The sequence below is a fragment of the Periplaneta americana genome, chromosome 2 (assembly GCF_040183065.1).
Source record: "Periplaneta americana isolate PAMFEO1 chromosome 2, P.americana_PAMFEO1_priV1, whole genome shotgun sequence".
NCBI classification, from domain to species: Eukaryota; Metazoa; Arthropoda; class Insecta; order Blattodea; family Blattidae; genus Periplaneta; species Periplaneta americana.
The window spans coordinates 57,006,391-57,078,479 of NC_091118.1; the positions used below are offsets into that span (position 1 = coordinate 57,006,391).

General features: G+C 36.1%; 1 protein-coding gene across 1 annotated transcript; it reads left to right on the top strand.

The window, feature by feature from the left end:
- Nucleotides 1-4,596: 4,596 nt before the first annotated feature.
- LOC138695269 (facilitated trehalose transporter Tret1-like) lies at nt 4,597-55,975 on the top strand. The gene is made up of 10 exons (XM_069819706.1): nt 4,597-4,706; nt 11,355-11,466; nt 11,569-11,704; nt 24,154-24,420; nt 30,767-30,885; nt 33,877-34,077; nt 40,312-40,394; nt 44,211-44,409; nt 50,522-50,796; nt 55,000-55,975. Exons 1-10 carry the CDS (start codon nt 4,666-4,668, stop codon nt 55,244-55,246), a joined length of 1,680 nt encoding a protein of 559 aa, XP_069675807.1. The 5' UTR covers nt 4,597-4,665; the 3' UTR covers nt 55,247-55,975.
- The last annotated feature ends 16,114 nt before the right edge of the window (nt 55,976-72,089 follow it).

A 72,089-nucleotide genomic window follows, 5' to 3' on the forward strand; every position in this document is an offset into this window, starting at 1 on the left:
ACATCCCATGTAATGGATCAGTCCAACCATCCCTCCAATATAAACTCCTCTATACCTGTTAATTAAGGATAAGAGTGGCCTTGTGGTAGACTACATGGAAACTAAAATTAAAGTAAATCCATGGCGCTACAACCCATGAAGGGCCAAGACAGACCAGCTGACTGTTGACCTCACGTCCACATGCCGACGCAGAGGTTAACTATCATACACTACATCAGGTAAAATAGTTAATTAAATTGTACTACTTAGAAAAATTATGTAAAATTTATTTAATTTAATTACTAACCTAAATATTTAGTACAAAACCTCTTTTCCTACTAAGCCAATTATGTAAGATCAATTTTTAGGGCATTTTAAGGGCTTTTTTTTTTAGATTTTAGGTCATAAATGCATTGTTTTTAGGACATTTTTTCATGATTTATTGGTCATCAAAATCTTATCCCTACTGACGACAATAAATCTAACTAGAGTCAATGGAATTGGTGAAAGCGAGATTGTACTATTCGGCGAGATGAGATCGAGGATTCGCTATAGATTACCTGACATTTGTCTTACGGCTGAAAAAGCCCTCGGAAAAACCCAATCAGGTAATCAGATCAAGCGGGAATCGAACTCACGCAACGCAATTCCGGATTATTTATCTTATTACTTTTGCTAAGTTTCATAACCGTAATGTAAAGGCACTTCCTACAAACGCTGAGTTTGTGGGCATGGAATTAGAGCACCCTGCTTTCCATGACCTCGGCACTAGAATGAGGTGGTGTGGTCGGCACCACGCTCTGACCGCCTTTTTACCCCTGAAAAGACCCGGTACTCAATTTTATAGGAGGCTGAGTGAACATCGGGGCCGTTCTGGAAGTATGGCAACGAGAAAATCCCGTGACCTGCTGGGATTGAACCCAGGACCTTTCAGTCCGTAGCCAGTTGCTCTACCAACTGAGCTACCAGGACCCCTTTTATAATTGTATTGACATAATAATGAAATTTACTGACAAATTGTCCCTCATGAGCAATATTTTTACCTCATTGCTAGGGGTGTGATTTTATGGTGATTATTTTACCCTGATTTCGGCAATTAAATTCGGTAAATATTTCGCAAAAGGCAAGCAATTTCCAGCATGTTTCGCACCCTAAAGAAGCTTAAAATCTAATCAAATAACTTTTTAAATATTATTATTGAAACAATCCCTTTGAAACTAACAAAAAATGTTTGAACAGTTAATTAAATTCATAATTCAATTTAATTCGGCTGTCAGGGGGTGACGGCACTGCCTTCTTGATCTCACGAAGGCAGTTGTTGCGGGAAAGAGAAATAGCCGTCATCTACTTGCGGTGCTCCCTGGAAGTAGTCCCAGAAACTATGCGTACATCGTTGCCAAATGTCAAATGATGAACGATCGAATAGCTATGTAGAAATGTTCCTGTATGTTTTATAACAAAGAAAATTTTCACATTTTATTGGGGGTGGGGGGGAAGGGTCTTTTTTTTGTGAGAATTCTCCATAAAACCTGTTTTGGTTGAAAATACCATGATTATGAAGTAATTGCGTTAAAATCGCTGATATATTTCACTTAATCTTGTACTTTCGTTAAGATATTTGCATTTTTCATGCATAAAATTAAGGTTATAACTTCAGCCCGGATGTTTAGGCATTTATTTTGGTTAAAATATGCAGGCACATAGGCACTAAAAATAGTAAAAATAGGCAGTGAAATAGATATTTACTATTCATGGAAACAGACAAAAAATAGACAAATACTTAATAAACTATCCCATACAGCTTTTTTAAGTTGTCAACTGTCATAGTGAGCTGCCTGTCAGAGAGAACGTTTTTCGTGGGGGAAAAAGATCTTTCTACTTCTACTGAAGTGATTGGAACAAACTTAAAACAACTTGTTTCAGAAGGACTGTCTCTACTTTCTTTCAGGGATCGGGAAAAACAGACTGTGTATTGTCTCAAAAAGAGGGGTGTGAGAAGGGATTAGAGACTTCAAAGTACGCGTGACTTGTGCGTGCAAGCGACAACAGTAACGGGACCTGGAGACTTGCTTTTAATACTTCCCTCATCCCCTTTCTTTCGCTGGTATACCCCGAAGTGACCTGAGCACTGAGGGTTACACTGTTCAAACATCTTTGTTAACTAACATAAAAGATGGAATCGGTAGGGGAGAAAAGTTTACGACTTCTTGGAAACATATGTATTGCTGGTGAATAAGATCCTTAGCAAATATTTGTGAGGTGAATATAATGTATATTTTTAATTTGTACAACAGTTCTTTTTTGTTTTTTGATATAATTTATGTGCAGTTTATTTTAAATGCATTAAAAATATAGAAAATGTACAATAACGACGTAAAAAGGCTAACAAAAAGGCATTTAACCTTAAAATAGGCAACGGGAGCTGAAAAAAGGGAAAATAAAAATTGGGCCTATCGTCCCCAAATGTGTGGAAACGTGTTTATCTCTAATAGGTCTTTCATACATACACTCAGTTTAATGAAGGCATTTTGCCTAACATCCGGCTCTATATAACACATTTCGCGTATATCGTTAATACCAAAAAAAAAAAAAAAAAAAAAAAAAAAAACCACACACACACACACATACTCAATGCTTTTGCTGAGTTTTGTTAATTTTATTCGCGTCTTCACGTGGTAAAATATGAAGTTTTGGTCTAGTGTATGGGATCGACGCCCATCCAGCATCGTGGTAAGAAAATGGGAAGCACAATGATTAGCGTATTCTGGTCTAGCAAACCAACTTCAACGGCTGAGGAGATAATATTGTGCTGACTACACGTTACCTCTGATCGAATGATCAGTGGACGTGACGGTAGCAATCGACTGGTAGGTCTTGGTTCTATCAGGCCTGTTATGCCACGGATTATTAATCTTCTTTTCCCTTTCCTACTTCTGATATTCTTCATACTTTTTCGCGGTCTCATTTTCTTTCTCTTCTTTTTCTTCTGCTCCTTTGTATTTCCGATCTTCCTTCCTTCTGCTCCTGGTTTTTCTCCTTGTTCTAACACTTCTTTTTGTGTATCTCTTTATACTTATGATCTCACTTTACCTTTCTCTTTAAATCCTTCCTAATTTCTGTTTTTTCCATCTTCTCTCTTCTTCATCTTCCTTCGTACTCAACTTTCTTTCTCCTTTAACATCGAGCTTCGTCATACTCGACAAACTTGAACAGAACATAGCGCCTGTAATGCTCGACGCTAGTAAACATCATCAGCTGACAAGAGGTGAGGTAGCTAGAAAGAAAGTAAGACAACAGCGTTTAGTTCTTACGGGAAATCCTATGCCATAATGAAGGCAATTGCATTGTGGTTCAATGGGAGTGGAAGCAGGTTGATGGTGAGAAAGACTCTCTCCTTCTAACCGTCTGTACCAGGCCTGCACAAGGTTTGCGCTCTCCGAGCTGGCTCACAGCTCATGAGCGGAATGCAGATATTAGCTGCGCTCTGAATAAGGGTGGACTGGAAGAAGGGGTGATCTCGTACAAAATATACACAAAAGGAAATACAGTACTAGTACGAGTGCTTATGAAATGAATTCCTGTTCAGTGTTTGCAAAACTATCTTAGACTATTATTAATTAATAAAGAAATATTTACTTTACAGAAGTAATAGAAATTCTGTAACTACTTAAATGTACAATATCATTTTGTTATATTTTTATTTATCACTACATCAAAACGAGGTTTTATGCTGTTGGCAGCTGAAAGGAACAGTAGCCTACTGATTATAATGAAACATCAGTTACAGATGTTCGATGTCTGCCTTTATTAAAGTTGATTATAGAAAACAGTTGCTCACAAATATAAATGTTGAGCCAAACATAGCAATCATTTTCACAGCCAGCCTGTGTAGTCGTGGATATTACTGCTAATGTTTAGTTTTGTAAAACTCAACCAGGCTAGTAGTATTATTCAAACGATCTTTAGCCCTTAGGTCACATTGAAGATCAATAAGTTCGAGCTGTAAATCGTTAAATGTTAAATGTTATGTTCCGTCTTTTAGATTCCTCCATACTGTACTGTAGCAGTAGGTAAGCAACGTGAAATAGTTACTGGGAATAGGCCTACACACTGCACTCCACTAGATAACTCAGTGGTCGTTTCCCTCTCCTCTATCTATAGCAAGTCTATGTCATTCTAACGTATCTTCCTCTCCGTTTCGGCGAGCGGTAAACACCGCTCTCCCGCTCCGAAGGAGTGCGCGCGCTCGTTGAGCGCTGTTTGTGTAGGCCTGGTCTGTACCAATATAAACCGAAAAGTGTCTACTGCTTTTTTCTCCTCCCTCTATTCTTCTAAATATTCTTAATCCTTTTCCCTTCTTGTCTCTTCCTCCTGTCTCTTCTCCATTTATTTCTTCTACTTCTCTTCCATTTTCACTTCTCTGTCTCTTTCTGCAATCTTCTTCTTCTTCTTCTTCTTCTTCTTCTTCTTCTTCTTCTTCTTCCCGCTTTTCTTTTTCTCGACGCTGACCTTCCCTGGAGATCTGAATGCCGACTGCGATGTTATCAGCCTGTGCTTGACCATGCATCCCCGTCGAAGGAATTTTCTGCTATCTCGTTGCTGTAATCTTGCTAAATTGGAAGCACGCGTGTCTGTTAGCCCGTGCGTTAAACTGTCAGAGGCCTCAGTAACGATAGGAGCTTGACCATGCCGACACAAACCACGGAGTACCGCTTCCAGCCTCCCAGGTAGGAACTCTGACTTCCTAGGATAGCAAGGTACACAGGGACTCATTCATAGTAAACAGTCAAGGCCTTGGTAAACAGTGACGTGGTGTTCTTTGCAAAGGATGGGGGTTATGTAATTCAGTTTAGTTCAAAGAAGTTGTTTGCATGGTCGACATGGCTTTAATTTGCTCAAACAAGACAATTGGGGTCATCTTTATAATATATCAGTGGTGTAGCGTGGCTTCCGAAACAGGGAAAGCAATCAAGATTAATTTAGTAATAATAATTATTATTCTTAAAATTCATTAAAAATAGACCTAAGGCTATAATTTTACGTCTATAATTAAAAAAGAATTATGTTTGAATGAGTAGGAGTTATAGTCTGCTAACAGTCTTCACTTATCGCTTATAATGCTGTGTATTATTTTGAAATAGATTGTTTGTTTAAAAGTTAGATACTGGTACTTTTATTTTCAATTATTTTGTAATAAATAACCTATCCATTACAGCATCCCTCGAAACGTATAACTGAAGTTCCTGGTAATTTAAAAGTTATGAATATAGTTCCTTACTAGGTTACCTAAATACAGGGTGGGGCATAGGAACCAAGTGTTTTTAAAGTAATCATAAAACAGTTAGTTTTTGTTTTCAACACATTTTATTCGTACACCAAAGTTTGTGAGAACATACCATTTCAATTATGAGCGGAAAATTACATCTGGCATGTGATGTCCGTCTGTGTTGACGCATTGTTTAAGGTGCTGACGAAAATTCACCTCTATTCTTTCCAGGGGCTCTCTGTTGATTTCGCTGTTCTGCAGTTGGTTCCCAAACAAAATATCAACAACGTGAGTTGGTTCCCCATGTTCAAATATCAACAACATGAGTTGGTTCCCCATTTTCAAATATCCAAGGCTGTGATTTTGTAGCAGGCTGTGTGGGACATGGATGATCATAAGTTACAGCGGCAGTGGAAGTACAGGACAGCTGTATTGCACTTAATTATGGATTTTACTACTATGCTGAGTGAAAAGGGGAATCTGAAAATGGTCAGCTTGTAAAAACTATATTCGGACTGCCTTTATTGGCTCCTCAAGAAGTTGAAGATTGTTTTGTTAATGACTTAATGGCTGTCAAACCTATAGACGATCGATTGGACCAGTTCTTTGATTACCTCCTCCATACTTATATTACACCAACAAGTGAGGATCCACCTCCAATATGGGCCGAGTTTACTTCTTCCTTAGTGCGAACAACCAACTGTTGTGAATCTTTTCACAGTAAACTGAATGCGCACTTTTGTGCTCCACACCCAAATATATTTGCACTTGCAGATGCTCTGAAGGAGGTTCAGTGCGATACTTACATTAAGCTTAGGAGTAAAAGTAAATGTAGGCCTAAGATAATGCAACAAAAGGAAACTTTTGTGAAAGATTGGATGGAAAAGCTTTCTGATGGCAGTGTAAGTAGATATGCATTCCTGCGACACGTTTCAAATTTTTACCAATACAGAAATAAAATTGTGAAGTTATTCGACGCAGCGCGTCCTCCATGCACAAAACATTTTTAACCTACCTATTACTGTAGACAGTAGTCGACAATCCTAAGTCTGTATAAAATAGGAAGGGAAATGTTTTCTGACTTGATCTAGCGCGGGAACCAATTGCAGTACACAGGAGAAATCAACCTGGAACCAACTCGGGCACAGCTCTGGGACCAACTGGGAACTAATTCACAGATTTGGGAACCAATTCCAGTACAGCCATTGATTTGGGTGATGTGTTGACGTACTATGTCCTTTAATTCATCTAATATTTGGGGCTTATCCTCGTAAACACGTGCCTTTAGGTACTCACATAGAAAAAAATCACGTGGACAGATCAGGGGACCGAGGGAGCCATGGAACATCACGAAATCTCTAAATGAGACGATTGGGATACAGGAGGCAAAGAACTGCCATTGACGCTCTGGAGATATGCGCCGTGGCCCCATCTTGCTGAAACCACCTATCTTGTATGGGTGTAAATGTAAATCGCCATGCAAAATCCGTCTTAATGTACGATTGCTGGTTCCAAGAGCAGTTGAATGTCTTCGAGCAGAACGGCTTGGGCTCCGCAGTATCGCTTATCTGACTGAAAATTTTCTGGAGTACGCACTCTGTGTTGGGGGCCGGGCGGTTTATTCTTTAGTATTGCGCCTTTTTTTTTTTTAAGATTTTTTAATCCAACATAAGATTGTGTCACGCACGGGAACAGAATCATTGCGATTAATATTGAATCCGTAGCAAAACTCACGCCGTATCGAGGTCACCAACTCGCCATTTCTAACAAAACAATCATACGCAAACATACGTCTACTGCTCCATGATGCCGACTGCAGGTGAAATGTTATGAGCCACGGAATGGACTGTCACATGCCGCACGTCTCTCCCTTTCATAATGACCGAGTACAAACCATTTAAAAAACACTTGGTTCCCATGCCCCACCCTGTACAATATAATAGCAATACAATTGTAATATTTATTTATTTATTTATTTATTTATTTATTTATTTATTTATTTATTTATTTAATATTCTGTGTGTAAATATTTGTATTTAGTATTTATGAATTTAATATTAGCACATTCTGTAACATTGTAACTTGGCCACGTACTGGGTTTCTGTAAGAAGGAAGAGCTACTGCGTAAGAACAGACACCATCGTCCCCGTACAGCAATTGCCAACCTGCTAAGAAACAGAGAATGGGAAGTACATGAGGAGATTCATTGTGTGTCTGAAGATGATTCTCATAGAAGAGTCGATATAATTGCCATCAATAGAAGAACCCAGAAAGCGATGGTCTTAGACCCTACGATTTGCTTTGAACGAGACACAAATCAAGCACTGCAGATAAATGATGACAAGCGAGCTAAATATGTACCTTGTATTCCATACCTCAGTGAAAAATATTGCATTTCGCTTTACAACTGGGATGTTGCAGGCTTACTATTTGGAGCGAGGGGTTGTTTACCAAAATTTACATGTGATATCCTTAAATCCTTTCAACTTCCCTTTTATGAGGTTCAGAAGATTGTAATGGAAATTCTGAAGGCCTCTCTTCAAATTCTACACTATCATCTATATGTTAACACGTAAATTTTTGTTTTGATGTACAAATAGAATCATTATTTTGCTCGTTTCATTTCCCTTTATCTTTTATGTTCGTTAATTCCGGATCCCAGTGGTCAACCTCACTTGAGGACGGATGATTTGAAATAAATCTTAGTAGTATCAATCTATTTTGTATTGTGAAAAAAAAAAGACGTACACATTTAAAGCAATGTATTCTCAAGTAAACCTATTTTGTAAGGAGTTTTCTTATAAATCTTCTGTTTTTACAATAAATTTTTATCGATTTGATAGCTACCACATCTTGTCGCAGAATATTATTTTTTTTTTTTAAATGTCATTATGTATTTTTCTAACATTAATTTACATTTTCTTTTTTGTTCATTTGAATTAATTAGGATGCCGATATTTTAAATCCAAGATTTGGACGGCTATCATTTCGATATGCTGCTGCTGCTACTTCTTAGAGAATCTCATTGTAATATTTTCATTATTTAAAGAGAGACAGTCTTAATATTTTAATATATATCTTATTAATATTTTATTTCAATTTAGGAATATATAGTAATTTTAGTTTCTGTATTAACATGGAATTTTCAAGTGGACATCTATTCGGGAAAAACGTTCGTTACCGTTTCTGCAATACTTCACGCGCATCTTTCCCCTTGGTGAGGGTGTGGCGATGTATTTTAGAAGAACAACAACTGGATCCTATTTTTGAACAAATTCAAAACTATATCTTAATAACTATACACAACATGTTCTGAGGATGTCCCCCACGAGAATTTCTCTGCACCGACTAGCTACTACGTTACTAAGTACGAGGATAAAAAAAAATCTGAGTTGATCTTTGAAGCGCTGGAATGATACTATAATAGACCACTTGATCTGATACCTGGAGAGCGGATGATGATGATGATGATGATGATGAGGAGGAGGAGGAGGAGGAGGAGGACAACGACGACTTTAGTAACAGCTTATCCCATATCATAGATTATTGTTTTATTCGCAATTTTATTGTAAAAAGGAATCCCATTGCTTATATTTCTTTATTTACCTCTGTATGTCGGAGATAAAATATGTATGTATTTATTTATTTTTCATCAACTGTTTCATGCAGTGGTTTCTCTCAAAGTTCTTGTTTGTAGTGCCACCACTACACTTGATTACATTTATCTTTCTTGCAGTCCATCACATTCTAATTTATTTCCCTAATAGCTTTTATCCTCTCTTATCTTCCAGTTAATAAAATTTAATCCATATTATAATCTACTATTTCATATCATCCAACATTTGTAAATTACCTTCAAATTTTATCCTCGTTTATCTTCTCTCCTTCTATTCCTGACTACTCATAAATACTTATCTACATTACATTGTGTAAGCAGCGTGGGATGAAGATAAATGCAAATAAGACGAAGGGTATGGTCATAGGAAGAAAAATACAGAAGATAAACTTGCGAATTCTAAATGAGGCAGTAGAGCAAGTCGACAGCTTCAAATACTTGGGGTGTACTATAAGCAGTAACATGAGCTGCAGCCAGGAAGTCAAAAGGAGGACAGCAATGGCCAAGGAAGCTTTTAATAGAAAAAGGAGCATCATTTGCGAACCTCTGGAAAAAGAACTAAGGAAGAGACTAGTGAAGTGCTTTGAGTGGAGTGTAGCATTGTATGGGGCAGAAACATGGACATTACGACGAAGTGAAGAGAAGCGAATAGAAGCATTTGAAATGTGAATATGGAGAAGGATGGAGCGTGTGAAATGGACAGAGCAAGAAACGAAGCTGTCTTGGAAAGAGTGGGTGAAGAAAGAATGCTGCTGAAACTGATCAGGAAGAGGAAAAGAAATTGACTGGGTCACTGGTTGAGAAGTAACTACCTACTGAAGGATGCACTGAAAGGAATGGTGAACGGGAGAAGAGTTCGAGGTAGAAGAAGATATCAGATCATAGACGACATTAAGGTATATGGGATCATACGGGCAAACAAAGAGGAAGGCAGATAATAGGAAAGATTTGGGAAAGCTGGGTTTGCAGTGAAAGACCTGCTCTTGGGCAGAAGGCTAAATGAATGAATTACATTGTCATAGAATTAATCCCTGCTACAATCTCTGTTCCTCGTCATCTATCATTTGTTAACTTTCTTTATTATTATCCCCATATTTTCCGTTCATCTTTAATCTTTTTATCTCTGAATTCTTTTAACTAATTATGTACTTCACACTGTTTCGTCGACATTACCAGATTCATATTATTTAGGCCTAGACTTTTTTGTATGCATCTGAAGTCTGATTAGTGAAATATGTAGCTAATCAGCGATGTATGCAATGGAGGGGGAAAGGAACTGGCCATCTTATCCCATTATCTCTTGGTTTAGTTGCTTCATGAGTGTTGCCATATTGATGCCACTTATGAGTAGGCTTCGTATTCCAGCTACTTAAAGACTGAAGTTAAAGACACGTTGGGTATATAGTACGCCGAACACAGATGATGCAACGGATAAGGATATAAAAAACACATCGTCGCTGCGTGTTCGTGGAGTACAGTCAACTCCCGACATTCTGAAGCTATACTAGTAAACACATGCTTGAGCCGTGATGTTCATTTTCGTCGTGATCTTTGCAGTGAATAATAACGTGCATTCGTAAGTTACGGAACTTGAACATATGCAGATGTCACTTGAAATGATTTTATATTGCAGGAAATTCTTTCAATAGCACATGACGTTATTGGTGCATGACGTAGTACAAGATATTCCTATTGCATGACATTTCTTCGTGTTTCATTAGGATATTGCATCTCGCTCATCACTGAATTTTCTATGTACTTTTCTAGAAATTCCCTAAAATGGAGATTATTTAATTTATTAATCGGGATGCTGGCACTGAGCATCATGGTAGGCTACACAAATCCATGCTAAACGTCGAGTTAATATCTTCATAATTTTTACATTTTTATGGTACTGGTTCTTTTTATTACGTTCAACACACTTTCTGAGACTTTCAGTATTTCAGTGCCTTTCAGTGCACTGTTTTTTTTGTCACTTTTACGTTTATTTTATACAATTTATATGTAATGTTGTCTATATTTACAGTAAAAAGTTCAAATATCCTCAACTATGCCCCACAATATTACACGCTCTGCAATGAACCTTCAATCAGCCACAAATATCTAGTTATTTAAATACCCCTAATACGACTAGTAAGGGCAGTGACTGATAATATTATTCACTATGGTTACGTCCCGATTTTCACTTTCTAGACGAAAAGGGCAAAGGATGCGTAACTATTTTGTATACGAACGTAACTGTATCTGCACTGTGACATCACATATACTTTGAATCAGGCAACCTCATTCCAGTTTATATGTAGCTGGAATATGGAGCCTACTTATGAGGTTGCAACCTGTCTTCGGACAGTTGACTGAACAACAAGTAACTTCATATAATAGGACAGACAGATGTCTAGGCTATACAAGTTTCTGATCAAACAAGTCTATAATTTCATTGTTTTAAAAAAAGATAGACCATTTCCAATTGTTCAGCTGTATATCATATTATAGGTCACATCTTTACGGTAGAGGGCAGCCTCGCTGCGAAGGACAGTGTCTTAATAATGACCCAACTGGACGCAGAGCCCACAATCCTTCTCTCTTCAGAAGTAGACTGTCTCAGGTGAGATATCAAAATCCGTTGAAACATTAGTTAGAATTATAATATATTATATTCGCGACGACTTTAGAGCCCGAATTCATTATTGCACTACATATTTTTCAGGTGTTAGCCAACGTTTCGTCGTATCTTCTGATCCTTGACCTTTGCATTGCTTACTCCTTCCCCACGGTTATCATTGCGGCACTGATGGACGCTGAGGAAGGAATTGCTGTCAACCATGACGAAGCTTCTTGGCTTGGTAAGAACATTTTTGCGTCTATCTCTAGATTAAAAATGGGCTTTTCAATTAGTGTTAAGAAGGGAGGTTATTTTCACACCACTACTATGACGACACTAACATACACCTATTGTTGCACATTATGGCGTAATGTAATGTTTGGCGAATATGATGGAAACACTTAATGAAATTTGAAACTATTGCGTTTTAAATTATTTATTTGTGAACAGTTAATCTTGATCATGCTTACTTATGGCTTTTAAGGAACCCGGAGGTTCATTGCCGCCCTCACATAAGCCCGCCATCGGTCCCTATCCTGAGCAAGATTAATCCAGTCGTTACCATCATATCCCACCTTCTTCAAATCGATTTTGATATTATCCTCCCATCTACGTCTCGACCTCCTGTCGCATTGGCGTGCCTGGGTAAAACCCAGGGAGGGAAAAGGGATCGTAGCTTTGAGGGTTTTTGGTTGCCTTTCACAATAGTACTAAATAAAAGCCATCATAATTATAACAATTTAATAAAGAACAAAGAGTAGAGAGAGATAAGATAATATAGATATACAAATTAAGAACAATAACCAAAAATATCCCCAGACACGGGGATATAGGCAATATAAACAATAGATTGTAAATCTGGTAACAATATAATTTAGAGAAAGGGGGAAAGAGAGAAAACTAATATCTAACATAGAAATGGATGTGAGGAATCATAATATATCACAAAGGTAATTGGACACCCATTGAGAATACAGTCCTGGATAACACTCGGGCTCTGATAACTCCGATAAAGTTCTACGCTCCAACCTTTAGCTGAGTTGAGATTCAAATCCATGCGGGGCACACCATGACAAAGTGACACACTATCTCCGTTAATGGCGTGGCGACGTCAAGGAAACTTCACTGCCGGCTTAGTTAACCATCCCTCGTAATGTAGAATATAATAATTAGCAGCGCTGGCCAACGCGCTGTTAAGGATGAAACAGGCCGTCCCTGGGTCTGTATAACGATGATATCCAAACGATGTTCCACCGATAACTCATAGCACACAATCAAAGTCGTTCCTGTTCAAACCATGGCGGAAACATTGTAAAGGTGTGGGACTGCGCATGCTGTTGCAATAGCGGCCGAGGCGTGTGACGTCATCTTCACTGCAGACAGCTATCGCAGCTCATTGCGTTGAGTACATTTTCTTTAATAAACCTAACTAGACATTAATTACAATACATAATGAGTCATTGTGCAGTGTACGGTTGCAGTAATCATTATAGGAAAACCAGAGGCAGTAATATTAAATATTTTTTCATTCCCGAAAGATAAAAATCTTCGTGAAAAATGGGAGAATTGTTGCAAACGCCAAGACCATCTACCAAAATCACGTAAGTTCATATTAGGCCTATTTATATCTTGATATTGATAGAATAGTATGTTTCAATATAAATGTGAGTTGGTTCAGCTAATAGATACTAAGTTATAGACTGAAACAAATCATAAATATATTGAAACTTCTTAACTTATCGGATTCATAACAATGTCAATAAAGGATATTAAGTTTTCAGTATAGCCTAAAACCATACTATGCTTATTTATAAGAACTGACGCTAAATGTAACACTCAATTATTATAATATCTATGTCTTTTCAGCACGTATATGCTCACAGCATTTTAAAGATGATGACTTTGATAAAACAATGCAGCACTGACTGCTAGGCTATTCACCAGTTCGTGCACGGAAACTTAAAAAATAAATCACCTAGGTACAAAACAAGTGCACTATTTACCGTTTTAAATTAAATTGCATTGCCAAGTGTTCAACTGCTACAATGGCTGGCGGTATTTCTTTGAATTTAAGCTTCAATGGGCATTATTGAGTGTTGATACTGGCTACTCTTATTACAGAGTTAGCGGCGTCTCTAATCACAAAGCTTATGATTGCGAGCAATAAGATTTATCTTCCTAACATTTCGTAATATAATACCAGTATATTCTTTAATGTTATCACGTGAAAGGACATAACATTGAAAAAAAGTGCTATGATCGCATTGTGACATTATTATTGAAAAACTGTCCTTTTTCCGTTGGCAGACCGTTGATTAAATTTGAACTGATTGTTGCCAATGATATTCATTCCTTTTCATTGTGCGTTTAAGTTCATGTACTCTTTAAAAGAGTTATGAATAAAATTTAAAAAACATATAAAAAATTAACAGTAATAGCTTAAAAGTCGCTCCCTCAAATCTGCCGTCCTAGGCAGCTGCTTAGTCTGCCGAGGCCTAAATACGCCCCTGATTGCATGTACCTATTAACTTTCTTTCACTTCAGCGCAACAGGGGCATCCAGCACTAATGTAACAATGGAAAATCGCGGAGCCACTGAGTTTACTGTCACAGAGGAATGCCAAATACTAATACAGTGAAACCTGTTCAATTCGGAACCTGAACAATCCGGAATCCTGTCTATTTTGGAACAATTTATTGGTCCCGGCGAAATTTGTATGTATTATGTGTAATTTTTCCTGAATAAAACGGAAACTGTCCAACGCGGAAACGGAAACTGTCTGCTACTGTTCAAAACGGAAACAATATTTTGGACACACACTATATTTTGTAACTATATTTTGAAACAGCGTGTAATTTCAAGGAATATACGAAATATGTAGGTCACTAAGATAAAAACAAGTTTTCTTTGCAAAATTGTAGAGGGTACGAGGGTGTGTTGGCCTGTTGGTCATAAATTTTATTACCCTGTTGACTAGGCAGACGAGTCCCTTCAAAGATTTTCAATGCTTCACACCCGTATACTGTCAGAGCTAAACAGAGCGCAAGTGTAGTGATTTCCAGGTAAAAGAAAAAGTTGCATAAAATGTGGCATTAACATTAAGTGATGAAGTAAAAGTTATCGAGATAAAGGAAAATTAGAAACAAAGTCTATGTGAAATAATATAGAAGTACAGTTGTGGAAAACTCAGGTGTGACACTTTAAAAAATAAAGATCGTAATGAGTGAGTGGCGTGCGGCCAATATTGGTGACACAAAAGGAACCAGAAAGCAACTGTTTATGTGGAAATAAATGAACTGTTGTGAGAGTGAGTTCTTCATGACCTTTCAAAGAACAAGCCAATTTCTGGATCTGTTCTGCAAAGCCAGATATTGAACTGGGAAAGAAATTAAATAAACCAGAATTCAAGGCTTCTAATAGATGGCTCTTAGTCCAATTCATTAATAATGTGCAGTGATATGCAGTACAGTATTAGAGTATAGTGTTAGATATTAAATAGAATGAGATTAGTAAACTTTAGTAATGTTTAATGACTAATGAGTGAGTTACGATAATATTTATACATAAAATGAGATTTTAATCAAGATGATTCACCAACGTAATAAGCGACAGAAAGCTGATTTAATGTGACGAGTGTTAAACGGAATATTTTGTACTTCTTGCAGTTTGCGGCATGCCATTTTGTTTTTCATGTATATGAATGACAAAATATTCCATTTTAATGTCACACCTGAATAATACGGAAACCTGTCTACAACGGAAAAAAATTAGGCCCATGTCACTTCCGTCTTGAACAGGTTTCACTGTACAAAGAATTCAAGAATTAGAAGAGAAGAATTACTCTCTAGAAACGAGGATTAAGAAATTGACAGCTGCCAACAGGAAACATGAAGAAGACAAAAGAAAATTACATGAGGATATAATTTCATTGAAAAACATTAGACAAACAGAAGTTAAATCTGAAGTGGCTGAAATTTTGAAACCATTTTTCACTATTGGGCAAATTGATGCTCTTTTGAATAAAAAAACGTAGGGTGAAATGGTCTGTAGAAGATTACGGTACTGCAATAACACTTCGAAACCTAAGTCCAAAAACATACCGATACTTAAGAACAAAATTAAATTACCCGTTACCTGATTTGTCAACTGTGAGAAAATGGGCAGTAAAACAATTATCGCTTGAGGAAGGTGTACTTCATGATGTCTTAATATTAATGAAGGCGAGAGCTACAAATATGTCGGAGTTAGATCGTGTAACAATATTAGCATTTGATGAAATGTATTTAAATGAGGTTTCTTTTGACAGTAGGGAAGAACAAATAATTGGACCTCATAAGGCAGTGCAGGTTATTTTTGCACGTGGTTTGTTTGCAAGGTGGAAGCAGCCCGTATACTATAGGCCTAAATATGATCAGACAATGACAAAAGAAATCCTAACAGACATAATTTGCCAGTTAGAAGGCAGTGGTTTTCAAGTTGTGGCCACAGCTAGCGATTTAGGTGGAAGTAACAGAAAATTGTGGCGTGATTTGAAAATTTCTATCGAACTAAATTGCAGTTTTCCTAATCCAAATGATTCAACTCGAGAAATATTTGTTTTTTCAGACGCTCCACATTTATTGAAATTATACAGGAATCACTTTCTCGATCATGGTTTCAACTTGAACGGATTGAACATTTCATCAGAACCAATTCATGAACTTTTACGTGCATCCTCGTCCTCTGATACAAAATTAGCTTACAAGTTAACTCCGTTACACTTCAGTGTCCGTGGTACCCAAAGAAAAAAAGTTAGTTTGGCAGCACAATTATTTTCCAACAGAGTTGCAAAGGCTTTGAAATGGTTTGGTGAAAACGAGCTGTTGAGATCAAATGAATGGAAAGAAACTTCAAAGGCAATAAAATTAACTAATGATCGGTTTGATTTATTTAATACCGTTTCTAAATTCGGTACCCACCGTGGGCTGCATAGTTACGGAATAAACCTTCAAGATCAGAATATTATACTCTCAGAAATGAATGACTTCATGACCTCAGTTAAAGTAGGAGAAGCAAACAGGAAATTACCTTATCAGGAGGGGATTCTAATAAATAATAAATCATTAACATTGTTGTATGAGGCAATGAGGTACAAGTACAAAATTGAATACATCATCACAAGAAAACTTAACCAAGATCTGGTAGAAAACTTTTTTTCGGAAATTAGAAGCATGGGTAGAACAAACAATCATCCCTCTGCTTTAGATTTTAAACATAGACTGAAGTGGTACATACTAGGTCGAAATCCATTATCTCAGTTTTGTGAGAACAAAAACATCTCCGATTTGCTTTCGGAAGAAGAGGCATTAATAGTGGGTCCTAGTACAAGCCAATCAGAAGTCAATTATAATCTGCAGAAAGAACTATGTGCAACGGCAGAATTTCTTAAAGGCATTCTGAAACCGGTTAAATTTACCAACGATCGAGATCCTGAAGAAAATATAGGCCTCCCAGAAAAAATATATGAAATCTCTGCAAGGCAGCGGATATCCCAGGAAGGATTAAAATATATTGCAGGATATGCTGCATCAAAACATATGGAGCAATACCCGAATCTTGGAATTCCCACAAAATTGTCAACTTCTGCTAATCAAAAAGACTGGATTACTACAGTGTCCCGTGGAAACTTAATTCTCCCTTCTAAGGATCTGCAATTGGTTGCCATGCTTGTAGACAGTATATTCTCAGATGTGCACGGAGATTCCGTTTCTCATGAGAAATGTATAATAAAAAAGACTGTAAATTGGTTAATTCTGCCATGAAAAACGAAGCAGAAATCAGTTCTCCTCTTCCGCCAGAAGTAATTACGACATTGGTTAGAACAAGAACATTTATTAGAATTAAAGAAATTAATAAAGTAATACAAATGTCTGGAATTTCAAAGAGAAATATTATAAAGAAAATGAAAAAGATTGCATAAGAATAAGTATTTACTTAACAGAGTGGGATTTATAATGGTGAAATTATATTATGTCGTGTGTGGAATAGTAGGGTAAATAATGTAGTAGACTATATTATGTCTCCAATAGCCTGAATATATAAAAATATTTCTTTACTATAATGGCAAATTATTCCAAGAAATTCATTACATATGTTAATGAAGGTTCAAAAGTATTTGAATTCATGTACAAAATAATGTATGTTATAAATAACTGTATAGATCTAAGTATGTATATATTTATTACACATTGTATTGTAATTATTATAAAACCACGTGTATATTACAGAAGGCAATATTATTAATGACACACTGCCATATCACATTGTTTCTTGAAACTTGAGTTTAATATGTAATAGATCATAATTTTATTACGTTATCATTTCAAGGTAGTTCCTATTGTACTTGAATTCATGTGTAATATAATTTGTGTGATATATGGGCCTAATTTTGTGCATATTTGTAGCATAATGTATTATAATTATTATAAAAGTACGTGTATATTACAGAGACAATTATTAACGTTGCACTACCATATTACATTATTTCTTGACTCTTGAATTTAATTTATTGTTCACTATTTTATAATGTTATCACTTCAAGGTAGACCTATTATAGCCTATACTGTCAATATTTACTGAATACACAAATCATGAGTTTTATTTATTCATTTAAATCTATGGACGCAGATCTAACCATCAACAATCTGTTATGTTGACTGTGTCATTCGAGTGCGGTCTGCAGTAAAGGTGACGTCATGCGCAGATTGAACGAAAACACGCACAGCTTGTCCCACACCTCTACTATGGTTCAAACCAACGGTCCCACTCGCCCGCAGCAATCGCGAAGTACAACCAGACGACGAATGTTACAGCAGAGGTGGGAGACTGCCCGTTCTCTCTCTGTGTCGTGACTCCCTCGAGTCCTAGCTCAAACTGCCGTCTATATCCATTTTGATTCGCCCATACGTGCTACATGCCCTGCCCATCTCAAACGTCTGGATTTAAGGGGTTAGGTACAGCTTACAGCAGTAAAATTTTTGAAATATTCAACATTTTTTTCCTCCATTACTGTATCTTTTACAATAATGAAAATTGGTATGTGTAAAACACTGTCCTTCTGCTATATGAAAAAAAAAATATATATTTTTACAATTTAAAAATTAATTTATTTTTTATTATATATTTTTTTTCAAAATCCAGGTCACTGTGCAGTGATGAAGCGTTTCCCACATAACTAAAAAAACTATCTAACATTCCGCGATGAAATTTTTTGTGTGTCATATCTACAATATGATGCAAGATCACTTCGCCACCTTTGATAGATTGTCTGATAAAAAATAAATTCATTTTAAAAAATGGTCAAATATTAGTATTTTCTTCTAACACAAAATAAAAAAGAAATATTATTTATTAAGGAATGTAGTTGAAAGAGCATGACATTGTAAACAGGAGTTTCAGCAATAAAATAAAAGAGAGAGAACACAAAAAAGTTAAGTTTATGAGTTATGAGAGAAACGCTTCATCACGCACAGTGAATTGCCAACATTTTGAAAAAAAAAAAATATTTTTTTAAATCGTAAAATAATTTTTAATATAGCAGAAGGACAGTATTTTATACATACAAATTTTCATTATTGTACAAGATACAGTAATGGAGGAAACACATGTTGAATATTTCCAAAACTTTTACTGCTGTAAGCTGTACCTAATCTCTTAATGTTCTGGGTTCCCCAAATGTGACGGTAAATTAAGTCTCTGGACGCCCGTTGGTCGCTTCATCACGGAAAACTTACGCCATTCACAAGGTGTTCATCTTTTATCTATCGTTACAGTTAGGAACTAAACACGAAACGCTGATGTTTGCGACCTGGTTTTAACTGCTGCAATAGCTAAAATGTATACTTCATAGAGTGTTTCTTACGCACTATCTTCTACATTTTCATAACTGGCATTTTGAGCTCACCGTATGCTCTATGAATTGGTTGTTTCGGGTTCCTTGTCAATGTCTCTCCGACTTGATCACGCTAAGGACTGCCACTCTTTTTCTGCGGGCGCAAGCAACCAGTGTTTACGAATTTGTCATACCAGGTACAAATTGTCTTCTTACTTGGTGCTTCTTTCCTTTTAGGAATTTCCGTTGTGCTCCTACAGCACTCTGGTTTTTATCATATTGCAGCACACTAAAAGCACGCTCTGAACCAAAGGTCACCATCTTTACAACAACGCCAACTATATCGAATTGCGGAACTAATAGCTTCATGGTGAAATACAAATAAAAGTGTTTCAGTTTCCCTTTTTATGATATGAGGCGTTCCGTAAGAGAAGGGCGAACCCGCCAAATGTACCTGTAGAGATAATCGATGTTCAAAGTATTTTACCTGTAAACGAGATAAGGGCGAATCCGCCAAGGACACGTCTGTAAATAAAGATAATTACTTTGTACACTGAAAAACGAATACCTTTATTGAAAATTGCAATTAAATATTCCAACTTAATAGTGATCATAGATGACATTATTAATTCATCAATATTATGGGAATAATTTGAGAACAGTATATTAGAAAAAGCAAAGGGCGTAGAATGAACTCAATATTGGCAGACCTTAATAACAATATAATAATAATAATAATAATAATAATAATAATAATAATAATAATAATAATAAAAACACTTATTCGGACTGTGATGTGACATTAACAAAGTGTCTGAAATTATTAATAAACAAAACATAAGTAGATGCCTGTTGTGTTAATACCCTTGCTATCAAAAGTGGTTTCACTTGTTCTGGGAACAGAGGCACTAATAAATAATCCATTACATCATCTTCATGAAGATGTTCCTCTGAGTCGGTCACTGCTAGTTTTCGCACTAATGCACGATTCACCTTTGTTCCTTTTAATCTTAACCTGTACGTTTTTCCATTTTTCGACATGTCTCTGACGTTTCCTACGATAACCAGATATGCCTGGTTGGTTATTATCACTGTCACTATTACTCATAATAGGCTATTACAATGTCCATAAATACACGTAATTCCTCACTACGGTTGTACTCGTCTGTGTGGTTACAACAACACTGAGACAATGAATGGCGCGCGCCTTCACGCGGAGTGGCGTATTCGCTCTTGTCATACGGAGTAATATTAATATTATGGGCCTGTCACAGGCTACGCAGTTTCTGCAACCTTACAAACAATGATAATTTCGATGTAGTAAGGCCGAGCCCGCGAACGTCGGCCAGGCTTAAGTTGCATATATGTGTCTTGAATATTCGCAGGAGTAAAAAACAAAATTTGACCCTTGGCGGGCTCGCCCTTCTCTTACGGAACGCCTATGTCTAGGAAAGTTATACAGAGTGGAAGTGATTTAATTCTGCAGATTTGAAGGAGTAATACTGTAAAAGACATTAAAATCAATAAAAATTCATTATATGTTTCGTAAATAAGTGAATGGTCAATTATAAAATTAGGCTGAAAGTGTGCGTAATATGGTAACAGCGGTTCACCTACGAATACTCACGAACTCGGGTAACAGTTAGGGGAAAAATTATTTTTTCCTCGGAAAAGCATTCATTTGCGACGAATATCGGTTTACAATTTTTTTTGTTGTACTCTATACAAGGAATAAGCCGTTAAAAATCTGCACAGGCATATTCCTGTTTAATGTGTGTAGACTTTGTGTAATGAATGAAGAAAAGTGTTACCGGACTATATGACATAGTCTACTAGAGTCGACGGCAATTCGGAATGCGGTAGTCTGCTAGCGTTTGCGTCGGGAGACTGATAGCGGGGGCAAGGCAGCGTACAACATTGCCACATCGTACTTCACGAGCACGTGCAATACAAAAGCGCAGGAGAGAATTTAAATTATCAAAAGACAATAATGACCTCAGCCGTTGATTACTGTAAGCATGACACCAAACAAACCCTCTTTCCTTCACTAACAATATCCTTTGCACGTTTCTCAATCCCACACCACATGCTTCTACAGTCGTTTCTTGCGCGTTGGCAACGTTGCAGTCAGTATCAAGATGGCCGGCAGCGTTCTGCTCGTCAACGATTTTAAAATAATTATACACTTTAAACACTTTTTTCAGCGACTGCCTGTGCAATGCTTGTCTTTTTACAGTCTCTCCTTCCATTTATTTATCTTACATATACACAGTAAATTTTAGTTTTACTTATTCAATGTATTGAAACACTCACACGTGAACAAACGAACTCTGGAAGTATTTGTTATAGACTGATTCTGATTGGTTCTACTGTACAAGTTTGACATCACATACCAGAAATGCTACGGCGCATGTAGCAGCTGACCGCCTTCCGAAATGCCGTCTAGTCTATTGGCGTTAAAATGATGATTTTCGTAAACAGAAAAGATATATTTAAAGAAGCTGATCTCATACAAGAAGTTCTTCAATGTACTGTATATTAAATTTGTGAAAATTAATTACATATACAGAGTGTTAAGGAAAGTATCCAATATTTTAGGAGATGAATGATAGTATGCATCAAAACAAGAAAAAAAAATGTATAAATAAACATGGGTCCTACAACACATACTTTCTGAGATCTGAACACTTCTCATAGGAGGTGCTCAATGTGACGTTCATTTTTGAAATGCATTTTTTTGCCCTACAATACAGCAAGCTACCAGATAATCATACGTAGTTGACATCCCTGGCATGGAATAATGATACGCCGCAAGGAATACTGAAAACAAAAGATTGGTTGCGGATATGAGCTGGGTTCAGCAGAGATGGTGTTGTGAATTTTCGTAATCAGCATGTGTGGGCTGATGAGAATTCCCATGCCGTTGAAGAAATAAGGCATCAGCACCGATTCTCAGTCAACGTATGGGCAGGCGTTCTTGGCGATAGATTAAGGACAATACGTGTTACCAGAGAGATTAACTGGGACTCGTTATCAAGACTTATTAACCTAATGCCTACCTTGCTGGAGTATGTGCCATGTCAGCAAAGACTACAGATGTGGTTCATGCATGATGGCACACCAGCACATTTTTTCCGCAATGAGCGTGAATACCTGAAGCTGACATTTCAGGACCGCTGGATTGATTGGGAGGCCCCACACTTTGGCCTGCTCGTCCCCCAAATCTAAATCCCCTAGATTTTTGGTTATCAAGAACAACCAGGTCGATTTCAAAGAGTGCGAGATTCCTTACGCCGAAGGGCAGAGAAATGCATTGCCATGAATGGACGTCACATTAAGCAGCTCCTATGAACAAGTGTACAGATCTCAGAAAGTATGTGTTGTAGGATCCATGTTTATTAGATATTATTTTCTTGTTTTGATGCATACTAGCATCTCCTAAAATATTGGATACTTTTTTTAACACCCTATATAGTTGGATTTCGTTATAACAACTTCGGCTTACACAATACATCGTCTGCAGTGTCAGATATTCTGTAATAAGTTACTACATTTTATATTAGGCACGTGCTTTTCTGCCTTGCTTAATGCAACCCAATATGAGCAAATGCTGGGTAAATATCGGTGCTGGACCTCGGACTCATTTCACCGGCATCATCACCTTCATATCATTCAGATTCTAAATAATCTGAAATGTTGATACAGCGTCGTAAAATAACCCACTAAAAAGTTCACTTCAGATTACACTTATTCCGTAGACCAGCCGTGGCGAAAATGCGATCGTGCGCCGAGCACTGTGTAACCTGCAACGTGCATAGCACCTATGGAGGGAGGCGGACACGCGAAGGGGAAGTGAAGCAACTGTCTGACTTATTAATGGATTTTCATTTTCCTTACGTCAAGTACTTAAATATAATTTTATACAGTACCAGGCTACAAATTAATGTTTAATACGTGTAACGAAGAAAGAAATTAATAACAAAACATAGGACAAATTATCACAACCTAAAATTAACCGTTTTCAGAATGTCTCTGCGACAGAGTTTCAAAATCAGGAATTATGACACTTACTGCCAGTCATGGTTGATCACGAAGGTATTTGTCTCTCAGTCGTGATCTAAATTTGGTTTTTACTATTTTCATTGTTGAAAATAATTTTTCACAAACGTAAGTTGTAGCGAACATGGCTTCAAAACAGCAAGCGAAAGAACGAAGCTTCAGATATTTATTTTTTGGCAAAGATTTGAAAGTTCAACATTTGTCAAGTCCTTACATCTAGCTTTCACTTAACAACACATTGTAAATCTGTGAGTTTAAATTGAAGATCTAACCGCATTATTCGTACAGCTGGTAAAAAAGAATCGACGTAGAGATGATGATGATGATGATGATGATGATGATAATAATAATAATAATAATAACACTTAACCCTTTCATGTTTCATGAGTAACATGTAGTATAATGCCGTTTTATGTTATACAACCGTTTTCCTCGTAATACTTGCGAACAAATCATACATTTAATATTCTCCTCATATTGGCAGCAAAAAAATGCGTCCTCCCATCCTACTTGAAACTTTTGTTTTTTTAGAGGTTCATGGTTTCGAGAGAAACATTGCGACGATACGCCACTCGTAGGTCAGAGACAAATACAAATGGAATGGAGTTTGACTCCAGTGAGTGAGAGGGTGGGGGTTGTGGGAGGTAGGAAGCGCATAGCTATCATTGCGAGCCACAATGTGCTCGTGAGTCACATTATCGCCACGGCTGCCGTAGATCTGCAAATATAATATGACGCAAAGAGTCTTTTATATCTTTCAGGAAGCATTGCCTACATATTCCAACCGTTAGGCAGTGTTATGTCCGGCACTATAGTCGAGTTCTTCGGCCGTAAGTGGTCCATGATCATCGTTAATCTACCCTTCCTGGTGGGGTGGATTCTGTACAGCGTTTCGAACTCTTTAGCCATGCTCTACGCCACCAACGTTATCATCGGGATAGGAATCGGATTCATGGAGGCGCCCATCATGACGTACATCGCAGAGACCTGCCAGCCTGATATGCGAGCAGTCCTCACTTCGATTCCGAGTAAGTATCTTTAATTTTTATTAGAAGTTTCCAGGCTTTTCGAAGTCACAAAATACAACTCATTTCACGGCGATGAATTATTGTATTGTATTTCTTAACATTCCATGGTATTCATACATTGCTTCACAGCTAGAATATGGAACAAGTCAAAAAACTTAATACTATTATAAAGTCTTAATTTATATTCATAGTCAACATAAAATATATACAAAACAGATTTACAATATAGTCTACTAGTACAACACAAAGTTTTAGTATCAATTTCATGAAGCGTTGTTGAATGTCATGAATTCACCTACAGAATAGAAGGCGTGAGAAATTAGGTACTTCTTTAATTTGGCCCTAAATAATCTTATGTTTTGAGTTTCATTTTTTATATCGATAGGGAGGCTATTAAAAATTTTTACTGCCATAAAACGCACTCCTTTTTGATAGCATGATAGACATGCCGATGGAGTATGAAAGTCATTTTTTGATGTGTATTTATGCTATGAACTGTTGAATTAGTTACAAAGTTTTCACGATTACATAAGAGGAATATTTTTAATGAAAAGATACACTGACAAGCCATGGGCATTATTTGTAGTTTTTTAAAAATAGTCCTACACGATTCCCTAGATTTGGCACCTACTATTATTCTAATTACTCTTTTTTGTAATAGGAATATACTGTTACTCTCTGTGGAATTTACCCAGAATATTATGTATGTATATATTTACAATTGGGTATACACCCGGTGGTAGTGATATATAATATACAATAATTACAATTACATGAAATAAAATAAAATAAACGTAAATCTATAAATAGTAGATGCAATAAACCTAGGACTATAAATAAAAGCCATTCTATAACAATGCCTACGATAAGCAAAAGTAAATCTAACTTATAAGTACCGGTACTTCTATTTCACCCAACTACTACCAATTTAATTAATTACATATCACCTTAATTAATTATATACGAACTTAATTACATGTCATCTTAATTAATTAGATATCACCTTAATTAATTTATTTATTATTTATTTATTCCTAAACTCATTACCGAGTGGAAGTATATAAAGTATATTGTTTTTAAGGTATTGATATTTACTATCTTTTGCATAAATCTAATAGCAAAACATGCTGAATTTAGTTTGGGGGTAATTTCTTTAATATAATTTTTCCAATTTAACACATTATCGATTTTTAAGCAAAGAAATTTGGTTGTTGTTGTTGTTTCTAATAGGGATATAGTTAATTATTACAGGACGATGGAATGTTTAGCATACATTCGTTCATGAAGAACATGAATCTCTTAATTCCAACAAGTTAAAAAACAGCCTGTTTCACTTACAAAACCCCAGGCGAAATAAGAATTCAGCTAATTCTCAGAAATCCTAGTTTTACTGGCAAACATGTGGAACTTGCGTCTAAAGCCAGACAAGTCCATAATTGGAAGAAAATGAATTTATGATGTTTAAGTTATAATTTTACTGGATTCAATAGACTTATACATTGATTTTGAGTCAAACTTGGAAAAATTCTATTCAAAATTTCATTTGAAATATGGGTTTTAGGTCAAATCCGAACACGTCCAAAGTTAACTTAAAAAATAAAATATTAACACATTTTCTCTCAATACCAAACAAACCATATATTATGTATATAGGGTGAATCTTCTCATCCTGCGGATTAGTAACTAGGCAAACCTGCATTTTACAGACGATGCGAAATGCAGGTGCTCACATTGCATTCACCAGCCCGTCCGATAAGGCTACGACAGCCGTGACGAAAATGTAACTCACGAGCACATTGTGGCTCGTAATGATAGCTGTGCATGCAGGCGCGGTTCCTGTATATTCGCATGGTCGCATGTGCACACCCTAAATATTTTACGCTCGCCATCTGTTTTAGGATTAGATTAAAATTTTAAAATATTTTGCAACTTAACATTTTTACAATATTTCTCGTTCGATTCCACGCACTATAGTAGGATCTTTTCTATTCCAGTCACTATAGGGCTCGCAACTTGGGACTATGCGAACATATTTAGGTATGTTTGCGGGCAGCGGGTAAAGAAGGGGGAGTACAGCAACAATCCTCATTCAATCGCATCCCTTGCCAGAATCTCCTGCGCGTACGAAGCTTCTCAGACGCGTTTGGCATGTACTCCCTTCTCCCTACACTCCCCTCACCCACATTCACGTGTTTGAATTTTACACTTTCTAGGGTTCGGTTGGCAGACATGGCTCCTTGCTTGCGGGAAGTAAGAAAACTAATCACTTTCATACTTTCTTCAGTGTATTGGAATAAATCTACAAATATTACTTCGTGGCCGATTGTACTAATAAACCTATGCTTATTTGTGTAATAGAAAATGTTTAAAATATACTAGTGAAGTTTAGATGTCAGACGAATATTATATTTTCTTTTTAAATATAACGAGTTTTGACGAAGTAATTGTCATAGCCATTTCAAGATGTCAGTGTCACAAACTGACAAAAAATAATCAAGTCACATGTAGCTTAGCGTGGTCTGTGCTGGTGTTGTTTGATGCTTTCTGGCAAATAGTATTTTTTACATTGTGATAGTTTTACGTGTAATTAATAATGAATTCGGTTAACGTCTGTGCTGGTGTTGTTTAATGCTTTCTGGTAAATAGTATTGTTTACATTGTGATAGTTTTACGTGTAATAAATTAATAATGAATTCGGTTCAAAAATTGAAGAAAACAAATTTCGGTAATTTAAGTATGGAAGAAAAGTTGGAAATTAAAAGTAGGGGAAGACCCCAACCTTTAATAAATTTGATTCAGACGAGCAAATGTAATGGTAGAGATATTAATAGAAAATTCAATCCTGAATTTTATAGCAAATACGAGTGGCTCTGTGGTTGTGAAATTACGAACCGATTGTACTGTTTTCCTTGTTTGATGTTCGCGAGTGAGAAAGATGGCACATGGACAAATAATGGTTGTAGCGATGTCGGGCATTTGAAACAGAAAATTACAAAACACGAAATGTCTAAAGCGCACAAAAATGCACAGCTAGAATTGAGTGTTTTAGGTAAATATGACATAAGGCAACAATTGGACACTGCGTTTCGAAGAAATATTCAACAACAAAATGAAGAAATAACAAAAAATAGATACATATTGTCAAAAATTATCGACTGTATAAAGTTTTGTGGTGCTTTCGACCTGGCTCTTAGAGGACATGATGAGTCGGAGGGGTCAGTTAATCCTGGCATTTTTCGGGGACTAGTAGATTTTACTTCAGAATTGGATTCTGCTTTAAAGGAACACTTCAAAAACGCTACAGTATTCAAGGGTACATCGAAAGAAATTCAAAATGACTTATTGCAATGCATGTTTGAAGTCTGCCAGGATGAAATAAAGGCCGAAATCCAAAGTGCTGATTATGTTTTGGTAATTGCTGACGAAACGACAGATGTTTCATCAATGTTTCAAACGGTGATGGTGTTTCGATACGTACTATCAAATGGCAAACCTGTAGAAAGATTCTGGACCTTTCTAAATCCCTCGGGACAGAACGCACCAATTTTGTCCGCATGTGTGAAACGAACATTGGAGGTTGTTGTTTCTGACAAGAATAAAGTAGTAGGACAAAGTTATGATGGAGCTAACGTCATGAGTGGTTCTCGGTCTGGAGTTCAAACTCTAGTAAAGCAGGATTATCCTTTTGCTTATTATGTGCACTGTTATGCACACAAACTCAACCTCATCATGTCCCATGCTACTAGACAGAATAAGGATGTAAGGATATTTTTTGCTGACTTGGATGAAATTCCAGTTTTCTTTTCAAATTCGCCCCAAAGAGTCGAAGTTCTGAATGAAATTGTAGGGAGAAGACTTCCTAAAGCTTCGCAAATAAGATGGAATTTTCATTCTAGGACAGTTGAAGTAGTATACGAACACAAGGACTCCTTAATTGAGTGCCTTGAATAAATCGAAGAAACAAGCAAACACAACCCTACAATAACACAGGCAAGAGGAATACGACTGAAAATGGAACAATCAGTATTTCAGTTTTGGCTACAGATTTTTTATTTAATAATGCCGCACGTTGATATGCTTTACAGCCAACTACAAAAAAGAAACATTGACCCAGTGTCAGTTCAGACAGCAGTATCTTGTTTCGAAGATGCTATAACGACCATCAGGGACAAGATTGACAGTGTTGCCAACCAGCCTGAATTCCTAACAGGAGCAGAAAAGCGACGCAAAGAGGATGTTAAAATAACAAGAAATGTTGTTGCTAAGGAAGTGTGCGACGTCATTATTAATCAAGCCAAAGAACGTTTCTTCTTCACAGGATATATTGCAGCATCAAATCTATACGCCTCTGAAAATTTTTCTAAATTCAACCATGCATTTCCAGAAAGATGTCTCCAGGAGTCCTGTGACGCATATCCTTTCATCGAGAAAACAAGGCTAAAAACTGAATTGGAAGTAATCTATATGCGGGAAGATTTCCGAAATGTGTCTGGTGCTATAGATTTGTTGGCATTCTTAATTGAAAACAACGTGCAAAGAACATTCAGTGAAAATTTTCAAGCTCCTTAAAGTTCTCATGACTGTGCCTATGACAACGTGTGAAGCGGAAAGATGTTATTCAACATTAAGTCGCGTTAAAACTTTTCTTCGCAGCACAATGTCGGTGGAACGTTTAAGTGCATTGGCCATGTTGTCGATCGAGAAGGAGCTGGTGAGGAGCATGAAAAATTTCAATGAACGGGTGATCGACAAATTCGCTGAGAAGAATGACAGGAGGATGAACTTTATTTACCGACACCTTATGTAAAGGTATGCACTATAATCATTAGTTATTATAATTTTGAATAGAAGGTAATATATATGTGCACACCCAATGTGAAAGCTCACGAGCCGCCACTGTGTGCATGTCTCTTGCTCCCCCAACCCCCAACCCCCACTATCTCACTCACTGGAGTCAAACTCCGTTCCATTTGTATTTGTCTGTGACCTGCGAATGGCGTATCGTCGCAATATCTCTCTCGAAACCATGTACCTCTATAAAAACGAAAGTTTCAAGTAGGATGGGAGGACGTATTTTTTTGCTGCCAATATGGTGAGAATATTAAATGTATGATTAGTTCACAAGTATTACGTGGAAAACGGTTCTATAACATAAAACAGCATTATACTACATGTTACTGACGAAACATTAAAAGGTTAAGTATTATTATTATTATTATTATTATTATTATTATTATTATTATTATTATTATTATTATTGATTTCGATCCTTTTTCAGCAGATGTACGAATAATGCGGTTAGGTCTTTAATTTAAACTCGCAGATTTACAATGTAATGTTACAATGAAAGCTAGATGTAAGGACTTGACAAATGTTGAACTTTTCAAATCTTTGCGAAAAAATAAATATCCGAAGCTTCGTTCTTTCGCTTGCTCTGTTGAAGCCATGTTCGCTACAACTTACGTTTGGGAAAAATTATTTTCAAAAATGAAAACAGTAAAAACCAAATTTAGATCACGACTGACAAATACCTTCGTGATCAACTACGACTGGCAGTAAGTGACATAATCCCTGATTTTGAAACTCTGTCGCAGAGACATTCTGAAGACAGTTAATTTTAGGTTGTGATAATATGTCCTGTTTTCTTGTTCATTTCTTTCTTCATTACACGTAATAAACATTAGTTTGTAACCTTATACTCTATAAAATTATATTTAAGTGCTTGACGTAAGGAACATGAAAATCCGTTAATAAGTCAGACAGTTGCTTCACTTCCCCTTCGGGTGTCCGCCTCCGTCCATAGGTGCTATGCACGTTGCAAGTTACGCAGTGGCTCTGCCTACGATTACATTTTCGCCACGGCTGGGCTACGATGTTGACCTGTGTTAATGTGCTGTGATAACTCAACGGTTAACACGCTGGATTGTCCCTGTGCAGGTCCTGATTCTAATCACGGCTCTGGATACACACTTTTTGTCATTATCTACCTGTGTTTCGAGAACGTTCTAGAAAAGCAAGTTTTCTGTCCGAATGCGTACAACATTCTAGATATTGAATTTGCCTCCAAATAGGTGGTTCCAGCCGCTCGTTCTCAGTGAGGTACGTAGCAGTCAATTCATTCTACGCCCTTTGCTTTCTGTAACTGTTTTAATTTTACCCATTATTACAAATGAAAAACTTAACTCCAAATCCTTCACATATGTCTGAAGTAGCACCTGTCCTAATTTTTTCTAATTTGTATATGCTTTAAAACAAAAATTACAGCAAATGATTGATTTTTTTAATCATAATAGCCCTGCTTGACCCTACGTGAAGAAGCTTTTCAGTAATATCTTTCAATTTGCAGGTGTTGTGGTACAGTGTAGCTTCTTCATCACTTACGTCATGGGCATGCTGACTTCCTGGAAAACCACAGCAGCAATAAACGTCAGTTTGCCAATCATCACCGTGATCTACGTCTCACAGGTAAGTAGGCCTATGGTTTAGCAGACATTATACAATTACCGAAACGTTCGCTTACAGCGTATTCCGAATCTCATCGGTCCGGTGGCATCAATGACGTCACGTTGCAGCGAAATAAGGAACAAAACTGCTGGAATGAACGATGGCTGTCATGGCGACTGTACAAGTTGTTGTCTGTGCTAAGCTAGCAAAATTTTGCGAAATTTTCGTACTCCCATCTCGTTCAAAGAAAAGATGGCATAAACAATTTATTTCTTGAACCGGTAGTAATAACGGACATGTTCGCTCATAAGCCATTAACATATTGTTTTTACGTTGTGCTAATTACAAACAATACAGCAGAACTAAAGCAGAACACACCGCCATGACACAACAGTGCACGATGTTATTCGTCTGCTAATTCCCGCCCTATACAAGAACCAATCAGATTTACTGATGGCAGCTGATGGAAACTGCCACCACCTCTGCAAGTTGATAGCACCGGTGCGACACCGGTGGAGCATCAATGACGTCATCGGTGGAATTCGGAACACCTTGATGCCATCGGATTGCTCACCGGCGAGATTTGGAATACGCTCTTAGTGTGAGACTAAAGTTATTGCCCAATGAACAACAGAACTTATCTTCTGTTATTTTCTTTGTGATTCCACGCCAATTCTATTATAGTACGGAACGTAATTTAATATACAGAGTGTTTTTTCATTACTTTCACATAAATTTGCTTTTAGTTTTGTATGAGTGAATAATTAGGTAATTCTATCTTATGGTGAATAAAATTCTTAAATTTCTGTATAAAATGTGAACAATTTCAGTGTTATTTAGCACAAAAAAACATAAATTCGTCTTTATTTCACGTTTAAAAGAATAACTTTTTGATTCTCGTCATGTTATTTTTAATTGATTTTTTACGACGCTTCATCAACTGCTATTGTTATCTAGCGTCTGAGTGACATGAAGGTGATAATGCCAGCAAAATGAGTCCAGGGTCCAACGCCGAAAGTTACCCAGCATTAGCTCTTAATAGGTTGAGGGAAAACAGTAACACCAGAAAGAACCTTAACCAGATAACTTGTCCCAACCAGGATTTGAACCCGGGCCCGCTCGGTTCACGGTCAGGCAGGTTAACAGTTACTCCACAGCGGTGGACCTCATCGTGTAAAATATATTACTGAATAATCTTAGAAAGACTGGAGGTCTGTGTTATCAAGGAAATCTTAAGGATTTTTTTTTTACCTTATAACAATACTTGTGGAGTTTTTCATGGACTCTTAACTGACGTGTAAACAAACTTGTGCGAGTCTTCCATATTGTGTGCGAATAATATAAACTAATAGGCACAAGAAAATTCAGACTGTTTTCTACTTTATGTTTTAATACTCACTCGAAATAGGGTATGAATATTAGATTCAAAATTCTGTATTTAAATTCATTCATTCAATTTTCTGTCCAAGGTAAGGTTAACTACCAGTCGTCCCAGTTCCCCGGGGACAGTCCCCGAATTTTGCTTTCTGTCTCCGAACAAATTTCGTCATCGGAAAGTTCTCAAATTTAATATTTGTCTCCAGATACCCCCGGATTTTAAATGTTAATTATTATAACATAAGATTGTTGTTTTTCAACTGAAAATCTGAATTTTGCGAATCGGTGGTTTGCGAAAACTAGGTATATTCATGAATGGTAAACGATTCTTTGAAATTTTGCACACGGTTGCGTTGCGGTTAAGGCTATGGATCGGTGAAAATAACGAGAAAACCATTAAAAATACTGTAGAAATTTTGTTTTTAACTCTAAAAAATAAAATAATGTTTCAGTTTTCTAAATCTGTGCTTATTTTAGCCCTATGACAATTTAGAGCCCCTCAGGACGAACTGAAAGGGACCTGCGCCTGCTCTTTTAAACTGACACTGAGCTGTCATTCTGACAGATTTCGTTTCTCATTCTAAAAAATGTGTGTTGTATAATAGACTTGTATAGGGAGGAAGGATATCGATAGTACATATCATAATAGCCTGCTGTACTTTGATATTCGTTTTCTTGATTTTCCAATTTTCAACATTTTGTAACAGAACCCGAATCACGCAAGTGAAGTGGGTAGGAATTAGACACATATTTTGTAACATTCAAACTGCTCTAACGAATGCAGGTTTTGTCCAATGTCGGTGAAATTTTGCACAGAAGTCCACAACTAAAATAAAACTGTAATTTTTTTCTTAAAAAGTAACTGGAAAAATATGAAAAACGTGTGTCATATTTTGCGTACATCTATCAGGAATAAATTAAATATAAATTTTAATAAAAGTTATGTAAATTTTGAACATTAATACAATATCATAATTCAGTATTACAAAAAACAACAAAACTTAATTTGTAAGTAAACTATTTGGAATATCAAAGTGAAAATTTGTGAATTGCATGTCCTCACTGTAGGAAATATGTGGTAAAAGTTTCAAATTAATTTGTGTAAAAATGTAGAAGTTAGAAATTCCACAGATCCATAGCCTTAAGAAGGACGGTCGCGGGTTCGACTCCCGATGGGTCTTGAATTTTCTCCATTGATGCTATTCTTCCGGCTACATTAAGGTGCTGGGTTCATTCAGCATCTCAGAAATGAGCAGCAGGGTTTTTCCTTGGAGATACAGACGGCGTGCACATAAGACTGTCATTCATACCACTACAAATACGTATTAAGTTATCTCTAAAGATGGAAGTCTTAACTAACCGATGCCGTGAAGGCGTTCATGTCCTGTAACAGGGATAACTTTGCCTTTTAAATAATATGCTATATAAATTACGAGTGAAACAGCTGTATCATTCACTTGGCGATAAATACACGCCCTATGTAATTATTTTTAGAAAAGTGCAAAACGGTTAATGAAAAATTCTGTCACATAGCATTTGATATGAATTAAATTACGTGTGTTATACGTTACATCATCAATAAATTGTATTCAGTCTTTAAATCTCAGTTCAGTAACGGAATAATAAAACACGCAGATGCCTGAGACACCAATATGGCTGCTTTCACGCGGCCGAGTGAAGGACGCCGAGCGCTCCCTCTGTTGGCTACGTGGTTGGGTGACGCCTGACGTCGTGAAGGAAGAATTCTCACAACTCGTCAAATACAACAATTCCACCAAGAAGGGAGCCATGGATAACAACGCCGTAATCCAACTGACAGTTTTGAACGCCAGTGAGGTGAGTGCAAAATATAATTCACATTGCTGAAGGATCAATAATTCAACAATTAAGCACTGTAGTATTTTTTTTTCTGAATTAGGCGAACTGAACCTATTAGTCAATCAAAGGATAACTATGGAGGTATATATTGCAATGTCAACACTTCATACAATGAAAAAAAAGGGGGAAAAATCTCTACTCACCCAAGGAACTGCAGCAATACGTTCTGCATTCCCGTAACGGGCGTAACGTTGGGACTGGGTAGCCCACTGTCTCCCTATCTGAAATAAATAAATAAAATAAATAATAGAGTAAACTATCTTATTATTAACTATTAAGAATTTTACACAATATAATTACATTAACTTTCAATTGTGTAATTTAATAATAACTTTCACAAAACATAATGGAATAATTATGTCCATAAACGAAATTCAAAATATGACAAAATCTCTAACGATGTGCATAGCGACCACATCCTCGAATGACTGAAGTTGAGTGGATCATAAGATACCATGTGACTATGACTATGTAGATTGTTTTAAAGCATTCACCTTCTAAAGTGACGGACATAATAGTCACAAAGAAAAGATTGACAGAAACAAGATAACAGACAAAATCCACAACGAAAATACACTCTTAAATCTGAATATCAATAAAAAATATTAGGTAGAGATGATCAGCGAAAAGTACGCAATTAAGGAAAACAAATGGTGTAGCGTCATTTGTAAGTAACTCGTATGTTCAGTAGCAAAGAGGTTTTCTTTCTGGTTCAGAAAGTTAAAAAAATATATATATATCTATACTGTATATGTATATAATCAGGGAAAGGATTTATATGTAAATACATATTTACTTATAAAGCTAATATAATTTATATTTTGCATTATCTTTATGTTTCACAATGTGTAGGGTTGAAAAATCCTACTTTTATTTTCCATATTTTTCCATATTTTAGAGTTTAGTACATATTTTCGTTAATTTCCATATATTTTCCATATTTCATATAAAACAGTCCATATTATATTAGGTTTAACAATAAAACAAAACAAAATTCCATTAACTTTTAAAAATACATTTCAACAATAGAGATTTAAACACAAGTTCAGTAATCCCTTTAACATCAGAGTTATTTGAAAATTAGCAGTCCTATCAACAATGGGAAAGTAAGTTACAAAACTGTATTAATTTAATTTAAAATTTTTAACAGACTTCAGTTGTGCAGCTCAACAGTTAAATGCCAGTCAGAGTACACATAGGTTCAGTTTTGTAAATCATACTATAAAGACGGTAAATATGCCAAAAGTACGTCATTCAGTCAATTTAAAATCAAAACTAACAAGTTACATTTCAGAATTTAAAGAAGATGGTTTATCAACTGACAATAAAATATTATTTTGTAATTTGTGTCAGTGTGCAGTATCATCTACACAAAAGTTCCTGGTGCAACAACACATTACAACTAGTAAACATCAGGCCAACAAACAACTAAATTCCAAGCAGAGACAATTGTTTTTAACACAACCAACAACATCGAATGTAAGATCTGAGTTTAACATCGACCTGTGCCGTTCTCTCATCTCTGCTGATATTCCTCTCTACAAACTAAAGAATAAGGTCTTCAGGGAATTCCTTGAAAAATATACTCAACATACAATCCCGGATGAGTCAACACTTAGGAAGACGTATGCTCCATCCATCTACGATGAGACAATACAGAAGATAAGAGATGAAATTAAAGATAGTTCAATTTGGGTTTCCATTGATGAGACTCCCGACAAAGAAGGTAGACTTGTTGGTAATGTAGTTATCGGTTTGTTAAGTGAACAATATTCTGAACGAATTCTTTTACATTGTGATGTTCTAGAAAAGTGCAATAACAAAACTATAGTTAAACTGTTCAACGAAGCTATGGGTATCCTGTGGCCAAAGGGTATTATGTACGATAATGTGTTATTCTTTATTAGCGATGCTGCCCCTTATATGGTCAAAGCTGGACAAGCATTATCTGTTGTATATCCTAAATTGACTCATTTTACTTGTGTGGCGCATGCATTTCATCGTGTGGCAGAAGTGGTCAGAGACAATTTCCCTAAAGTAGATTTGTTGATTTCATCAGTGAAAAAAGTATTTCTCAAAGCTCCCAGTAGAGTTAACGTGTTGAAAGAAATGTACCCTGAAATTCCATTGCCACCAAAGCCAATTTTAACTAGATGGGGTACATGGCTAGAAGCAGTTGAATATTATGCCGAACATATAGACTCTATTAACAATGTTCTCCTTGCATTGGACTCTGAAGATGCAGTCTCAATTGATACTGCGAAAACAGTTACCTGTGACATAAGTGTGAAGAATGACTTAGCTCACATTCAGCATACATTTTCATGCATCATAAAAACGCTCAAAAGTCTCCAAAATAGGCACCTTTCACTATCTGAAAGTTTTGAAATTATAAATAGTACTGTGGAACAACTGAATCGTGGTAGAGGTAAAGTTGCAGATGCAGTAAGAGCTAAGGTGGACACTGTACTTTCAAAAAACCCTGGATATGAAGAACTACAAAAGGTTGTTGCTGTGATGAGTGGTGAATCAACAGTGAAGATTAACTTGGACTTATCCCCAGCAGACATTGTGAAATTGAATTATGTACCAGTTACTTCTTGTGACGTCGAACGCTCTTTTAGTCAGTATAAATCTATCCTCAGAGACAATAGAAGAAGATTCACTTTTCAGCACTTGAAAGAAATGTTTGTAACCTATTGTTATGGTAACAGACAATAAAAATTGTGTTTTGTTGAAACTACATTGGAAGATAAGGTACGTCCATTATATTTTTTGTTTAGTTTGATTAAAATGTACCAATATTTAACGTACATAGTCATTTTTTTATAATTTGAAGTCCATATTTAATTCCATATTTTGGTAAAAATCCATATTTAATTCCATATTTTGGTAAAAATAACTACATATATATTTACATATTTCATATATTTTTAGTCCATATAAATCCGTTCCCTGTATATAATATTGCAAATATAGAAAAATATCAGTTATGGATATGAAGATTGCAAACTGTCTTCTGAGAAAATACATCACATAAAAACAAATACGAATAGGCCTATATATATTCGGACCATCGGATCTGTGCCCCCGTAAGATATGCGAACTGAACTCTAATTCCTTCTCAGCCTCGGCAATTCATTTCTCTCCCTGCATTCCTATCTCTTTCTTTTCTATCTCTCTCCCCACTACTCACAATTTTGGCCTTCTTGCGGGACAGTTTACAATATTTGCACTTGCAGTCCAGTGTTGTCAACTCAACATCAATATTGTAGCACGGAGTGGCGAAAGAAATATTATTAAGCAAGTACGTAATAGCATTTTGCGATGAAGAGAAACAAACAGGTCAATATCTGTTTCCTATAAATCAGGCAACGAAAAGAGCAACTGATATCACAGGTGAGGCTATTTTATTTCAATTGATTACGTATGATTATGATTATTGATACTAATAATACAACATTTTATGTAATTTATATAGACAGGTCAGAACTCCTAACAAAGAAAATCTGTGCAGGAGATGAAAAGCTAGAATCACCATAGAAGAACAGACCAAAATAACTTTTAATTATTGTAGATGATATGACCCGATGTATTTTAAGAAGAAAGATACAAGAATATTATACCGTTCAGAAAGAAGTTTCAACATTGAAGAAATTACTGAAGCTTGCGAGAGAATAATAATTTCCAAGGTTGGAGAGAAAAACTACGGAAAGTGATTCGAGACATGGGATTTAGGTTTAAAAAATGTAGAAATACAAGATGTATTTTGATTGAAAGAAATAATATTGTAACATGGATAAACGATAAACGATATGTTTTATTTAACGACGCTCGCAACTGCAGAGGTTATATCAGCGTCGCCGGATGTGCCGGAATTTTGTCCCGCAGGAGTTCTTTTACATGCCAGTAAATCTACTGACATGAGCCTATCGCATTTAAGCACACTTAAATGCCATCGACCTGGCCCAGGATCGAACCCGCAATCTTGGGCATAGAAGGCCAGCGCTATACCAACTCGCCAACCAGGTCGACTCTAGCATGGAGGATCAGTCATTTACGACACCGTTTGACGGAAGTTTGGCAACATCACTATTCGGCAAGGTTCGTGGTCTGCTGTTTAACGTGGTGGGAGGAAAGCTGGTGGAATGGAGTGAGTACAGGCGTTAACTTTTCCAAGAACGATGACAGCGCTGAAGGGGCACAGATCCGATGGTCCGACAATACCAGTGACGTGCGGTGGCCCAACAGATCACCCAAGCAGCCGCGTAGTCAAGTTTTCTTTTCCTTCTTACTATTTATATTTGATTAAAATAATTATAACATTACTAATTTTAAAAATACGTTGGTATTTGGTACCCATTTTTTTTTTACAAAATCTATAAGATTAGGCCTACAGCAACTACTGCCTAAAATTAAAAATACTATTATAAAATACTACTCTAAGTATTGGTAAGTCGTGATGAGCTATTACATTTTGTTGGGGAAACATGTGGTAATAATCGTCGACCCAGAAATTCATCGAGAAATTTTATGCGCTTTGATAATTTGGAGAAAAACGCTGCAAGCCCAGAAAGAGCAGCAAAAAATATACGGCATTCAGGAATACTTGAAGCCCTTTGGGACAGTGCTAAACTTAAACAGTGTGCATAACAGTGAACAAAGAGAACTTGTGGAAAAGACGCCTTAATATTAGCTTGACACCATGTAATGAAGAGCCCATCACTGCACTTCCCTCTGTGCGACAAATTTCTTACTGCAGTTAAAGTCTTGAATATGTCTTAAAAATAAGATCAGAATGTGCTGCCGCTGTTTTGTCCTCACATCACGGAGGCACACAAACCGCTCTACCACCCTTCCTTCAATCGTATATCGATAACATAGAGAAAATTGTGATTTATTCGAGACGTCAGTTGTATCATCAGCTATTATGGCAAAAAAATCAGATTTCTGTAATTGCTGTTTAATTTCCTTATTAAGTGCACTGACAACAGATTCAACTAAATAATTTTGAATACGATTTGATACACCTTTGAATACTGTAGATGCCTCCAAGTGATTTTTAGAAGAGGGTCGTACTGGACGGTGTAGTCCAAAAGTTCTAAATAATTACCGCGGTTGTTGGACATTTTCGACTTACCGTTTCCTCTAAATTAAAGTTCCAGTTTTGCAAGTAAACAAACGGCGTTTATAAGCCTTTTCAGAATGTCTCTATTGCGTGTTACCTTTTCATTATGTAGAACAATACTTTGTTGTGTTTGGTCACTTTGCTCAGTTTCAATATGCACAGTTCCAAAAGTCGCGAGTGCGTTAGAAGCACGAACATGTGCAATAGCAACTTCATGATCCCCTATTGCTTTAGTTAAATTACTGTATTTAGCTTTTGTTGCTGAATTAAATTATTATCATCACCAGACATAATCAAAACTTTTTATTGCACTTATATACACGTACACAATGTAACTACAAAGTACCGGTACAAACAAACGCGAGAGAAACAGTATGTTTTACACTCATTCGATTTCGCTCACACAGCCAGCCCAGGCAGGCTACCGGCTGCTTGAGGTGTATGCATCTACTACAGTCTCGTGAGGCGTCCCTCATTGGTTAGAAGTTATGATGACGTGGGTTGTCATGGCAACTTCCAAGCTGACCTGCATTTTGCACCTCTGCCAGCTCGGGAACGCAGTATGTGCATTGTATATGCCCCATCACGCGACTTACAATTAATAAAACGTATTTAGAAACGTTTCAGGACTTTATGATTAAATAAACAGAAAGTTTAATCATGGATTTACGTAGATTTCGTGATTCTTATATTCAATCGGTGCTGCCCAAGCCGTGCTTGGGTTGCTTGGGTGGACTGCACGTCACTGCTATATACTGATACATTTGGTCTATACAGAGTACCAACCAAAAAAAAAACAATCAAGTACTCATCATTAGAAACCAGACTGACTACTAACAAGTCAAAAAACAGACACATTAATAAAGAATAACAGAATAATGTTGTACTGTAACTTAGTACATATAATATATTACGTCAGATAATATATTATGTATAATAATGCTACCAAGATACAATTTTTGCAATCATTAATAAAATCCTCATATATAATATCTTTAAATGACTGGCATAATGTTATTTTTCTTGTTCATTTCATTATCTTGAATTTAAACCACGTTTAACAGGATACAGCTGATCTCTTCGACCAGGAGAACATAGATCATAGCAAACCTGAAGCAGACCAAACTGAAAACAATACTGCGCAAGCGTAAGTTACATACTGTTTTAATTTCTTTGCATTTAATTTTTAGTATGTCTTTTGGAACAGCGAAAGTCAATACTATTTTTGTAAATTCTAATTAAATTATTAAAATATATAATTTTCATTCATTCATTAAAAAAAAGAAAACATAACATAATATATGATGTTATACACAGTATAGTTTAATATACAGTGTGTTCGTAGCTCGGCCGGACCATTCCGCGGCGGCCTTGGACTGCGTGAAGATTGGCGCGTCTGCCGCCAAAGTAGCGCTGTAGCTACCGCTGACGCTTCAGTCACTCGAGTTGGATCTTTTTTTGAAGAAACGTGTTCAACGACGTCGTGTACTGACAAGAGAAGCTTGATGAAGTAGGGGCCCGGTTAGAGCACTCACCCCGCAAATCACTGCGACGTTTAGCACAAGAGGTTAACATTTCCAAGACATGAGCTTTTGTGGCAATGAAACTTCTGAAACTTAAGCCGTACAGGGTAACTGTAGTTCATGCTTTACAACCACAAGATCCTGTAAGCAGGGTTAATTATTTGAATTGGTTTTGCAGTCCGTTCATAATGGGGACGCACAGTGTGTAATTTAGCGAGTCTAGCCGGCCAAAAATCATTTCTCGAAAACTAATCGCTCAATTTTCATAAAATTTGGTATGTAGCTTCAATTAATGAAGTGGATAAGTTTTTAATAATGAAAATGAAAATAGCAATTATTTTTACTGAAAATAAAAATAGTAATGTTGTAAAAAATTCGATTCGAGTCAAAAAAATAAATTAATGTTCATAATGTGGAATACACTTAAAATTGAAAGCGTAAGGCGAAGGAATATTGCTACATATCTTACTCGTTCGGACATCAGATGCATCCCCATCAGAATCTATATCCTCGCTGCTAGTCTCTCCTTTAACAGAACCGACTAATGGAGGCTCGGAGACAACTGCAGCACTACTATTGAAATCGACCGCAATTTCCTCTTCTTAATTTCTTTAAGCTGGTGATGTAAAGGTCCAAAGAAATAAGTAGCCTGAGTAAAAGATCGGTATTTGTGTCTTTCTTGATGTTTTTCTTGCGAAGACTTCTCTGAAAAGTCTAATGTAGTATTTGTTCCTCGTTTCCTGGGCTTCCTCAGATAGTTTTCCAGTAAGTATAATAGTGCACTGTGACCTTCTGTCCATGAGCCAAGACTTTGTGAAGGATTGTAGGCATATAATACTATTTGTGCAAGCATAAATATACTTCCCTTGTCTCTTTTGCATACATGTCAAGTGCCCGTTCATCAGTATTGCAAAACCGCATGAAAAAGGTTTCTGATATATTATGTGTAAACGACTTATTAGATTTCCATCTATTCCCGTAATATTTGCGAAAGTGGAAACCTCCCTGAAAAATATTCTTGCGGTATTTGCATCTTTTTTATTGCGACTGCTTTGTTTTATCATGTCAACATGCCTGAACCTATCCTATCTTCAATGTTTCGCAATAAGTAAAACGATGGATCTAAATTAACTGTTACAAGAGTTTGCATTTCCCTTAATTCTTTATATTGATTTGAGGTCAACTGTAGATTAGTAATCAAAGCGAGATCCTTATTAGGTGACAATTGTTGGTCGTTCCTGCAAAATCAATTTTTACGATTTTTTTTTTCAATTTTGTCGCACGTTGAAGTAATGCAAGTGAAAGCTCTCCTACAATATTGGCCGCATCTCTTTTCGTAGAAGTTCTGAAATTCATATGGGCAACAGAAAGCTTTTCTTCTGGCGATCTTTCTTTAAAATGTGGACTAGCTTTTTTTTTCGTTTTTTGATCTTTCGCTAAGTCTCCGAAAAGTTTACGTGGACGTCTCGAATGCTTGTACTGGCAGAATCAAATTGGAATTGTTTTGTAGTAGATAGCAAAGTATTATATATTTTATTTTCAGACTTTGCATCTTCGTTGAAACATAGCGCATTATATTTTAAGACATATATCTCATTTCTGCTGTATTTTTCCCACCGTAATCGAATTTTCGAGCATAGAAATTTAATTCTTTTTTTATTGACTGTAAAATATCTTCAGAGTAATCTCTGAGACCAAAATGTTCAACTATATTTGAGAATTTCACTTTTCTCTCGCTCTTATTCCACATCTGGAAAACAGCTCTCCGGATTACGGAGCACATGGTGTCTGAAAATAATTAATAGCTACTCTGTCTGCACTTGTTTGCAGAAAAAAATCACGACGTCGTATTCAGAAAAGTATAATGAATATCTCTACAAAATTTTATCGAGGTGATAGAGGGCTACACCTTTTAAAAGTCAACTCGAATTATATAATAAGGTAAAACTCAAACTCTTTTCACATGTTTATCCAGACACTTATTCTAGACAATAAGATATTAATTTTTGTCACGAAAATTAGTTTATATGAAAGTACATACCTTCTTATAATATATCCACACTCTGTATTAGAAAAATATTGAATTATCTTTACCACTTTGCATCATCCAAACACATACTTCGCTCCCATCTCTGCAGCGTAAATGATCTTATCGGATACGTGCAACTTTCGCTCTGTTGCGAGGGTCCCCTAACAGATGTAAGCATCTGTCTACACTTGGATAGTATACTTTGGAGTGTTATAAACACGTCTATATAAGAATTTAGCATTAAAGATAGGGTGTGAAAATTGATTTTTGGCCGGCTAGATGCTTGAAATTACACACTGTGCGACGTGGACCCACTTTTAACGTTCTTCACTGATGAAGCGTGGTTTCATCTTCACGGTCACGTTTCTACTCAGAAAAATCGATACTGGGCTACCGAAAATCCCCATACTATTAATGAAGTTCCTCACCACGCTGCAAAGGTTGGGGTTTGGTGTGCAGTGAGTGCGGGTAGAATTATCGGTCCCATAATTTTCGACACAAGTTGATTCACACGTTTATGTAACTTCAATTTTAAATAATTTTTTTCCGCAACTAACAAGAAATGAACGATTGAGTGGCTGGTTTCAGCAGGAGTCAGCTACAGCGCACACCGCTGCGAATTCTATGCATGAATTGCGAAGTGTGTTTGGCGACAGAATAATTAGTAGAAGATTGTGGCACCTCGTTCCCCTGACCTATATCCATGCGATTTTTATTTATATAATGTTATGTTTTATTTAACGGCGCTCGCAACTGCAGAGCGTCGCCGAATGTGCCGGAATTTTGTCCGGCAGGAGTTCTTTTACATGCCAGTAAATTTACAGACATGAGCCTGTCGCATTTAAGCACACTTAAATGCCATCGACCTGGTCCGGGATGAAACCCGCAACCTTGAGCATAGAAGGCCAGCGCTATAACAACTCGCCAATCAGGTCGACATTTTTATTTATGGGGAACGTTAAAGAATAAAGTGTACGCATCAAATCCGCACACGTTACAAGAATTGAAGGACAACATCACAAGAGAAATACAGGCACTCAGTGAACATGAACTTTTGCGAGTGAACCGGAATTGTTTTCGGAGATATAGGGAATGTGTTCGAGTTGAAGGTCATCACTTTCAACATATGTTGTGATGCAGGTAAGCCTGAAGTTAGTAGAGTAGTTAGTGTTCCGTACCCATGACTTGCCGGTCTTTTACGTGTAACTCTGGCGGCAGGCGCGCCAATCTTCACCTAGTCCAAGGCCGCCGCGGAACGGTCCGGCCGAGCTACGAACGCACTGTATAATAAGATACGATAGTGAATTAAATCTAATTTATCGGTATTACTACCATGCCGCGAGGTGTTCTATAGAGTTACATCGGAGTATGTCTAAAAAACTTCTTTAATAATGCACTCTTTTGGTGGCAGGAACGAAGAAGACTCCCAGGAGTCACACTGTAGCCTGGAGACTTGGAAGGAGATGCTGCGACGTCCAACACTCCGGCCCCTCATTCTCGTCAACACATACTTTCTTGTACAGAGCTTCGGCGGGATGGCGTCCATCAGACCGTATATGGTGCACGTGTTCAGAGAATATGGAATGCACGACGAGGCAGAATGGATTACGGTAAAGCAAGCTTGTAGATGGTATTTACTAGAGATGAACAACGATCGAGAAAGCGAGCCTAACAGCGCCCGCAAAGCCGAAAACCCGCACGACAATGTTGTATTACGTCGCGTCCTTAATCTAAAGACTGCTTGTGAGTGTTCCGAGACTCTATATTGATCGTTCCCGAAGTCAAGCAGCCTTGAATCGCCACAGTTGTGTATACCTGAGTGAACTTTTATCTACTTTGGCAACTGTTATATCGCACATCGGATACAAGACTAGCACAACTCAAACTTGAATAATTTGATACAACTCGAGTTGTGTCTGTTTTGTAGCTAATATAAATAATTTTTACTTCAGTGAAACACTGAATTTTGCCCCATCTATCGTGAAACAGTTGACTTAGAGATGTGTCAGTCTTATAGTTCGTAGAACATTGTTAAAGCTATCCAGTTATGGTACTAACTGAATTTTCATTTTTTTTTTAGTTGTGCCAGTCTTGTATCCGATATGCGATATATGTATAAACAATCAAGTAGCCTATTTGAAACATCATCTCTACCTTTCAATGTATAATAATCCGTTCCCAAGTCTTTATTTAATTACTAGGCCCTTATTAAAAGGGTAGGAATTTTCTTTTCATATGTTTAAGATCAAGTGTACAATCTCAAGTAAAAAGATATTAATGTTATATTTTATTTCGGAATATGTATGATAAGAACTTTCTTGTGTTAAATACTATTAACGTACCTTGTTAACATGTTTCGACTTATTTTCGGTCATCTTCGGAACTAGTCGTTGTTGGTCTTGGCGCCTCTTGTTTCCTTTTTGGGTGTGTTCGTAGTGTAAAGTCAAAGAGTGTATGTGTTTCGAAATTGAGTTGTATGTTGAGAATATCGTTGGGGTGTGTTTTTGTGTGTCTGTATATTTCATATTGTTCTAGTGTGTTGAGTTTCTGGCTTTTTGGTTGGATGTGCAGAATTTCCATGTCTGTGTTGATGTCTCTGTAGGTGTGGTTAGCATTTGTGATGTGTTCTGCATATGTGGAGGTGTTTTGTAATTTTGTTATGGCTGTGATGTGTTCTATGTAACGTGTTTGAAATGATCTGCCTGTCTGTCTTATGTAGAAGTTGTTGCAGGTATTACATTTGAGTTTGTATACGCCTGTGTGGTTGTATTTGTTTGTTTGTGTTGTTTGTGTGTTGAGATGTTTTTGTAGTATTATTAGTTCTGTATGCGATGTTGTAGTTTAATTTCTTGAATGAGGTTGCAATTTTATGTGTGTTTTTGTTTTCGTATGTTAGTGTGATATATTTTTTGTGTTCTTGTGTTTGTGTTGTATTCTTCTGTTTTTTGTGGTTTTGTTTTGTCTTATGTATTATGTTGTCTATTATGTTGGGGTTGTATCCGTTTTCTTGTGCTATGTATTTGATTGTGTTTAGTTCTTCGTTGTAATCCTGTTGGTTCATTGGTATGTTGAGTAGTCTGTGTACCATTGTTCGGAATGCAGCTTGTTTGTGTTGTGTGGGGTGGTTGGATGTGTTGTGTATGTGTGTTGTTGTTGGTTTTCTGTATACTTTGAATGTGTGTTTGTTGTCTACTTTTGTTATTGTGATGTCTAGAAAATTTATGGATTTGTTATTTTCAATTTCTAATGTGTAGTGTAGTTTTGGGTGTATTTTGTTTGTGTGTTGATCATACATATTCCGAAGTGATACAGTGTTAAAAGTTGTGTAATCAAGATGTATTATATTTTATGTGTCTTAAAAATGCAAATTTATTTGAGAATTTTTTTTTCTATTTATATAACCATAGATAATATATTATAATAGAACCACAACATTTTGATAACTAAGATACTGTTCTGTTTTGTCTTTTTGTCTCATTTAAACGTTTATAATGTTATTTATTTCAGTGATATATTTATTCAAAGTTACGAAATCTTTCCACGCCGACCAAATGCTATTTTGAGAATGATGAGCGAGACTCGAAGCGCACGAGAATGACGAGACGAGACTCGAAAGACAAATGCAACGAACACAGCGAGTGAGAGCGGCAGTTAGTTTTGTTCATCTATAGTATTTATAGTTTATTTAATTGTTTTTATAGTTATATAATTAATATATTATTTAATTCCTTGTTTATATAATGCTTAATCTCCACATACAAACGATATCTTATATGATGAGAGAGTTTTGGGTATTCCATCGTATCCTGGAACTTAACATTCTCAACGTTTGCGAATTATAGGTTCCATCAGACCAGCCTCATGGTCTAGTGGTCAGAGCTTCTGGCTATAGTTCATGAGGTCCAGGATTCGATTCCCGGTTAGAGCACAGGAATTTTTCCTTAAAGGGGATTATTCCTGTGTTCGTCTATGGTCTGGAACTTTAGGTTAATTTTAGATTTAAGACCTCTCCTGGCACTACATTATCATAATCATCCTATCACATCATCGGGGTAATGTAACTCCGCCTTCCAGGCGCCCCAACTTCAGAAGTGGGTTACAATTAAGCCACAGCCAGGAGAGAAGACCAGAAATGTCGAAAAGACAACCTGGTGGCATTGGATAGAAAAAAAAAAAAGGTTCCATCATGAGAGCAGCTTAAAACCCATATCTGCCTAGTGTTGCGTTTTCGCAACATTCTGCATTAATTATTTTTCTGCAAAATGCAAAGAAATTAATTAAAAAATTAACTTTTATTTCATTGTTGTGTATACTAGAAGAATCAAAGGAGCGTGCAGCACAATAATTAACTTCCATTTCAGTTTCATGTGGCGGTGCGAAAATTATGAAAATATTCAACAAAAAAAAAGTTAAGGGCATAAATGGGTTGTATGACCAGAGACGTGGTCTATGGGGCCCGTTATACCTAGCTACACCTAACTATTAGGCTATCGGGGACGACTGAAGTATTCAGAAATGCGTAATCCGCATTTATGTGAGAAAGTACAACATGCCATCACCATCATGATACCACTTATTCAACTAGTCTAATAATTTCCCACACAAAACGAATATTATTAAAATTCTGAAGAGACAGAACGTGGTTTTAAAGATCATATTTATTATAAATACGTGGCCCAATATGATTTTTCCGATTTTAATGTGCTTTATTTCGGAAAACATGTAAACTGTACGAACGCACTTAGTCTCAATAGACAGTTACAGTGACGGCTTGTGAACTTGTGGATTGGGAGAGCTGCAGTAGATTTTGGTACATACAAATTTCACTTCTTGATACCATTACTAATAAGTATAGGACAAAAATAAATGCACTACATATCGAAAAACCAAAACTTTCTGACTTACTTGGGAGATGTCTGTGGCATCATTTGCTTAAAAAAAAAAAAAAAAAAAAAAAAAAAAAAAAAAAAAAAAAAAAAAAAAAAAAAAAACCTCTATTTCAGTCTGAATTTCAGATCGGCAGACACTCAACTTGCAATCTACCAGTGCATTCTGACTTGTCTTAGAATTACCTTTCAACAGTGGTATGTTCCAAATGAATTTTGAGAGGCTCATTTAGATTACTCCCGAACTCAAGCAACCCACGAAATACACCAGGGTTCTTCGAATCGTTTTCCATCATGTCCCCTAAGGGGAAGTTCATATTGGCCACAAAATTTGATACAATTAGTACTTTTTAAAAATAATTTCACGATTTTTTCCCACTTCTTGATTATGTTTGAGAATGTTTGTTCTGTTCGTTTCACTTAATTGCACAGTCTACACCTGTGGAGTAACGGTTAGCGCGTCTGGCCGCGAAACCAGGTGGCTCGGGTTCGATTCCCGGTAGGGGAAAGTTACCTGGTTGAGGTTTTTTCCGGGGCTTTCCCTCAACCCAATATGAGCAAATGCTGGGTAACTTTCGGTGTTGGACTCCGGACTCATTTCACCTGCATTATCACCTTCATCTCATTCAGACGCTAAATAACCTAAGCTGTTGATAAAGCGTCGTAAAATAACCTACTAAAATAAAAATTGCACAGCAATATTAGTTTTGCCTAACATAGCCAATGAAACAACATTTTTCAGGTGAGACTGCGAAGATTCGTGCATTTTGCTTTTTAGGGGCAAATGTCCTAAATGTGTCACGCCACTCCTAGTCCATGCAGCATCACCACCGAAGAGGAGGCAAGGAAAACAAAATACAGATTTTTTTTGTTCACATCTACGTAACCACAAATGCTCAGCGTAAATTTCATTGTTTCACTTCATTACATCAATCTTCTCCGCAAGAGAAAGTTGAGAAAAATAAAATTACGAGTAATATTCTGTATTATTACTATTAAATACGAGAAAAATTCGTACCGGCACCGGGAATCGAACCCAGGACCTCTCAGCTCTGCGCGCTCCTAGTTTATTAAGCGTATGGCTACCATGCGGGCATGTGCTGGCTGCTGTAGGAAAAAATATTGTTAAAAAATGACACTATCGGAACCTGAAGCAGCTTTCTGCCATGAACTCCGCAGCTCATCGTCCTTTTGTAACTGCAGAAAGAGGAAGACGAGTTCATTTTTCAGCAAGATGGTACACCACCTCACTTCTACTATCATGGCTTCAGTACCTTGACGAGCATTTCCCTCTTCGCTGGCGGTTGCGCTGTGGAAATGAAAACCTTGATGAAGTGGCTTCCGTACGTATTCGCCTGTCATAATACCTGTGATTTTTCCTGTAGCGGTAAGTAAAGAACAGTGTTTGCATTCCTCCTTTGGTCAATAACCTGCAGGAAGTACGCCATCGCATCACACCTGTGGTACAGGCGAAAAGTGATGGCTAAAGCCCAGTGTTTTGTCACATTTAACATAAGTAGGTAAGTTAGTGACTATATGCTCAAATCTGTGGGCAGAGGCGGAAAGGGCGTCGTGTTTCCTGTATATCATACTTTAATGGATATAATACATCAAGACATGAGAGGAGTGATAATAGGAGGAAGAAGAATAAAGTGCATAAGATTTGCTGATGATATGGAGTTCTTAGCAGAAGAGGAGATGATACTAAAGAATATGCTACTGGAACTAAATGACAGCTGTGAGCAGTATGGGATGAAGATAAATGCAAATAAAACGAAGAGCATGGTCATAGGAAGAAAAATACCGAAGATAAACTTGCGAATTCTAAATGAGGCAGTAGAGCAAGTGGACAGCTTCAAATACTTGGGGTGTACTATAAGCAGTAACATGAGCTGCTGCCAGGAAGTCAAAAGGAGGATAGCAATGACAAAGGAAGCTTTTAATAGAAAAAGAAGCATCTTCTGCTGACCTCTGAAAAAAAGAACTAAGGAAGAGATAGTGAAGTGCTTTGTATGGAGTGTCGAATTGTATGGGGCAGAAACATGGACGTTACAACGAAGTGTAGAGAAGCGAATAAGAAATGAAGCTGTGTTGGAAAGAGTAGGTGAAGAAAGAATGATGCTGAAACTGATCACGAAGAGGAAAAGGAATTGGTTGGATCACTGGCTGAGAAGAAACTGCATTCTGAAGGATGCACTGGAAAGAATGGGGAACGGGAGATGAGTTCGGGTCAGAAGAAGCTATCAGATGATAGACGATATTAAGATAGGCCTATACGAATCACATGAGAAGAAAAAGAGGAAGGTAGAAATCTATTTCCAGTGGGTCGGTGACCAAGCGTTAGGCTCTGGTGATGACACGTTATGCAGGAATATGAATATCGCCCAGAAGTTTGCTGTGTGACCAGAGGTTCATATATCTAGAACTTGTAAGGTAGCAAGGAAAATGTGCAGGTATAACCTGTCTATTGCCACTTATTACGTTGCTGCATCATTAACCCTTTCCGCCCGAATGAGTCCATTTAGAATCACTAATATTTCTGTAATTTCTGACTCTTATGATTTGTTTGATTATTCCATTTGGTATCCTCAGAAGTAGTTTTATTCTTTATCAATAAACTGCAGCACCCGCCATTTCCTTGGCCAGCTGTTATCAGGAAGAGGATTGCATTTTTTTTGTTTCTCCATGGTGTCTCTATGACCTTATGCACCCATAAATTCAGGCCAGAAAGGGTTAATAGTTACAGAGACAGAGTATTGTAAGTTAGGAGCCATCATTTTTGGACGCGGTGTAAATTTCAATCTGAACTTTCTTTAAATAGCATGCTACTTTTCAGGTGGGTGCTGGTGTGTTGGGAGTGATAGGCTCTGTGACGTTGGTGCTGACTGTCCACTGGCTAGGCAAGAGGCTAATTTCGCTGCTATGCATGACGGGTAACGCTGTCTGCTGCCTGCTGTTGGGGGTTTACAGTTACGTCGTGCTATATCCAGACGGCGTCCCTGAACACCAGGTGACCTGGATGCCCCTCACACTCTTCATCCTGTTCTTCTTCTTCAGCAGCACCATGTTTCACGTTCCCTGGATGATGCTAAGCGAAGTCTTCCCCTTTAGGTATGTGAATCGGGCCACTTGATTTATTGAATGAATAATCGACCATGAAAAAGTGGCTTCAATTCATTCCATTTATACAGATCAGCGGTGACCAAAACTCGAACGGCAGTGATTACACGACGAGAGACAGTCTAAGAAGTAAGGAGACAGGGAAGAGGTACATGGCATGAAAACTACAAGCAGTGGTCGTTCGTGTACCAACATTGAGTTCTTCATCAACCCCGCGAATAAAAATCGCAAGCTTTGCTGTATCAGTAATGTCACTAGTGTCATCAAGAGCCAATAAAAAATATATACAGATTTTTTTGCTTTTTTTTTTTAATATTTCTCATGAACACAAACAGAAATTTCCTGACTTCTCTTCTGGATATTTAGTCGAGAAATGCGCAGTTTTTCAAAATGAATTAACAATTTTCATTGGGCAAATTATTTCAGTCACCTTGATCATTACGCTTTTATAAAACTTTCCTTCGTTGGAAGGCTTAAGAGGACGAGCTATTTCGTTCGCCACATTTATTTATGTCATCTTTTTCTTCATGACGATGATTTAAGGCTGATTTCAGTTTTTGGAGTTTAATACCTCGTTTCATTACTACACTAGGAATTAATATTCAATCAGTTTCTCTATATTATTATTATTATTATTATTATTATTAATATTATTATTAATTGTTACTACTGCTGCTACTGATAAAGCTATCAGTATTTTATTATTATCATTATTATTAAATCAATAGCCTAACTAGTAAATAACTGATAACAGTCATCAAAAGATTAAAAAATAAATAAAAATGGAAACATAACGTAGTAATTATTTTATCCTTCAAAGGAAGATGTAGGCCTATATATTCAGGCACCTATATAAAAATTATGGTAACACTTGCTGATAAATAATAATAATTAATAATAATAATAATAATAATAATAATTAATAATACCTGTTATGGCTGTGTATTCAGCGTACTGCCCTATAATGTCGCTTCTATATACTATTACTAATTGAACATAAACATTTTCTCCGACAGAACAGCGAAAAAATTCCTATTTTCATTCTGTACGAAACCTTCTGTTCCTGCTCGTAGAGACAGAGGGTTTGTATAGCGACATGGTACCGACAATGCTTACCTTCAGTATGTGAGCGAGACAGCAATGTACAGGAAACTCCACTTACCAGTATGAATGTCTTTGATTACACGATGTAATCACGATACTCAGTTTGGTCACCGCTGATATAGTGTCATACATCTTTCTCCACTTCCTTCCTTCACAACCTTACTTCTATTCATTTTTTTATTTTCTTATTCTTCCCCTTCTTTCATTTTGCTCTATCATTTCTTTTTCCTTTTCCACCTGTGCATGTTTTCCTTTTTACTTACTTTCATCCTTATTTCCATCTTATTTCTTCCTTTCTTTTTTATCTTTTTCTCCATTCTTGCGTTTCTCACTTCTTCTCTGCCTCTCTACGTTCTTTCTTCGTTTGTTTTTTCTTAATTTGTATTTTCTCAATTCTTTCTACTTACTTTTCTTCCTCTTCCACATTTCTAATGTTTTAAAGTGTTTCTTTTTATGTGCCATACACTGTAAGTCCTTCATGGTTTCATAAAGGGTTCAGAGCCATTGTGGACCAAGCGTCATTTATTAAAAAAACCGGAGAATGCAAGGCTTAAAATTAAGTGAATACCATAGTTTAATGAAGGGAGGCATACCATTACTTTTAATATGCATATTTTGTATTACTTGCTATCTGTTTCATTAAATTATGGTTTTCACTTACATTTAACCCTTGTTTTCTCCGTTTTTAATATACGGTACTTGGAACATTTTGGCTCTGAATACCATAGTTTAATGAAAATTCACGTATCGTTTAGTTTTAATGTGCATACTTTATATTACTTGCTATATGTTTAATTAAATTATGGGTTTCACTTACATTTAACCCTTGTTTTCTCCGTTTTTAATATACGGCGCTTGGCCCATTTTGGCTCTGAATACCATAGTTTAATGAAAATTGACGTATCATTTAGTTTTAATGTGCATACTTTATATTACTTGCTATATGTTTCATTAAATTATGGTTTTCACTTAACATAACCCTTGTTTCTCCGTTTTTAATATATGGCGCTTGGCCCACTCGGGCTCTGAATACCATAGTTTAATGAATATTAACATATCATCTATATATATATATATATATATATATATATATATATATATAATTTGAACTGGTAATGGAAATTACGGCAAAACGGCTGAACGCATTTTATTAAATGACCCTCATTTTGAAGCTTGGAACCCAAAGTTTTTCAGAAAAATAGTAATTTTTAGTGAAATGTCAATTTTCCTACATCATTTTCCTATTTTCCAAAATCCATCTGTCGTCAGTTTTGAGAAATAGGTAATGGCCCTTTCAGAATAAAACAAAACAAAACACAAACACACTACAATAAACAATATCACACGAAGGCTATGACCTGCAGGATTGCTAACATATTTAGAGTTCAGATGGCTGACATAATGCCAATATGTCGAGCTTCATTTGTGTAACTTTTTCTGAACGTTTCTGTAATATTGGTTATTAAAATCTTAAAGACTTACTAAAAAGAAGATTCTCTGGTGTGTAATTTTCTGAAAGCTATCTGTGTATTGGATATTAAAAACTACAAAACGTAAGAATGTTTGATGACATTATTACCATTAAAAATGAAATATTATTACAGTGAATGCCATGATGTATTTGTCACCAATTATACAGATTAATGCTTTATTGATGATATGAAAGTGAAACCTTTTGGGGTTATATAAGTAGGCGTAGAGAATATCTGAAGTTAGATCTTCATTTCTATAATATTTACCGAGTGACGGCTATGTAGTAGTCTATACAAAACTTACGTAAGATAACAATATTGTTATTAAAGTGAAATATTTTTATAGTTATTAGTCAAGTGGTATGGGTCTTTTCCATATATTTAATGGCGCTACGGTATAGATATTTAAAGCTGAAAGTTAAAATTTATAAAACAGTTATGCTACCGGTTGTTCTTTATGGTTGTGAAACTTGGATTTTCACTCTGAGAGAGGAACAGAGATTAAGGGTGTTCGAAAATAAGATCCTAGGAAAATATTTGGGGCTAAGAGGGATGAAGTCATAGGAGAATGGAGAAAGTTACACAACGCAGAACTACACGCATTATATTCTTCACCTGACATAATTAGGAACATTAAATCCAGACATTTGAGATGGCAGCGCATGTAGCACGTATGGGTTAATCTAGAAATTGTATAGAGTGTTAATTGGAAGACCTGAAGGGAAAAGACCTTGAGGGAGGCAGACGTAGATGGGAGGATAATATTGAAATCGATTTGAGAAAGGTGGGATATGATGGTAGAGACTGGATTAATCTTGCTTAGGATAGGGACCGATAGTGGCTTATGTGAGGGCGGCAATGAACCTCCGGGTTCCTTAAAAGCCATTTGTAAGTAAGTGATGTAGATATTTATATGTGTGATTCTCTTTAGTATTGTCTAGAGGAAGCGCAAAAATTTTAATGCCCAAGGAAAGACCAAAAGGTATTACTTTGTGATAAAATAAGAGGCCTACAAAATGTTGTAGTGTCCCGATCACTTTAGCAAGATCTCTTAGCAGGATAAAATGATTCTACCCTTTACATTTCAAGGTTGTTCACGAAGCATGCAGTAGCTATACCAAGACGCTATGTCTATTGTTGGAAAACATGGCAAACCTGATATTTTCTTAACTCTCACAATCCGCAATGACTTGAAATAGCTACTGCTTCACTCCCACATGAAAAACCGACTGATCGTCCTGACAGTGTTACTTGCGTTTTCACATTGAAACTCAAGATCTGAAGATGTAATAGTAATAGTATAGGTTCAATAAAAAGTATTTAGCATAAAGAAAACCATTCAGAGGGGTATGTTTCTTTATTATGGAAGCAAATAACTTACAAAATATCTGGTATTCTTCATTGAAAATAAATTTGAAAAATTTTAATTTGAATTGTAATGAACTTAGTTTGCAGCATTTGCTGCACAAGTCACTAGTTTAGGTTTAATGTGAATACTTTATATTACTTGCTATATGTTTAATTAAATTATGGTATTCATTTAATTTTAATCCTGGTTTTCATTTCTCTTATAACTGCAATTCACTTCCTCTGATGTCAGCATCAATAATTTTTGCAGGACTCGCGGCATCGCCACGGGGTTTTCGGCGGCCGTTTGCTACGTCTTCCTGTTCACGACCTCCAAAACGTACCTGGACATGGAGTCCACCATGCACCTTCACGGTGTCTTTTTCTTCTTCTCCGCTGTCAACTTTTTCGCCATAGTGTTTGTGTACTTCAGATTGCCACGCATGGAGGGAAAGTCTCTGGAGGAGATCGAGGCTTATTTCAGCGGTCAGAACAAGAAAGGCTTTCTGAAGAAGTGAAGCACAGACTGCAAGACTGTTGTTCATATTTTAAATACCATCAAAATACAGTAGAACCCAAAAAGGGATTACGGCAATTATGTTGCAAAAAATGATTGAGTATGGATAAGTCAACTCGTTCTTCTGGCCGTCACTATTTTGTCACTCTCACTACAATTTATTTTCATTTTATTAAGATTTTGTAACGGGTGATTTCATGTGACTCACGTTGCTCTTTGACTCACTTAAGTTGGAAATTTAATGGGTATTACTCGACCGAGGCGAGTGGAGCCGCGGACGTAATGTGAACTATCAGATATGGTATTACGAACGTAGGAGCAGTAGCGCCATGACTCCGAGCTGCAGGACTGCACTGGCCTTGGTCGAGTAATAATAGAAACAGTAATTACATATTGTAAATAAACAATGGTTGATAGGTCATTGTTTGGAAATAACAATAAATACACTTAAATCAAAATGGTAATTTAATTTGCTTTTTATTGCATTGAAAATATAACATTATTGTGTATGATTCACGTTACAAAAAATATCCTCCACTCAAACATGTATGTATTTATTTACACTGCAAGTGGGTAAGCACCCGGTGGCAGTGGCATACATAATATAAACAATACAAAATAAAAATTACAATACCGTAAAACTACGCAACTATAGTCCTAAAGCGCAACTATGGTCCAAATGCACCTTCAAACCAAAATACATCTAACGCAGCCGCTGATGATATCTAGTGGTTGTACTTGCATTTTAATCAGTTATTATACGATGCTGTTTGTTCTAATAGTTTGCCAAAAGATTGCTACCCTTGTTGCGGCTGTGTATCTGCTGATTTCACACTAACAATATTGTATCTGTTGCATCGTCTGATACTTTTATTCAGATGTATTAGGCCTACTTCAAGGTTTAGATGCAGTCATGTTTCAAAACGTAATGTTACTTTTACATGTTTTAGATATAGTTAAGTTTAAATTTATGTAAATTTTGAGATTAGGCCTAATGGCAAAAATTAAAAAATTTCGTACTTTGATTTCAACTATAGTCCAAACAATTTCTTGGATCATTCTTGAAAACCGTGTTATTTTGTTCCAGGAATTCATCATGTCGCGTGATAAAGTGTCTAGAAGGAAGGTGGGTGGGCGTGCTTACAAAATGTAACTTATAGTGATCATCAAATGGAGCTATGTCTAGCTGATATAAAAAAATGTGATTACACAGCATGAAGCTTCTAAAAAGTATAAAATACCACGAAGTTCAATTATTTTGAGATTGAAGGCGATCTGACAAGACAACGTTAGATCACCTGGTCGTCAGTGTATTTTTTCCGTAACAGATTTATCCACCATGCTGAAGAAATGTGCAACTTCGGATTTCCAATAACAATTTTTGATTTAAGGTGCATCGTGAAAATGTATTTAGACAAAAAAGGTGTGATTGTGAATCAATTTCAGAATAATATCCCTGGAAAAACATGGGCAGACATGTTTCTGAAACGTTACAAACAAGAACTTTCTCAGAGATTCTGCAGCAACATCACGCGTGTAAGGGCTGCTGTAGATGAAGAAACGATCCAGTCATTTTTCACTCACTTTAAAAAAGAAATAGAGGGTGTTCCAGCTCATCTGACCTACAAATACGATGAAACAAACCTGGTGGATGACCCAGGCAAAAAGAAAGTCTTAATGAAACGTGGTTATAAGTACCCAGAAGTGATTAAGAATTCGACAAAGGCAGCTGTTAGTATAATGATATGTGGAAATGCTGCTGGAGATGTTTTGCCTACATGTCAACTACAAGTCCGAACATTTGTGGACAACATGGACCGAGGGTGGGCCAGCGCAAACTCTCTACAACAGATCACACTCAGGTTGGTTCGACACAAACAGCTTTGAAGACTGGTTTTTTAATTCCGTTTTACCAGTTCTACGCAGAGAAGAAGGGACAATTTGAGCTGACACATATTTTAGGCCACTAAAATTTCAATGGCGTCAAATTCTAGTTTAGTGGAAAACATCTCCTGAAGGGCAGAGATTACCCACTATCCCTAAAAATGTGTTCCTTTCTTTACCAAACAAATTGTGGGAAACAATTCGGATAAACTCTGCAGCAAACCTGAAAGCTGGTTTTAAGAAAACAGGCATTTTCCCACTAATGCTACTCCAGCTATGCAACGATTGTCTTCTATCAAGAACTCAGAAAATCCAGACCTTCTTGCACAATCATTTGTGCAATACCTGGAAGAAAAACGGAAGGAAGTTTTTGATCAGAATAAGAGCAAAGGAGAATGAAGAGGCTCCACATTGTGGCAGGAAAGAGCATTTCTGCAGAGGAATTACAGCAAATGTCTTCACTTTCCACTTCAAAGGATAAAAATTTTCCTTCAACTTCAAAAGGCAGAAAGAACAAACCAAGAAAAAAAGAAGCTGGAATCTGACAGTGAAAGTGAAGCTGGTGAGTCTGAAATTTCTTATGTCTCTGAGTCCTCTCTGAATCTTTCTGAGGACCTAATTGAAGATGTTTCAATGGACGACGTTCCATTGAATGGCCATGACTACATCCCAAAGCCAGGTGACTTCGTACCAGTTCAATATGAAGGCGAATCTTGGCCGGGAAGAGTCAAGTCCACCAAGAACGATGGAGCATATGTGAATTGTATGGCACGCTGTGGACTGTCTTGGAAGTGGCCAGAGAAAGAAGACTGTATCTTCTACCCAAACAAGGACATTAAATTCCCAATAAGTCCTCCATCAAAAATGAGTACAAAGAAGGCTTAATATCGTGTGCCACAACTAGAAGATAGATGGGGAAAACTATTGAAGTAAAAATGTCAGTACAAACTTTTATTTAATTGTTTCACAATATTTATGATTTATTATCTATGTTTTTTTAATCTTTACCAATGTATTTTCTTTTAATGTTCGACTGTGTTTGATAAGTTTCTTAATTGCATTATTTTTCAAGAAAATTTACAATTTGTTTGCATTAAATTGTGTCTTTTTCACTAAGACATATGAGGATGTCATGTACTTTCAATAGAGTCTCTCAACTGTAGTCCAGTATTAATTTAGTATGGAATTTTTCACATGGACCAAAGTTGTCCATGGTCATATACAACAATGGTCCAGTGTTTAATAAAGAATATATTAACAAATACTACCTTACACTTTTTATGATTAATAGGCTTTAAAAAAACAACCTGCAGTACCTAGACACACAAACAAAAGGCTGTTGAAAAATATCCTACTTCAATTAGATAAGCTGTAAGTTAAAACGTCATAAATGTGGATCATAGTTGCGTAGTTTTTCGGTACACGATACAATTACACAATACACAATACAATTTTATACACAATACAATATAAATACACAATACAATTTAACACAATACAATTTAACACAATAATAATAAAACATAAATAAAATACTTAATTTTACAATACAACCTACATAATTTATGTATAGGCACTACATAAGTTTCAATAGTCTTTCACTTTACTCTCATCTCACTCTTACCTCTTACACGCCATTTTTAAATAATTTACAATTCAAACCAAGGAAGTAACTCGTCAGGCTAAATAAATGCATGTCACCTTAAAAAATTAAATGTTAAATGTCTCCTTCAATATGATACAGAATCTGTTATCTTTGCATTCTGTCCAACGCATTACGTAAAGAGGTACACTCATTACGAGTGTCTAAGTGGACGGGATCCGACGGGATGAGCGCCGTCTTGAATCGCTAAGTGATTACTTGCGCATATCATATTATTATAAAGTACCGAAGTACATATGATATTTCCGCGCAGGAATATGAATAGAACAGAGAAAAATTCTCTCCGGCACTGGGACTTGAACCCGGGTTTTCAGCTCTACGTGCTGACGCTTTATCCACTAAGCCACACCGGATTCCAGCTCCGATGCCGGATCGAATCCCCTCAGTTTAAGTTATATCTCTCGGTTTTCCCATGTAATAGGCTACTTGATATGTTACTTACAATTAATGGCTTTTAAGGTGTTTATTGCTTTTTTTTTCTTCTTCTCCTTTTGCTGTTATAATTATTTTAATCATTTCCCCCCTCTTGTCTTCTTCTTTCTGTCTCTTCTCCATTTCTTCTACTTCTCTTTCAATTTAACTTCTCTTCTTCATCCCACTTTCGTCATTTCCTTACCTTTTTCTCGACGCTGACCTTCCCTGGAGATCTGAATGCCGACTGCGATGTTATCAGCCTGTGCTTGACCATGCATCCCTGTTGAAAGAATTTTCTGCTATCTCGTTGCTGTCATCTAGCTAAATTTGAAGCACGGGTGTTAGCTATCAGAGGCCTCAGTAGTGATAGGAGCTTGACCATGCCGACACATACCACGGAGTACCGCTTCCAGCCTCCCAGGTAGGAACTCTGATCCCTAGAATAGCAAGGTAGTTGACGGGTAGCGTGACGTGAAGGGAAGCAGTGCCTGTATCTATGCCATTGCTCGACTGGGCTTCGATGCCTGTTGACTACAAACAGGGTTTCCACGGAATAATTGCTTCCCCGAAAACGTTATCATCGCACGCCAACTACTGTGACTCACACAGGGATTCATTCATAGTAAACAGTCAACAGCAATGTGCAAGGGATGGGGTTATGTAGGGGAGAGTCGGGTAGTATCGGACAGTCAGTTTCTTTCATCTACCACACGATGATAGTACCTGATTGACATGGTTACGTTTCTGTGATGTCGCATAGAGAAACGTAACCATCTCATTCAGGTACTACCATATAGTGGTAGATGAAAGAAACGCACTGTCCGATACTACCCGACTCGCCCCTAACTCAAAGAAGTTGTTTACATGTTTCACATGGCTTTAATTTGCTCAAACAAGACAATTGGGTTCATCGTTATGATGTAAGTGGCGTAGCATGGCTTCCGAAACCAGTGGCGTAGCATGAAATTTTGGGCAGGGGAAGCTAACTCAAGTTGTCTTTCATGTACATATGAGAAAACGTATTACAAAAATACAGTCTTAAAATAAATAATAGTCAATGTCAAGTCAGCAGTCAAAGATTGGTTGGAACCTCGTAAGTAACACCAATAAGGCATGAACTCGAATGATACGTAGTAAAATATGATTTCACTGTTTACACATACAGTATCTGTAACAAATAGACACGTATACGTATAACATTAGCTCACTCCCTGTCATACTTAGAGAAATCACAATATTAACGGTCAATAGATACAGTATTACTATCATTACGTAAGTATGCGTCTGTGTTTTGGTTGTGTCCTTCATTGACAGCAAGGGAGTCGGTCATTTGTTTTCTAAATCACACTTTTGTTCGTAAGTCAGTCTTGATAACAGAATTGTCCTAAAAAATTCAAGTAAATTGGTGTCAGGAACTGTTATTTCACTCATTATTTATTATATCAGTCACAATGCACACTAACACTTCAACTGAACACAATTCACGAAAGGGATAACTCGGAAACTAAATTATTTTCAATGTAAAAGCTAGCTTCTTGCGAGCCTCATGACCAGGGTAGTTTAGTTAGACAGGGATGGAAAATCTGCGGGGTGGGTTACAAAGAAGAATGAGTGAAAGAAACCAGTCTGCTTGGAAGCTGGTGTGTGCAGGCTTCTTGTTTACTGCTGCATCACGAATCATCTTGAGCTGCCGCATCACAATATTTAACGCATAAATATAAACTCTATTAAAATTAATAAATAATTTTGTTTATAAACTGCAGGTTTATTATGAAATTATTATTAACTGGGGAAGCTGAGCTTTTTAGCTTACATCGACGCTACGTCACTGTCCGAAACAGGGAAGGCAATCAAGATTAATTTAGTATAATAATAATTATTATTATTCTTAAAATTCATTAAAATAAAGCTGTAATTTTATGTCCATAATTAAGAATCACACATCTTTCAATGCGTAAAAGTTGTGTGCTGTCTCATCTTATCGCTTATAAGGCAGTGTATTATTTTTAATGGTTTGTTTAAAAGTTAGATACTGGTATTTTTATTTTGAACTAGCCATACCCGTGCGTTTCGCTGCACTTGTTAGAAATAAATATTATTGACTTATACCTAAATACAGGTTTGTAATTACTTAGTGAATAATAGCTTTTTATATGTGTAAGTAGGGGACAACAATATTCTAGAATATTTTTGGTTAAACATCGTTGATAAAACTAAGTCTAAATTAATAATTTTGTTACAGCTATACTGTTTTAAAATAAAATTCATTCTACCCAGTGTCGAAGTTTCTAAGACCTCTCTCTCTCTCTCTATAATAAAATGAAATATTCTGATTTGCCACGTTGGTAAGTAAAAAACAGAAAATTGCATTATCATGCCTATATTATTGTTGATAGGTGGCAGAATTCGAATTTAACGAGTGCAAAGAAGCCTATGAACACTTTCTGTAACTTCTGCTCCAATCATATTGCAGGGTTCTAGTGCACGTGCAGAATAAACAGTAAGGTGGCTTCTTGTTTTGAATAACTATTCTTTTAATCACAGCTTTCATCCATCATAACATCCCAATATTGAAAATTTGCACGAGTCAGCAATGCACTTAATTGAGTACTTTGTTGACTGCCAAGGATTTGTCCAAAATTATTCACCGACAACAGTGCATTGTATGCATGTTGTCATATTGCAATAAATAAAATATAACTCCTGTAATGTGTTTCAATGTCCGAGTTTCTTCTGTATTCCAATTTTTCGATTTTCCGTATTCTTAATCATGGTTTAAGCACCACAATGCTAAAAAAATAACAAAATAGGTTTTTATGTGCGCTAAAAGCTGAAATATGCATTATATATATAACAGTAGCATATGATTTGCAACTAAGGAATAGAACATGCAAATATGCTAAAATCCGCCCCCTAGTTGTGAGATGTTTGCTTCTGAATCATTTTCGAAGTTGTATTTAAAACTATGAATTTAACTGTTATTATCATGCAACACTTTCTGGAGCTGTCCAGTCAATTCTACTTTTAGCATTGATACTATATTAGACCGAATAGACAATGGTGAGCGTCTGAAATAAAATAAAGAGTTCCCCCCCCCCCCAGCAAACAGCTGGATAAGAAATCACAAAGGTCTAACCCTCTCGGAATGGATAGACGCCCTTAAAATGGTAGGCTATGTTGCTCCGGTCCCAACTGTATCTGGTAGAAGTCGGGATGGTACCCGCTGTAGGCGCTGTCTCAGCGAGGTTGAAACTCTTCCCCATATCCTTGGCTTCTGCCCCTATAGTGAGGCCCTTCACAACATCCGTCACCATGCTGTCCGTTCTATGCTGGCCGAGGCGCTGAAGGAAGTAGGGTTTACGGTCCATCAAGAGGTGCAGGGACTAGACACACAAGGAAGTGTTCGGCGAATTGATATCATTGCCATTAAGAACAACTCGGCATACATTCTCAATCCCACCATCAGATTTGAGACACATACAGATCAACCGCATGAGGTGGACAGTGAAAAGAAACGGATCTATGAACCAACAATCCCGTTCTATAAAGATAAATATAGCCTGTCCCACATTGATATAATAGGTCTGATGGTGGGAGCACGAGGTACCATAAGCTCCTTCTTTGCCAACAAATGTAAAAGCCTGGGCCTAACACACAGCATTGTGAAGGAAATAGCCATTAGTGCCCTCAAAGGATCGGTTCAGATATTGAGAAATCATTTGTATGGGAGTGATAATGGAAATTTCAAGTTATCTTAACCGATGGCTGTTGATTGGTTTAGATATCAATGCCAATCAATCCGTACTATTATTTTTCTCACGGTATATGGCATTCTAATCATTCTAACCTATCTGATGACATTTCCCCCCCTTCTTAACTGTAAACGAACACAAACGCTACTTAGGTGTAAATTTTTCTGACATTTTGTATATTCGATTCCCTCATCGTTTCAAATGTAGTATATCATTTTACCTCTTAGGCGTGTTTCCAAATTATATGTAATACGCTTTGTCAAATCTGGCAACCTTTTCATAAGGGAAGCTAAATTTATTTATTTATTTATTATTATTATTATTATTATTATTATTATTATTATTATGAATAATGTTCCCTATTTGTTGTGCAAGACCGCCTTAAATAGACGGAGTCATTTGTTTTCATTTCATTATTGCAGTAGCGGCCGGTGATCAAAATCCCCGGTGAGGCCAGATGCAACTAGTTTAAGTGCCTCCGATAGGAAATGTTTGTTTATGATATTAATTATTATTGTTATTATATTATTAATATCATTATTACTGTATTATTATTATTATTATTATTACTATTATTAGTCTATTCTTATTACTGTCAATGAAAAATAATAATTTCACTCACCAAATAAGCTGTTATGCTCTGAGTTTCAGTGATTGTTTCAGTGTGATGAAGCAACCCATATTATGTGTTGAAATTCCCCTTTCTTTCTTTTCTTTTTATTTTTTTCCCTTTGACAGCAACAAACAAGGCCAAGAGAAGTTTATTTTGCATCACATTACCACTTAACCATTTATGTTGTCCATACCAAGATGCAATAGAAACCCGCGTTTTAAGATTATGTGTCAGAAAAATTATCAGCGATGTCGTAGGTATCTCGGTAGTCTCTCTCTTTATTTAAAACTTCCTTTCTTTTAGTATTATTTATTCTCGAAAAAGGACACCCTAACAATGAATTAACTGAACCAGCATTATTTCTCTCATTTGTTTCTGTTTATATTTTCCCGAAATACATAACAACATTGGCCCAGATTCACTACTGTACTACGAAGTACAATAGTAGAACACCCTCGCTTATGTCATAAACTGAGACATAAGGGGAGAGAATCTCGAGTGGGTTTCTGCCTGCCAAAGAGCTGGAATTTTGTTATTTATGGCCTAGTTAGTAAGAGAAGTCACCACTGCTATTCCCACCCCACTCTACCCTTGAGGCCGGCCCATGGATGGGAGGAGTGAAACCTGACCAGGCCAGCCGAATTGTGCCTCAGCTACAACGTTTTAAGCGTAAACTCAAAGCCCGCGAAAGGACATGAAATGCATTAAGCCAAACCCGGCACGAACGATTCTGGCCTCAGGAACAAATTTTACTGCAAAACAGATCTATATACATCACAAGCCAGACCCGGCACGAGCGATCCCGGCCTCGGGAATAAATTTTACTGCAAAACAGGTCTATATACATCAAAGTTTTCAAATGCTTCTACAGCGATATATCCTTCATTCAAATAACTAATACATTATATAAAAACACAAAATTTGATTTCAGTTAAGCCAAGCGACTGAGGCCCGGCCTCACTTGCCTCAGTCAATCAGCCGCCACTGCATTATTGCCAATTAGTCTGAGGCGGCGCTGATAAGACATTGTTATTTTAAAACTCGTATATCTTGTTAAATATCAATCGTACCAAAATTTTGCATAGAAGAAAACTGATCTGAAACTGTTTTGAAAGAAACTTTTGTTATGTAACATTTTTCATGAAAATAAATAATAAGCGAGATATTTTGATTTATTTAATTCAGGCCCCCTTATAACTCCCCTTTTAAATAAAGTATTTTAAATGTCACATAGCCTAAAATCTAAGTCAGAACGAATTTAATTTATATTCCAATTTTCGTAGAAATGGGTTCAGCCATTATCGCGTGAAAAGGTAACAAACATCCAAACAGACAGACAGACATACAAACAAAAATTTCAAAAATGCGATTTTTTGTCTCAGGATAGTTAATTGTACATGTTAACACCAATTATTTTTGGAAAAGCGAAAGTTACCAGAAATTATTTTGGTTACAGCTTTATTACTCGTATTAGTATAGACTAGCCGTACCCGTGCGCTCCGCTGCACCTGTTAGAAATAAATATAAAGTAATTATATAATTAAAATACGAGTTTGATCCAGGGAACATTCGTGTTTGATAGAAGGATAAATCGTTTAATATGTTACTTAATTTAAATTGTATTTAAATAATTAAAATGCGGTCATTTTGGTCCAGAGAACAATCATTTGGTGCAATGACAATTCCTTTAACATGTTTCTTAATTGTTATTACATGCAACCATAGTTTCATGAAGATTGACATATAATTTAGTGTTAATGTGTATACTTTATATTACTTGCTATATGTTTCAGAAGTTACTGTAATAATATTGTAGAATTTTGTCCATCTAGAGAAACTACACTTTCCAATGGTGAAATAATAATTAAACAATTAATTAGCTTCCGATATTACTTCATACAAACACAGAAACATTCTCTTAGGCTATGTTTAATAGCTTTGGATTGTTGTTGTCCAAGGCCCCTTATAGACGAAGTCATTTGTTTTTATTTCAGTACAGCGCCTTAGATGGCGTTATTATTGTAATTTTAAAACTCATTTATCTCATTAAATATCAGTCCTATCAAAATTGTTATAGAATAAAACTTATCGAAAATTATTTTTAAAGAAACTTATGTTACGTAATATTCTTCATGAAAATCAATAATAAGCGAGATATTTCGATTTATTTAATTCAGGTCCCCTTATAACCCCTCTTTTAAATAAAGTATTTTTAATGCCATATAGCCTAAAATCTAAGTTACAACGAACTTAATTTATATTCCAATTTTCATATAAATCGGTTCCGCCATTATCGCGTGAAAAGGTAACAAACATCCAGACAGACAGACAGACATACAAACAAAAATTTCAAAAAAGCAATTTTCGGTTTCAGGATGGTTAATTATACATGTTAACACCAATTATTTTTGGAAAATCGAAAATTACCAGAAAAATTTTGGCTACAGATTTATTATTAGTATAGAATAGATTATTATGTACCAAATAGCATAGTTGTACAGTATTAATCGAATCGTATAAATAAAATTCCTAATAATTTAAAATTTATCAATATAGCGCCTTACTACAGCGGAGTCCAAATCTCCTGACTTTTTGCGAGAGCCAATAACGTGGAAGCGCGACGTTGTCAAATCTAAAAAGCGGGTGATGCGTGCTCCTTCGAACTCTTCTGACGGGAGGGATGGGCGGCCAGTGTTGAAGACAGGTTCCTTTTCAATAACAAAATGGTGTAATACAAATAATCTATACTAGTAATAAAGCTGTAGCCAAAATTTTTCAGATAATTTTCGATTTTCCAAAAATAATTGGTGTTAACATGTATAATTAACAATCGTGAAACCGAAAATCGCGTTTTTCAAATTTTTGTTTGTATGTCTGTCTGTCTGGATGTTTGTTATCTTTTCACGCGATAATGGCTGAACCGATTTATATGAAAATTGGAATATAAATTAAGTTCGTTGTAACTTAGATTTTAGGCTATATGACATTCAAAATACTTCATTTAAAAGGGGGGTTATAAGGGGGCCTGAATTAAATAAATCGAAATGTCTCGCTTATTATTGATTTTTGTGAAAAATATTACATAACAAACGTTTCTTTAAAAATGATTTCCGGTACGTTTCATTCCAAGCAAAATTTTGATGGGACCAAATTGCACCAAAAACGGATGTTCTCTGAACCAAACGATCATATTTTAATTATTTGCTTGTAATAACAATTAAGAAACACGTTAAAGGAATTATCATTGCACTAAATGAGTGGTCTCTGGACCAAAATGATCGCATTTTAATTATTTAAATACAATTTAAATTAAGTGACATATTAAACGATTTATCCTTCTATCAAACACGAATTTTCCCTGGACCAGATGTCCTATTTTAATCATGTAATTACTTTATATTTATTTCTAACAAGTGCAGCGGAGCGCACGGGTACAGCTAGTAAATAATATATTTATACCGGTACAATAATACATAAGGTATTAAAATTATACCTTTAAAGTGACGTTTGTATTTTCAAAACAAAGCCAATGGTATGTTCTGGAAGTCATTTAAATTCGTCACTCTTTTAGGCGAGACGAACAATTTTTTAGCTCTCTGTTTTTCCGCTTTTTGCGCTTCTCTGCATACACGTGACACGGTTGATAAACTTATTATTGAACACGCCTCGGCAATTAGTTCTTGACACTTAGAAAAGTTAAGATTTTAATTCGGACGGATATTTTTAGAAGAAATTGTGTAAACATTAAATATAATATAATTTTCCGAACTTTGTTACTTTATCCACTGGATCCATTACTTTCACCAGTACTGGATTTTCTTATTGAATGTTACACTACTAACAAAGTAATAAACTGATATTAACGCAGAAAATCGTCATTAGAAACACATTCATGGACGCTATGTCCCTGACGTACATATTTTTTCTCTTTATGTGATTTATGCGAATTGAAAATATTGATTACTTCAGCAAACTTGATTGTTTTCAAAACCTAATAGTTATTTCTTTTTAATTGTGAAAATTTGTGGAGTACATTGTTCGACCAAAGCGTTTATCTGGTAACACGAAAAACAATTAAGATATTTTAATAAAAGTATGCCTGTAATGTATAATTCTCCAACGTGAAAAACATAAGTTACCTTAAATCAGGGCTGGGCACATTACGTGATTCTGAGAAATGAGCGCTGTGTGCTTTAAAGAGAGGGTCTTGCGAGTGCTCTGACGTATGCATACTGTACGTCATTCAGTGTCGGTGCAGTGGTGACTCTGCAGTATGATGACGAACTTTGAAGACGGAGCTTCCGCTCATACACTAAAGCGTCCAGCTACTCCCAATGCTTTTAATGTATCATGGGAGGAGGAGTTATTTTTGGTAGAGAGCAGTGGATTAGCAAAGTGTTTAATTTGGCATAAAACACTCCAACTTATTAAAAGTTCAATATCCAACGACATTATTCTTTACAACATGCTACTGAATATGACAAATATATTGGTAATGAACGCCATAAATTAATACAACTTAAAGAAAATATTTGTCAGGTATATTATATTAGAGTATTTATTTGATATTTACATTGCATTATAAGTTATTATACATTTAGTAATATATAATTTTAAATTATTACAAATATTATGATATATCATAGTATAGTATATTATGATATATCATGATATTTGTATAATTTAAAATTATATATTACTAAATGTACTATGATAACTTATAATGCAATACAAATATCGAATAGATACTCTAATATAATGTACCTGAGAAACATTTCCTTTTAGTTGTATTAATTTATGGTCATATCATATAACATCATATCATATCACATATTATATTATATTATATTTTATTATATTATATCATATTATATTATATCATATTATATATTATATTATATTATATATTATATTATATTATATTATATTATATCATATATTAATAGGATGACAATAATGCACTTAGTGATTCGGCTAGGAGAATTAGCTACAAAACTTGCCACGAAATTGCAAAGGAATTGAAAATATTCAACGAAGGTGAATTCATCAAGCGATGTTTAATTATATTGGCAGATGAACTCTGTCCACAGCAAGTAGGGGAAGTGGAAGCCATACGCCTGTCTCGTACAACCGTGGTGAGGATATTGCAGTATGTGCGTATGGGTTATGTAAATAAGCGTAATGATTTGTGTGTGTGCATAGAGCGAAGTTTACTTCATTAAATTAATAAGAGTGTTATAAATTCTGTAATGTACAATGGATTGATGTAATATCCTTATAAACTCTTATGTACTGGCAGACTGAATGACTAGAACAACCGTGGCTCTTGTTACATTAATGCAGGGAAGGTAGCTGAAATGCGGGTCCGCCACTGCGTGAGCGTTCTGCTCTGGCTTGGAATTTAAGTGCCTTGCGGAGCGAGAGCAGCTCTGGCCGACTAAATGGAGCCGCTCTCATGCCCGGCCCTGCCTTAAATTCTTTAACGTAGAATGTATAGTTTATTTAAAAAATAATATTATTGACTTCATACAAAATTTTAAAAAATTATCACAATACAGTCATTTTAGAAGAAGAAAAAGCGGATTCTATTTTTGAACAAATTCAAAAGTATCGTAATAACTATACACAACATGTTTTGAGGATGTCCTCCACGAGAATTTCTCTACAACTACTACGTTACCAAGTACGAGGAAATAAATTACAGTAGACATTTGAAGTGCTGGAATGAGACCATAACAAACTGCTTGTTGTGATACCTGGAAGGCAGATGATGATGATAATGATGGCGACGATAATTATGATGAAGACGGCGATGATGATGACGATGACTTTAGTAAATAGCTGATCGTATAGGCCAACCATGGGGAAAAATGACTCCGAAGGGCCACTGCACTCACAGCCGCCTTAACTCACTCCACCGACCCTCTCCTCCGCCTGGTGCTTCATAGACACGCTTCATTCAGTGGCGGGTATGGCTTCGATCTCGGCACGTCAGTTTCAGGAAGAGCGGCAGAAAGAATTTTTTGTTACGGTACTTACAAAAAGAAGAAAGTCTGTTGCTTAATATGTAGGTTTAAAATTGCGCATATAAAACGCTTCAATATTAAACGCCACTTTGATCGGAAGCATAAAGCGGACTTCGGTAATCTTACAGGTATTTATTTAGCCTACAATTTTAAAAGCTATATTCGTAATACTTATGAAAAGATACAAAACAAGATATGTTTATGGTATTTTCAGGATTTAGATACTTATTATTTTATTAAGTATCTGGAACTGAACTTATTTAAAACTTTGAGTGCATATTAGGCCTACTTGATGCGTTCTCTTTCCAAGAAAGATTTTCAGAAGTAACTGCAATGGACATGGAGATGTGTCTGTTCAATAATCCATTTATATTTGATGTTACCCAAGCATCAGAGCCACTATAGAGATGCAAAAGAGCACGCCACTAAAGTGTTTAGAAAAAATGGATTAGATCTCTTTAAATACTACCAGAGGAGCAATTCCCTAATCTGCGCACATTTGCAGTGTGTATGGTACCTATGTTTGGCTCAACTTACTTTTGTGAGCTGTTTTTCTTTTCAAAATGAATATGACCAAAAGTATCTCCAGGTCTAGAATCACAAACATGCATTTAGTTTCAGTATTACTGTTGAGTTGTTCTATTTTAGAGCCAAATATATCCTTTTTAGTCAATAACAAGAAATTTCGAGGGCAATCAACAACAAAAAAATGAAAACCAGCAGTATAGGCCTACAGTAGTATTTCGTTTCATTCATATCTCATATATTTTGTTTAATATGTTTTAAAGTTAAATGACAGTGGAGCTTAGTTTTACTTTCTTTAGTATTTATAAAAAGAAACAATTGATTTTGTTGATCATTATATTGTGTTTAATATGTTTTCAAGGTAAATGACAATGGAGCTTAGTTACTTTATTGGTTTTAAAAAGAAACAATTTATTATGTTGAGCATTGTATCTTTCAATATATTGTGCAGTTAAATGAAAATGGAGCTTTGCTTTTTCTTCAATGTTTTTAAAAAAAGAAATACTTTATTATGTCGATCACAAGGCAGTTCAAGAATTTTTCGTGCACATGATAAAGGAATAGTTATACAATTGAAAAATATATAATTTGCCTAATGACAGTAGGTGGCCGTCATAATTATTGTATGATACGTGTACTTCCTATAAACAAAATACTGTAAAGATTTTGAAACAAGAAATAAGAGCGGAGAAATTACTGATGCGCAAGATGTGTCGAATCCACCACTGCACTTGACTTAGCAAAATAACTGCGTTACCCCTCGCCTGTCAATCAAACGAATGTGGGGTAAGTAGGAACGTTCCCTCCCTACTTTGCTGATAGTCCCCATAGCTGGTATAGGCCTATCATAAATTATTGTTTTCTTCGTAATTTTATTGTTAAAAGGATTCCCATTCCTAATATTTCTTTACTACATCAGCTGTATGTATCAGATAAATGTAGGTTTCATATATTTATTTTTCATCAACTGTTTCATGCTGTGGCTTTTATCACAATTCTTATTTATATTTACCTTACTTGCACTTCATCACATTCTAATTCATTTCCCTTATACCTTTTATCTTCTCTTATCTTTCAGTTAATAAAATTTAATCCCTACTACAATCTACTATTTTACATCATCCATTACTTGTAAGTTACCTTTTTGCACGATCGTTTGTTTTGTTCTATTTACAGCTATTATTGTTAGGCCTTGAAAGTTAGAATTCTCACACAGAAACTTGTTGCTAGGGAAAACATTCTTCGTAACATAAAACTTTACTGAAATAGACCCATTACAGTGCAGTTTTGCAAAGGCTTTTGAATAACATCGCTCTAAATTTTCAGTAAAAAATATGCTGTATTTGCAATTTTAAAAATATGATCGTGCAAAAAATGTTGTACAATACACGTTTATGAAGTGCATTACAAAATTTCGGAAATTAAAACACTCACTCTGCTCGTTTTTCAAACTCTTCCTCGATTTTGTAAAAATAACTTCTGAACCTTGTATCGTAATATACTATTGAATTTTATCTTCCTCTATCATCTCTCTCCTTCTGTCCCTAACTACTAATAAATACTTACCTACATTACACTGACATAGAAATTAATCCCTGCTACAATCTACTTTTTCTCGTCATCCATCGTTTGTTCATTTTCTTTATTATTACCGCCATATTTTCCGTTTATCTTCAATCTTTTTATCTCTGAGTTTTATTAAATAATTATCTACATTACACGGTTTCATCTACATTACCAGATTCATAGGCCTATTATTTATACTATTATTCCTGACCTTTTACCAGTTCTTTCTCTGATTGAGAGTAATTCATTGTTCAATTGTTTCAAATTAGATTATGACAAAAAACCATACAGAGAACTAAATTTATTTTAGTTAAAGAGAAAGAAACTGATTATAGAAATAAATGAACGTATCATATAAATTGAATGGATCGTACTTCCCACGTAAAGTTTTTAATTACAAC

Bases quoted from the DNA above. Each gene is read 5' to 3' on its own strand.
- LOC138695269 (XM_069819706.1), top strand. From the start codon at position 4,666: ATGCCGACACAAACCACGGAGTACCGCTTCCAGCCTCCCAG. The intron at 34,078-40,311 runs GTGAGTGCAAAA...CACGTTTAACAG, and splicing joins CAGTTTTGAACGCCAGTGAG to GATACAGCTGATCTCTTCGA. The intron at 50,797-54,999 runs GTATGTGAATCG...TAATTTTTGCAG, and splicing joins AGCGAAGTCTTCCCCTTTAG to GACTCGCGGCATCGCCACGG.